The following is a 66,236-nucleotide window of genomic DNA, read 5'->3' as shown; positions in this document are numbered from 1 at the left end:
AAATCAACACACTAAGTGGAGTAATCATGTAATCATTGACGAGCAAAATGAACTTAAACTTCTCATAAAATGATAGAAAGAATTAAAGCTTAACATGCAAGACACCAAACGATATAAAACACGATAAATATAAAATACTTGACTCAAAACCTTAAATAATAAAAAGATGAATGAAACACGAACTAAACCGAACTCAAAACATTAAATAAACATAACTTTACAAGGGATTCAAGATGTATAAATAGATGTATATCACTTGTCTACAAGTTCCCACACATGCAGATCTCTGAATTGATCCAACTCCTCTTGCATAGCCTCTACCCAGCTGTTTTCCTTCAATGCTTGAACAATATTCTTAGGTTCTATTTGGAATAGAAAGCAGGAGTACAAACAAATGTTTTCATATTCAGATGCACTTCTTGTTACTCTTTCATAAATGTTTCTTATGATATTTTCAAGAGGATGATTCTTTTCAACATAAGAGGATTGAACAACTACATCAGTGGATACATTAGAATCAAGATTTGTGTCATTGAGATCAGGTTCATCAATGATCAAATCAATTGTTGCATCATGAAACTCTGGTGCTTCTTCATTGTTCGGTTGAGAGGTAGATGCACCATTGTTTCCAAAATTCAAATTTTGAAACAAGTCCTCAAATCTTTCATTTCTTCTTTCTTCTTTAGTGTTATCAGGAACTACTTCATTCAGAACATTATTATCCTGGTTTTCTTGATTATCTGGATTTGCTTGTTCTTGATTCTAATCTTGAACTTGATCTGGAACTTGTTTATTTTCAACAATTGAAGGATGCTTAATGAAATTGTATTCTGGTCCTTTTTCATCAGCCTTTGACCACAACTTGTCCAAATCAAGTTTATCTGAAGATTCTTCTGTAACCACACTTGTCTTAAACATGACTTCATCAAAGTCCTCAGGATAAATCTTGAAGGACTTGATTAGCTTTTCAAGATCAAACAGTCATGCAGCACCATCAACTGTATTGAATTGATTTTTATTGAACACAATATCAAATTATTCAATCACACTCAAATGATCTTTGAAATATACTCTGTAGGATTTTGAGTGTGTTGAGTAACCTACAAAAAAGCAGTACAAGGATTTTGCTTGAAACTTGTTGAGATAATCCTTGGTGTTCAATAATGAACATTTGCACCCAAACGGCTTGAGAAACTTGATGTAGGGCTTTCTTTTAAAACAAAATCTTATATGGAGTTTTGTCTTGACTTTTGTTGAGAAGCACTCTATTTTGAACATAACAGGCTGTGTTAATTGCCTCTGCCCAAAAAGTAACAGGCAGAAAAGCATCAGCCAGCATGGTTCTAGCAACTTCTATAAGTGTTTTGTTTTTTCTTTCTACAACACCATTTTTTTTCAGGAGTTCTAGGAGTAGAGAATTGTTGAAGGATTCCTTTTGCAGTACAAAACTCTTCCATACTCCATTCTTGAACTCTGTACCATTGTCACTTCTCATTATCTTTACCCTTGCATCCAATTGATTCTCAATCATGGTCACACAACTCTTAATCAACTCAGCAGTCTCATCTTTTGTACTTAGAAAATAAACCCAAATGTATCTTGAGTAGTCATCAATGATCACAAGACAGTATCTTTTCTTGCCTATACTTGGGACACTTACAGGACCAAACAGATCCATGTGAAGCATCTCAAGCACTTGATCAGTTGTGTTGATGAGTTTTGTCTTGTGAGAAGACTTGTGCTGCTTGACCTTCTGACATGAGATACAATTATCTTCTAATTTGAACTCTCTTGTAGGTAGGCCAATCACATGCTTACCCTTCACAAGTCTGTTCATGTTCTTAAGATTTACATGACACGGTTTTCTATGCCACAATTTTGTTTTATTTTTCAGTGGCTTTAGAAACAAAACAGGTACCACCCCTTGAAACAGCATCCTTCATGATTAGTTCATACAAATTGCCATTCCTTGGGGCCATCATCATAATCATGTCAGGAGGGATTACAAAATCAAGTTTGAGAATGAAACAGTGAGAATAATCAAACCCAACTTTATAACCTTTATCACATATTTGTGATATGCTTAAAAGGTTATACTGTAATCCTTCCACATAGAAGACATTGTTAAATGTGACCTTTTCGTTTGTCAAGATTCCCTTTCCAACAATTTTACCACTGTTTTCATCACTACCAAAAGCTACTGGACCCTCAAACTTCTCTTTATAGTTGACCAGTGACCTTTTGTCACAAGTCATGTGCCTGGAACACCCACTATCCGTGTACCATACTTCATTCAGTGGAGTGGATGGTTCCTACACAAATCAAAGAAATTGATTAGTTGAGTGATGAAATGCAAGCTGTCTTATCTTGCAAATCATGAGTTTCATTAACAATAGCTGCATTGGATGTGAGAGGAATAGGCTTAGGATCTTCATAGATGAGTTCACAGTTATCATATTCTTCTGATTCGTAGCCACTGTTAGTTGGGCTATTCACATCATTGTTTGATGAACTTTTCCCATAAGGGATAATGTAACAACTCGGTTTTTCAAACTAATATTTTATATCCAAAACCCGACCCGTTTTCATAATCGGGAATTTATTTATAAAATATCACGTCCATCGTATGTTCATTATTTTATTATATCATTTTTCTTATTTATTTAATTATATTACAATTTCACTTTATGGCAATTTTAACCCAAACTAAAACTTTAACCTCTTTATGTTTCCACCTTCAATCATCAAGGACTAATAAGCAAAATCTACTGATATTATGAATTGTTAGCCAGAAACCCGTTTACCCGAACTTCAAACCCGTGATCCGTTAATAGCTTGCACCATAATCCTCGTTGTATATATGGAATTGATCGTCTTAAATCATTGATAATGCATAATCAACTCACACCGACAATCTAAATATGGATTATAATAAAAAAAACGATCTTAATTTTGTTAATTACACACCGTCTTTACCATTAGAGCAAAAGACGACCTAGATGTAATGAAAATTCAATTAAACTTGGTTACAGCTCCTTCTCCCTCTTGCCAACAAAACCCCTATACCTGATTGTATTATCATACTCCATAGAATCTGTTCTCGAGTCATCATTGGCCGCGGCTGGGAGTTTAGGGTCCGTCATAAATCCCGCACTAATTCTGGTAATTAATATATGTATTGAGGTCGTTTTGATCTGTTCTTCGTTAACCCTTTAACAAATTAAAAAAACATGTAGCAGATCGATTGATTTGAATTCCTAGGGTTTATAGCGATTTGGGGTTATTACCGGTTACTGGTTTTAAATTTTTGTTTTCGTTTGATTAACATATGACACCCCAGCTCTGCTGGTTGGGGTGTATGTGATAGAGCCGGCCAAGGGCGCAGGTTCGAGCCCCCTTGGACGCGACTTTTGTATTTTTATTTTTCTTAATGGTATTATGAATTAAATAATTTATAATTAATATTAATATCTAATGGACATTATTTTATCAAGACCGACACCTTTAAGTTTTCGGTTCTTGTAAATTAATCTCGTTTCAAGCTTTCGTATATGTGTGTGTGTGTATATATATATTATCTATCTAGTAAACGAATTAAATAGATTTTTATTAAAAGATTTAAACAACATATTTATTTATATATTACTACATATTATAACTAAATAATTACCCATTATTATTATGATTATTTATTTATACATTCGTATTTTATTTATTCGGATAATTATAAGTGTATTTTATATCAAATTTAGTTATCTAAACTATTAGTTTATAAATTTGATTATATGGTTATCGTATCAAATAAAAAAGGGTAATTTTAATATATTAAAGGTAATGACTTTAATAAACAAATGTTAAACAATAATGTTAATCTTTGCGATAATAGTTATTATAGAAATCCATCAATAAATTTAATCAATAAACATCCTAATCCCAAACGTAACTCAAATCAATCGACACTTTAATTCATTATACACATTGTCTCATCATTAATTAATTCATATTAATATTATTTAACTAGGAATCCTTGATGGTATATCCCGAAGGGTTCATCTTTCTCATCATCATCATCATCACTTATATTTCGTTCATCCAATCAGGTGAGTAATCACTCCCCTATTTTACTTGTTTTCAAATGTTTTGGGGACACTTGCGTACCATTTATCATATTATTTATCTTATTATTTCTCAAACGCAAACTGTGATCTTTGTGATGTGTATCAATTGAATGATTGCCTATTACTTGCTATTTGCTTACTTGCTTACTTGAATCGCATTCGGAGAGGTCCAACATAATCTCATAATAGTATGATCATACGATCGTCGTAGTGGCCGGAGCCCGATCGCATTGGCAATGGTTTCACTGACACCTCACTTTTGGTAACCAATACCCATTCACATGGAAACGGTTTAGCCCTTTCTTTATGGTTGATTGTTTATGTATGATCAACGGTTTATCCCTTTCTTTATAGAGAACAATGCTTGAGTTTCACTTCTTTGACCACTGTTTCCACCAGCATAAGGTAAATGTCCATTTGCCATGGAGGCAGAATCACTGTCATCTATGAGTTGGACATTAAACCTTGATTGGCTTCCTTTGTTACTTGAACTACCACTAACAAATGCTTTTGGTGTATCAACACCATGTTCAGTAGGTTCTCCTATGATAGGGATATGTTGTTGGTTTTTGGTGGACAAGTTTCCCATAGGTGCAATAAATGCGTTGGACATCTGGAAACATGGCTTTTCATCCTTTATCATTTCATTCTCAATCATTTCTATTTCAGCAGCTTGAAGAAATCAAATCACATCATCCAGCTTGAGTTGTTCAAAGTTCGGTTTCTGAAGAATGAACTTACTAGTTGTATACCATTATTTTGGAATTGATGATAACAGTTTAGTATTCAAGTCAGAATCTGTCATCACATAATCAGTAGTTCTAAGATCATTCACAATGGCTAGAAACCTATCAAGAATTGATTTCAATCTCTCCCCATCTTTATTTTTGAATCTCTTAAGTTGTTGCTTGAGTCTTTGCTTTTTGATGTTCTTCAGCTCTGTATTGCCTTCAAACATTTCAAGTATTGCATCATACATAGCTTTGGTTGTTGTATGATGTGCAACTTTTATGAGAATATCCAAAGACAGACCCAGCTTTATCATTGCAAGGGCTCTGTCATCTATTTTCCTCATTCTATCACCCACGACTTGGTTAGGATTTGCACCACTAGGAGTATATGGTCCATTTTTAATGGAATTCCACATATCAACGTCATTATAGCACACTGCAGCCTCAAACAACACTTTCCACTTGATGAAATTTTTCTGTCCATATAACCTTGGAATTTTGTTAGTGGATACCTCTTGCTCTTCAAAACCAGACATATTTTTGGTATTTTTTTAAACTGATTTTAATGAAAAACAGAAGAAATTCAAACAAAGTCAAAAATCAAATTTAAAAAACAATCAGATCTGAAAGAGAACTTTTCAAATTAGATGTATCTGGTTCGATTGGAGCAAGATCTAATAATAAAAATAAAAACTTTAAGTAAAAAAGTGAAAGAAGACACATAATATTGCAGATCTGGAAGAATGAAGAAAAACAGAGTTGCTGACGTCAGGATTCAATGGAACAGTATTCAGCTCACGTCATTCTTCATTTTCAAATAATCAACAATAAGCAACGATTCTTCACTTAAACAGCAACAAACAAGCTCTGATACCACTTTTTGGTCCCATATTGATCACTCAAACTCACAATAAATGTCACAACCCACACAAAAAATGTGTCAACAAGCAGGTTGGTGATGTTGTTATTTAAGGTAAGAATAGAGATTTGTTAACGGCAGAATCACTAACAAACACTATTGTTGCTTAAAGACTATAAAATGTAACAAACACAAACAATAACTCAAAAAATTTCCATTTATAGAAACATCGTCACCGTCTAGACCTGCCACGTGGCAGGCGTTGTGCCACGTGGTGACATTTGACGACACGTGGTGACACGCGGCGGACATTGTGCCACGTGTGGACACGTGGCATGCCACGTGTTTTGCGTGTCAGACAACCCATCGCGTTACGCGATGCGTTTCTCTTCTGATCCATCGCGTATCGCGATGGGTCAGGAAGTCAGAATTTTTTATTAAGGTTTAGAATTTGACAGTTTTGGTCCTTTGACTTTGGAAACTTGGTATTTTTAATCGGTTATTTTCACGATCTTACACTATAGGCCGTGGTCAACGAGAACTTATAATCGGGGACCAACAAACTGGAAAAATAGCTATTGCTATCGATATCATATTAAACCAAAATCAAATGAACTCAAGGAGCACCTCTGAGAGTGAGACATTGTATTGTGTCTATGTAGCGATTGGACAGAAACGCTCAACTGTGGCACAATTAGTTCAAATTCTTTCATAAGCGAATGCTATGAAATATTCCATTCTTGTAGCAGCCACCGCTTCGGATCCTGCTCCTCTGCAATTTCTGGCTCCATATTCTGGTTGTGCCATTGGGGAATATTTCCACGATAATGGGACGCACGCATTAATAATCTATGATGATTTGAGTAAGCAGGCGATGGCATATCGACAAATGTCATTATTGTTACGCCGACCACCTGGCCGTGAGGCTTTCCCAGTGGATGTTTTCTATTTACATTCTCGTCTCTTAGAAAGAGCCGAAAAACGATCAGACCAGACATGCGCAGGTAGCTTGACCGCCTTACCCGTCATTGAAACACAAGCTGGAGACGTATCAGCCTATATTCCTACGAATGTGATCTCCATTACCGATGGACAAATCTGTTTGGAAACAGAGCTCTTTTATCGCGGAATTAGACCTGCTATTAACGTCGACTTATCTGTCAGTCGTGTTAGGTCTGCCGCTCAGTTGAAAACTATGAAACAAGTTTGCGGTGGTTCAAAACTGGAATTGGCACAATATCGCGAAGTGGCCGCCCTTGCTCAATTTGGGTCAGACCTGGATGAGGAGAAAAGATGCAATTCTGCGATGGAGAAATCTCATATGCTCTCCAACTTGAAAGACCTTCTCTTCCCCCTCTTGGAAACAGGCTAGCGATGAGGAGAAAAGATGATGACAAACAAACTGAAAACTGCGAATGCTTCTAATTCATTGAATCTTATTGTAGAATCCAATTATATATATATATATATATAGGAGAGATATTTTGAGAACTTGATGAGTTGTAAGAACTTTAAGAACTCATTTTTGGACCACGCATTTAATTAAATGATATGAAATATGTGGCTAAGATTAAATGTAATTAAAAAATGAATCAAAAGAGTGAATAAATATTGTTGATGATTACACAGGTTTAAATGTTAGTTATACATGTGTAAAAAGTAGATTCGGTGTGTAAAAAAATATTGTAATCTTTTGTACATTACTTACACTTACGTATTACACATGTGTAAAAAAATTCAAAAAAAAATTGTTACGTTTAGTTCTTTCGAGTTCTTAAAACTCAAAGCGGTTCTCAAAAGAAATCAGTCAATCATATATATATATATAAAGCAGAGTGATGTCTTTATGACAATTCGTCAAGTCCGATCGAGAAACATGCGCCCAGAGTGCTTACGTAGCCGGTCACCGTTTGGCTAAGATCCTTGATGACTTATTCATAAACCACTCTAGCTTGATTTCAGTCTTGTGTTAAGTGTTCGCATAGCGACTTAGGTCCTAACAACTTGATGTCAGACTGTTCAACATGAAGGACATCTAACTCCTCTAACACAGAGAATATAAAGACTAGGATTAGATGCTTAACATAACGACTCGTATGCTTTCACGAAAGAAGAAGGGGCTCACAGAAATTTAACAAAGGATTGTGTTGGTGTTTCGCGTGCTATCTCAACTCCTAGTTCTAGTAGTACAAGCTCGAATATGATCTATCAGAATAGCAAAAATAGAGCTCTATGAAATTGAAAGCGGTATTCCCCCTTATATCCAAAATAAATAGAATCATGGAATTCTCTCCGAGAGTTTCTGAACTAACGACTCTATTAGAAATTAGAATTAGCAACTTTTACACGAATTTTCAAGTGGATGAGATTGGTCGAGTGGTCTCAGTTGGATATGGGATTGCACGTGTTTATGGTTTGAACGAGATTCAAGCTGGGAAAATGGTTGAATTTTCCAGCAGTGTGAAAGGAATAGCCTTGAATCTTGAGAATGAGAATGTTCGTATTGTTGTCTTTGGTAGTGATACTTCTATTAAATAAGTAGATCTTGTCAAGCGCACTGGCTCTATTATGGATGTCCCTGCGGGAAAGGCTATGCTAGGGCGTGTGGTCGACACTTTGGGAGTACCTATTGATGGAAGAGGGGATCTAAGCGATCACGAGTGAAGACGTGTCGAAGTGAAAGCCCCTGGGATTATTGAACGTAAATATGTGCACGAGCCTCTGCAAACTGGGTTAAAAGCGGTAGATAGCCTGGTTCTTATAGGCCATGGTCAACGAGAACATATAATCGGGTGACCGACAAACTGGAAAAACAGCTATTGCTATCAATACCATATTAAACCAAAAGCAAATGAACTCAAGAAGCACCTCTGAGAGTGAGACATGGTATTATGTCTATGTAGCGATTGGACAAAAACGCTCAACTGTGGCACAATTAGTTCAAATTCTTTCAGAAGCGAATGCTATGGAATATTCCATTCTTGTAGTAGCCACCGCTTCGGATCCTTCTCCTCTGAAATTTTTGGCTCCATATTTTGGCTGTGACATGGGGGAATATTTCCGCGATAATGGAATGTACGCATTAATAATCTATGATAATCTGAGTAAGCGAGCGGTGGCATATCGACAAATGTCATTACTGTTACGCCGACCACCAGGTCGTGATGCTTTCTCGTCTCTTAGAAAGAGTCGCTAAACGATCGGACCAGACAGGCGCAGGTAGCTTGACCGCCTTACCCATCATTGAAACACAAGTTGGAGACGTATCAGCCTATATTTCTACTAATGTGATCTCCATTACTGATGGACAAATTTGTTCGGAAACAGAGCTCTTTTATCGCGGATTTAGACCTTCTATTAAAGACGGCTTATCTGTTAGTTGTGTTGGGTTTGCCGCTCAGTTGAAAACTATGAAACACGTCTGCGGTAGTTCAAAATTGGAATTGGCACAATATCGCGAATTGGCCGCCCTTGCTCAATTTGGGTCAAACCTGGATGTTGCGACTCAGGCATTACTCAATAGAGGTGCGAGACTTACAGAAGTACCGAAACAACCACAATATGCACCACTTCCAATTTTAAAAACAAATTTATGCAGCTGTTAGTGGATTCTGTGATCGAATGCCACTAGACAGAATTTCTCATTTTGAGAGAGCCATTTTAAAGAGTATAAAAACCTGGATTACTACAATCCCTTTTAGAAAAATGGGTCTTAACTAACGAAAGAAAAATATAACCAGATACATTCTTAAAGGAAAGCGTTTTTGCCTTACACAAAATAAAATAAAAAGAGAAGAAAAATAGAAAGATGAAGGAGCAAAGTTGACACAACCCTTTTCTTTCTGTTGGTCAACAACCAACCATATACACCGCCAAAGAAGTCTGGCATAAAACAAGACTTCTCAAGTCCTGCTTACTATTACTAGAAATAAAGTAGTAAGTAAAAGAAGTCAACAACTAAAGTCCTTATGAACCCACCGAATCCGAATATCATTTTTTAGGGGCAACCAACCCCTAGTGAAAAATTGTTTATGATCTCCTGAAGCACCGATCTAAACGTAGGGGTCTCCTTATATTCGGGAACAACTATTGAAAGTACAGAATCTGATGCCTAAAGAGCTCCACCTTTTGATGAAATCTTGGAAAGCATCACAAATATTTCACTTACTAGAATCAAAAGAAAGGCAATTACCTATCGAATGGTCCATGCTGGACCTTGTTCGGGCAGTAAATGGATAATATTTCAGTACCCTAGTAAGGTTTATGACTTACAAGGCAAAGGAACTATTAGTTAGTTATGGGAGGAGATTGTAATATCCTCGATTTAATCAACTATGTTTTCTAATGTAGGTTCTGGAGTTCTAACATTTGAATTTCTCTTACATTCTACATTCCCGAAACGGATCCTGTCAAATATTTCACATTTTCTATGATCATCTCTATTTCAGGTATTCGGGGAATCCTCCATAATAGATGAAATATTTCTATTATGGCAATGCCAATTGAATCAATGTTATTAGTTGTGAATTCAAACTTTTTGGTATTTTCCGTTTCTTCGGATGATATGATGGGTCAATCATTTGCTTCATTGATTCCAACAGTGGCAGCTGCGGAATCTGCTATTGGGTTAGCCATTTTCGTTACTACTTTCCGAGTCGTGCTTGTAGTCTTGTTTGAGTTTCATTCAATTCAAAATTTAACGAGTAGCTTATGAAATACCAAAGTAAGTAAATGATGGATTGCATTTATTTCATGAAATTTTCGCTTGTCCTTTGGTATCTTTTAACAATTTAATCTTAGTAAGGAAATATTATATAAATATGATATGATATAATATTAAATGATTGATAAAGGATCCAATACAATAATCCTTTATCATACATTACGTACGCGAGGCCATGGAACGATCGATTACAATTAGCGATCTAGGGTTCTCTGGTCAGAATAACGAGCAACAACGGCGAGCCAGTCTTCATCCATCGTTGCTCCCATTGATTCCGTCCACCTTCACCATAACTGCTCAGCAATCCGTCACCATCCAACGATTCTGTCCACCGTCCACCATCCAATGATTCTGTCCATCGTACACCATCTTCCTCTGTCACGACTTGTTCACAGGTCAGTTGATTAAATTGACCAATTAAAATTGAAATTGCTGAACTAATTGATCAATTAAAATTGTAATTACTGAACTAATTGATCAATTAAACTTTAAAATTGATCAAACTAATCACGAAAAATTTTTCAAGAAAGGAAAATCTTTAAGTGTTAAATGGTTTATAGGAGAGAGAAAAAAATGTTAATGGTAACTAGGAGATCCGTCGTTTGAAATGGCAGATGTCAAGCAAAACGTAAACCCTGTCAGATTTTGTCTGGTGAGTTGGACGACTACCTGGTGTTCTGTCATTTCAAATGACGGATCTAGAATATTATATTTGTGTTCTGCCATTTGAAATGGCGGATTTTAATTCATGTGAGCCACCAGTTTGACTGGCAGGTCACAACTCCCAACGTATGTATTTTTTTAGACATTCCTAATTTGAATTGGAAGATGTCATCTTAACATCTTCCATTTCAAATAGCATATGTGAATAGTGTACTTGACTAGGTGATTTGACACCACTACGTGTTCTTTTTATTATATATTATTTTCTTAACTAACAAATAAAAAGTTTAATATTAAGAAATATTTTTTTATATCATAAAATACATTTACTTTTTATTATTTATTATTTTTTGAAATAACATTATTTAAAAAAAATAAAAAAAGTAATATTAAAAGATTTTTTTATTAAAAACACTAATATATGTAATTTAAAAAATACATTTTTTCAGTCATCCACCATTTGAAATGGAAGATGTCTTCTTGACTTCCGTCATTTCAAATGGCAGATGTAAATAGTGTATTTGACTGGCTGATTTGACAACACCATCACCTTTTATTTTTATTATATATTATTTTTTTAAAAAAACATTATTTAAAAAAATTAAAAAGTTTATTAAGAAACATTTTTTTATTAGAATCACTTAATATATGTAACTTAAAAATACATTTTTTTTATTATTTTTCAAAATAACATTATTTAAAAAATAAAAAAATTAATATTCAAAATATTTTTTTTATTGAAAATACTAATATTAAAAAAATGACAATACCACTACCTTTTCTTTTTATTATATATTAGTATTTTAAATATTAAATATTTTATTTTTTAAAATACCGTTATTTCGAAAATTAGTGAATAATAAAAAGTAAATGTATTTCCTAATATAAAATACAATTTTTTTAATATTAAACTTTTTATTTATTATTTCAATCAATCAATCAATCAATCATACCCAGTGAAGTCTCACCAATAGCAAAGCTATAAGTAGGATCTGGGGAGGGTGGGATGTAGGCACACCGTACCTCTATCCAAAGGGATAAAGAGGTGGCTTCCAGAGAGACCCTCAGCTCTAAAGTACATATGTATAAAGCAATACAAAGGAAATCAAAGTTCAACAGTAATATAAAATACTAATAATAATAATAATAATAATAATAATATATTAATAATAATAATAGTAATTATAATAATAGTAATAATACCATCTATATGTAAAGAAAATACCATTATGGTGTGTGACCAAAATAAGGAAAATAGAAGCCCTAAGGTATTCACCTAAAAATCCTTAACTTTAATTCTACTTCTCCAAGAATTCTTATCTTCAACCATGTCCTCGGATAGGTTTAGGTCTATCAAATCATGCCTAATCCTCTCGTCCCAAGTCAATTTTGGCCGTCCTCTACCCCTCATCCCCTCTATAGTAATGCTTTGTATGGATCTAACATGAATAAAAAGAAAGGTAGTCGTGTTATCAAATCAGCCAGTCAAGTACACTTTTCACATCTTCCATTTGAAATGGAAGATGTTAAAATAACATCTTTCATTTTAAATTGCGGATGTCTAAAAAAATACATTGTGACATATAGTGGTATCCTACGTTGGGGGTTGTGACCTGTCAGTCATACTGGCAGCTCACATGAATTGACACCGCCATTTTAAATGGCGGATTACGAATATAATGTTCCAGATCCGTCATTTGAAATGGCGGAACACCTGGTAGTCGTCCAACTCACCAGACAAAATCTGATAGGTCTACATTTTGTTTGATATCCGTCATTTCAAATGGCGGATCTCCTAGTTATTATTAACATCTTTTCTCTCTCCTATAAATCATTTAACACTTAAATATTTTCCTATTTTGAAAAAAAATTCATTAATCATCAATTTGAAGTTTCAATTGATCAATTTTGAGTTTTGAGTGATAGGTTTTAACTGAATGTTTAAAGTTTTAAGCCTAAACGTTTAAAGGTTTAAGGCTGAACGTTTAAGGATAAGAATTTGACTTGAACGTTTAAAGTTTTTTGCCTGAAGTTTTAAGTTATTTTTCCTGAACGTTTAAAGGTTTAACCTCGAACGTTTAAGGGTGAGAATTTAACATGAACTTCTAAACCTTTTGTTAGTACTTCTAAAGTTTTTGTATTGAACTTCTAAACTTGAACGTTTAAAGGTGTTCCTTTTTTGTCAGAACATTTAAATGTACAGTGTCTTCAGTTTTGTTTAACATTCAAAAAAGTTGCAACTGTAAAATTGAAGTCTCAAATTTGTATGATTAGGTGAAAATTTGAAGAACAAATAACAATCGTTTGTTTAATTGTAAAAAAATTGACCGATTGTCTTTGAAGTTTATAGCAGGTAACGAACATTTTTAGGTTTAGATAACTCAATTTAGTTTGATGTCAATCTGTAGATTAGTTTGATATGGATCGACCGTTGAATTATATTGATATGGGTAGACGCCCGATGAATCAATTGATGAATTAGATCGTATAATTAGATTTAGGTTATTTACGATTTTGTCACCGCGCAAAAATTAAATCGACGTTTATAAAACTCATGTACCTAATGTACGATAACTGATTATTATACAATAACTCACCTCTTAAATAATTATTTGTAGTGTGTAATAAATAAAAGTTAATTATATGTGTTTTCTCCATATTATTTATCACCATTTATGTCTCACCTCTCTTATTAAATACATCTCTCATTTCTTTATTAATGATTTACTTATAGAAAACTACTAATTATTATAAGAATTATATGTTATCTCCGCATTAAATAATAACACTAAATCATTATGCTTCTTATACTCAAAATATAAAAAAATTAGAGAAAATAAGATACAAAATTTGTCTATTTAAGTGAAAAGAGCATGATCAATCCTCAAAGCAAAAATCATTTCAAAACTCCAAAGTTAATCATTTTTTTGTTTGAGCATAAACAATATGTCTAAGCCTACATACTCTTGCTTGGTGCTACTCATCATTATTATTGGAGGTTTTTTAATTAGTTCTCTTGCTACTTTCACAATAAAATTTCCATGCAGATTAAAAAGATGTTTTTATTAATTAATAATTATACAAGTGTTTGTTTTTATTTGTTTTCAGTTGGAGTCTCAATGGTGGATTGCAATACATGCGTGGATCATATAAGCACTGAAGGTTGTGATATCCTTACTTGTAGAAATCAATGTTTTGAAAGGCACGCTGAAGGCAGAGCAAACTGTGGATATTTTCGTGACCACGGTGTTTATGGTTGTGATTGCTATTATGATTGTTGATGATATCTCAAAGAATCCAAATTTCTTGCATGTGATAAGTTTTGAGAGTTTAGCAATCATGCTTATGAACCTATGATCCTTTTTGATAATAATATCATTTATTTTTTAAAATTATTACGATATGTTGCATGCCACAATGGTGGATTATTACATAATTAGCATTCTGGTCCAATGTCATTGGGAAATGGTTAAGACTTGGAATTTTTGAGGTCTTGGGTTTGAAACCTGACTCAATATGGGTTTTCTCACAGTAATGAGTTTCCTCCTGGATGGTGTTCCTGGTAAGGTTGTGCAACGGTTCAGAACCGAACTAAAGCAAACATAACCGAAACCAAACCGGAACCGGACCAATTAAAGGTTCTCGTGTAAACAATTCATAATTGGTTTCACTTAGTTATTGACATGTGTAACATTTGTTAATTTTCAAACCCGACCCGTTTAAAATGTTCGATGTAATTCGGACCTTCATTTATTATTAAAGATGGTTATTTTATTGAATATTTATGATCATTATGTTGCTTATGATTATCATGATGTGTTATTAATATTGTTATCTTAAGAATTAAATTTAAGTCAAGATCAATTCGGTTCATTTATGTTTTGATTACATTTTATTTATTATTCTTTCACTAAATATGATTAATTTCATATTTTTAATGACATTCAGTTATATTTATTTATTTTGATCAATTTCATTACTTTTGCCCATGGGTTTTGCCTTTTGACTTGGTTTTGAAGATCTTTAATTCACCTAGACTATATTCAAATGTATAAAATCTTTACCTTTCATCATTTCTCGACTAGCCATCAGTTTAATTCGTTTTGACCTTGTTTTTAATAATTTTTGGCCGATATATACTAGCCTCTACTTCTACAAATCTTGCACCACAACTCATTTCTCACTCAAAGTCTCTCTCTCTCTCAATTGTGTTCTTGCTTCCCAATTAGTGTTAAAGACCAAGTTTGACCAAAGTCAAATCCTTCAAGTTCTTCTTTTTCTTTATAATTCCATCCTCGAGTAATTTATTATTTTCCCTACAACACATCGTGTGATCATCACCATATTGTCACCTTATGTCGATAGTCATAAAAACGGTTTGAACCAATGTATCATTTGCTTTAGAAAAATATAGTATGTATTTTACCATAAGTAAGTAAGATTCTCTTGGATTCAAATTTGATTTATGATATCTAATGCTTTTATTCTAGTTCTTATTTTAGCTGAAAATCTATACAGAAAAAAGTGTAATCCGTGTAAGCAACAACGTGGAGACAAAAGTTGCTTAATGAATTAAGAATAAAATTTAATATTAAAAAATAAATTAAACTTATATTGTAGGATAACTTTAAGATGGGATAAGTTTTATTTATTGTATTTACTTTTAGCCTTAACCCTTAAGCATTATTTTTCAATGAATGTTAGCTTTGATAAAGAATCAATTTAAGAAAATAACATTTCGGTTATTATATATCTTTGGAAAATAGCAGCATAATATGTATAGGGATTAAACAATAATATGTAACTATCTAAGGTCCCACTCCAAATACATATTAGTGGTGCATAAAAACCGAAACGAGGATTACAGACCTAGAATATTTTATACCATGCTACAATTTTAAATGCGGGGCCATGTAGATTATTATCTTCGAGCAAAATAATATTGGTTAGACCAAACCTAATGCTTAGTGAAAACTTGTGAAAGAAATTTTGATGTGTCATAACATCCACCATCTCTCTCCGTTTTTTTATGCCTTCATTAATTTCCACACACGAATATCTTTTTTTTTCCGTTGGCAAAGTGTAAAACTCATTCCTCATCCAAGTCATCACCCACCCCTCCAAATACATGCTAAGGGCATACATAATGATTAATGCTCTTTAAAGGATATTTTCCATCACATCATCACTTTTTTTAGCTAAAAATATATGTAATTATTAATGCCACTTCAATCATTAGCACTTCAAGCTACAAACGACTTTATTGTAAAGATGTCAAAATACACCTATGACGTCTAATAATGCTCGGGGGAATATAGGGCTTTATTCGTCCCTATAATGCCCTATTATGAATGATCTAAATGCATTGCATTGGTGATTTGGTGATGGTTTAATCACTCCTATATAGATGGTACGTACAGGTGTTCGTGTCCAAGCTAGTAGATAAAAGAAAACAAATTTTCCAAACGAAAGGCGTTTTCACGTACTGTGTGTGGATGGAGAGGGAGTTCATGTAGAGGACACCAATTTTAAAGAGACGAGGGGGTACGTCTATGGGTAGTGGATTGGAGATGATATGAGATCACACCAATTTCCCTTGATGAACTAAGAGTCTTAAGACTTCTTGAGTTAGATTCATTAAATGTCAAATAATGCTATTATAGAGGGAGAAAAAAAAAGAGTTAAGTGCCATTTTAATAACTGTGGTTTGTCTAACTACGTAACTTTAGTACCTATTTTTTATTTTATGCAAATGGCTACCTCAGTTTCAAAAAAACTAGCAATTTTAGTACTTTTTTTAACATCGTTTATTTTGTTGTTAAGTCAGGGTTAAATTGGTAATTTCCTTTATTTTATCTTTTCCTTTAATCAAATCCCCCCATTATATCTTCATCTCTCACCTATCTTCATCTCTAACCCTAAATCCCTAAATCAAACCCCCTACAATATCAAACAAACGAATCACACCTAAATCACTTTATTCTCTCCACCAAATTTCTTTCTTTTCATACATAAATGGAGGCACTTCCACCACCGATGGAGCTACTAATTAACGACGGAGTAAATCCGGCGAACATCCGGTAGAAGCCGCCGGCCCATGGAAAATCGAAAATCAATCGGAAAATCAATCGAAAAGCAATCGGAAAATCAATCAGTGAGTTTTCAAGAACGGAAACCGGTAAAACGGAAAGCAGCTGAAAAATCAATCGGTGTCTTGATTCCACTACTTTTGCATCCGATTCATATGGCGGCGACTAGACTCTGTGGCATCATTGAAAAGTAGGGTTTGGTTTGCAAGAGAAGGCGACGATTGTGGATTCAGGAGAAGATAGCCGGAAAATCGAATGACAGTTGTGGCTCAAGGGAGAGAGAGAGACGGTGCAGGTGGTGGTGGAGCCTGGCGGTGATGCAGCAATGGTGATTGGCAATGGTGCTGGAGATGGTGGTTGGCGGTGGTGGGGGTGAGATTTGATATATAAAACCCATATGAGATCGCTTTTCAATGTTAAGGGGGAGATGTGGTAGAAGACAGGGAGAGAAAAGAGAAAAGGAAAAATTACCCAAATTCCCTTTACTTAACGGAGAAAAATTAACGAGGTTAAAAAAAATACAAAAATTGAAAATTTTTTGAAACTGAGGTAGCCATTTGCACAAAATAAAAATAGGTACTAAAGTTGCGTAGTTGGTCAAACCACATGTATAAAAATAACATTTAACTCAAAAAAAAAAAAGAATAAGTAAAGTTATTGTATCCGGAACTTGTATATTGAACAAAATTTTGTTTATAAAGATTTTGCTAAATATATGGAGATTATATTTAACAAAAAAATTTTATACACAAGTAATTACAAATCATTTACCAACAAAGTCCGTTTGTAATCGCAGGTTCATCCGAGTAGTAAGGAGTTTTGTAATAAAGCTTTCCTCCTTAGGGGTTTCAGGTTTGAATCCAACAAGTGTAAGCCATTATATGAGAAAGAACACAACTATTCTGGATCAAACTTGGCTAAGGAGAGGTTGATAAGTGTTATAACCATTTGGGAGAGACACCATTGTCACTAAACTAATTGATATATGAGTTAATTGTATTAAATTAAGCGTTTGAAGAAAAATTTTGCTCGTAGTAATGAGAGATTAATTAGGTTAAAAAGAACAAATTGTTTCTCTACGACTCTACCTCTGATATTTATTCTTTAAAATAAAATAAAAGTAGTTACGGCTTTGATTATACTAAGCAATGGTGGTAATTTACGTTGCTAATAAAGAGGATAATGCTGCTATAAACAAAACAAAAAAAGTTTTAAACCCATAACACCTTAAACGAATATTTATTTGCATTTACACATGGCTCGAAAGCAGTATCATTTTTAAATGGATTCCTAAAAATAAGTGGTTGTGTCGACTAACGGAAAAATGTCAAAATGCCTATGGGAATTGTTGTAGCAATAACTTAAACATGCATGATCAGGGGCGGATCTATCTAACAAATGGGTGGTTCTCCAGAATCATTCGAGTTTCGAAATAATAGTGTATTGATATATAGAAGATAACAGAGTAAACCACCTTATAAATTACGAGGGAACCATGTTAATTTCAAAATTTGTGCTGGTCTGGTTGGTAAGTTGCTGGTTTTGAAAATTGTAGATCACAAGTTTGATTCCGTGTACAAACGATTTTTACGAACTTTTTTTTTTCTCTTTCTAATTCAGCAATTTATCAATTTAGTTAAGGTTTTATAAACAATGAACAAACACAACATAGTTACAACCCCTCTTTCACTCAATGCATCTCTCCCCTCTTCAAACTCCACAATGCACAACTATTTGTCTCTCTACCAAGTTTCGGTTAAAGATGTAACTCAACGATTTTTAAAGATGAAAACTCGTAGGAAATAACTATAAATATTTTTGCAATTTACAAAGACTATTTTATTTATATTATGCGTTTTTTTAATTTCTAATGACAATGTCTGTTTTATTATTTTTTCGTATTTTTATTATGTAATGAAATATGCTTGAACCATCGAACTGACCCGGAATATTTATATCTGACTTTAGGGATGGCAATGGGTCGGGTCTGGGACGGGTCTAGGTATTCCCAGACCCGAACCCGATTATAAAAACCCGTCCCAGACCCGTCGGGTTTTTATCGGGTAATTACCCATCGGGTATCGGTTAAACCCGCGGATTTCGGGCATACCCGTCGGGCACACCTAAATTAAACCCATCGGGTTTCTATCGGGTTTTGACAATATATATATACATATATATATAATAGAATAATATTAAACATTTCAAATGTTACGATGACCAGTTATCGGAACTAACAAAAGCAAACATATATATATATATATATATATATATATATATACATATATCAACTTTTAATATTATTATATACTAAACATACATATAACAAATATATAAAAAATTATGCCGGGTATATCGGGTATATAATCGGGTAAATGGGTCAATGTATCGGGTAATCGGGTCGGGTAAACGGGTATTTTATAAATCCCAAACCCGTCCCAGACCTGCGAAAAATTTTAAAACTAATCCCAAATCCGTCCCAAACCCTAATGGGACGGGTAATACCCGTCCCAATTATGTCGGGTTTCGGGTATTCCCATCGCGTCCGGGTTTAACTGTCATCCCTATCCGACTTCATGAAATTGAAGCATCTAAAAGAAGTGCATCACCTAAAAAAATCTTGGATACGCCAGTGTGTATGATGAACAAGTGTTTGAACTCAACCTATATTATTAGGTGGTTATGTTACAAAGCATCAAAATTAATTAAGACATAATCAAGAGAGAATACACGTACATGCATTTAGTGGCGGATCCATGATCTTTTTTCCTTTGGGTTCATCTTTTTTCAGGATTCAAATTTCACACAACCAAACGTTAAATTTTTCGGGCCGGTCGGGCCAATTAGCCGTCTTCATCTTCCGTCTTCCATCAACCAAACTTTTCCCTTTCCATCATTAACACATTTTGAAGACTTATACCAAGGTAGTAATTGTTATGAATTATTATTATTATGGTTATCAACACCTAAAATAGATTTGGCTTCTTCTCCAAGTTTTCTCATCCCTATATAATATTCTTGTATCTCATTGTATTATACACACATAATTAATAAAATCTCCACCTTTCTTCCTACATCTCTTTCTCACATGTTGGCTATTAGGCTTGTTTTACAACACGTTATCAGCACGAATTGCTTTTGGAATTGAATCACACATCATAAGGTAAGTCGACATTGTTTAGTTTACATATTGTTGTTCTTTAATCTATATGCATGATCCATATTTTAAGTAATACAATTTTGGATTGTGTTAAAGATATTTTTATTCCACTCTTGTATACCTCAAAGTGATTCATATAATTTTGGTTGTGACGGACACCTGTTTTATTATACCTAAATCTTTAAAAAGTAATTCACATGGTTTTAGGTTTATATATCTATTTAAATTTCTTATTCTACAAATCAAATTTGTGGTAGTAAAACTTATGATTTTATTCCGTCGTAAGTAGATTGAAGTTTTTGACAATATATTTTGATCTACATAGCTACTGTGATCTTTTCTTGATTTATTTATTAGTTTATTTTAGAAAATAAATTAGATTTTTTATTTATGTTTATGATTTGATCAAACAAAGGAAAAGGAACCCGCTTATTTGGCTATCAAATTTTTAACCGCAAATATCAAGTTGTGATATTGGATTATGTTTAATAATATAATACACATTTTTATTTTATTATTTCGGTAAACGAATGACAGTCGTTTTATTATTTGTAAAAAACGTTTAAAGAAACTATTTTCTACGAGTTTTACAAATAATAATAGTAATTTGTTAATTATAGAAGTAATTATGTATTTATTGACTGTATATGCATGTTGGTATATTGATTTATTGATAAATAATACAGGGATAAATTTTATAGAATAAGATTTTTAGGGTTTGATTTTATATTTTCTTTTATCAATTAATTCTTAGCAATATATTTATTAAAAGAGAAATCAAATCATAGAATACAATTTGAGTATTAATCAATATTATAGTGTAAAATCTAGAGTCGATTTGAACACAATATCTATATGAATATTTATGTCGTTATACACATACTTTAAAGGTGTATAAGTATGTTGTTTATGATAACTTTCTGTAGCAATTAAAACAAAACATCCTTGAGTGAAAGCTGTAGCAACTTTAATTGTGGTTTAGATATTTGTTTATATTTCAAGTTAAAATGTCAAATATATATATATAAGATATATATAGTTGACTAGCTGTGACTGATGATACTTTATGTTATATATTGTTGTTTATAAGTGATAAAAATGTTATTTCATAAAGGTTTATTATAACCCCCTTTATATTGTGACATGCATGTTATAACGTTATGTCTTTATGTACAACTTGTAGTGTGCATGTTTTATATATATATATATATATATATACATACAGATATGGATACTATTTGATAGAACAACTAAATCAAAGTTGTGTTTTATTATCACTATCACGAAGGAGTATAAATATGTTCAAATATGATATTTGAGAATATCATACTTCCTAAATCTCATTGGACCGATAAATTACATGAGAATATCATACTTCCCAAAAGGTCGTAAGCATTAAGACCGATAAATTACATGACTAGGTCATGTAATTATTTCTCATTCTTTATTATACAAAGAGGATATTATTTATATAGAAAATACTAAAATAGTTTCCATTTCCCACACCTCAAATATGCTCTTGAAGTAGCAATATTAATAAAGAGTGAAAGATTCAATGATTTTATATATGTGCATCCAAGAAAGTAATGAAAAGCCATGAAACCCGTATGGTTTTACTCCATTTTCTGAAGTGAATGTGATTATATAATGATCACGGACGTAACTGAGAACATCATATCGATGATCATTATAAGAATGAGTTTGTACATAAGAATTATAATGATGGCTATATTAATAATGAGTTCGACCATGAGAATAATATTGAGATTGACCACCATCAGTGGCAAAGGGTTTTGATCATATATGAGAACAAATATGAATATATAAAAGTTATATAACATGGTTGTTTGAAACGAAAACAAATTGTTCTCTCGTGTATTTTATCTTGTATGAAATACATATACGATCTTAAACATTAAGTTTATTGATCATGATTATCTAATGGCATGACCGGTTAGACCACACCGAGTCAATTATGTGAAATTTATTGAGGAACCAAAAGATTCTTCATAATAATTATACATGTAATATTTCTCTTAAGGAAAATCATTTATTTACCAACTTAAGGAGGGTGTGAATCCCTAGATGTTATGATATTGAGAAAAGGATACACATATCCTAACATGATACCATTTAATGTTTTGAAAATCGATGCATCGTCTAATGGTTATCAAGACTACAACTCGATGTTTGCATGATCTATGGCTTAGCTAATAAGATAGCAAGCATATTATTCCAACTTGGTATATTTACATTTGGTTATAATAATGAATTTGATTCCCAAGTTAATAATGATCATTGGAATAAGTGTTGAACTTTATAACAAATTATGTTTTTACATAAATTGTTTTGTTAAAGACGATTACTCAACATCTGTAATGGGTTGCAAATGCAATTATCACGAGAGCAAAGGTTCATGTTTGTATTTGAATACATATGATTTTACATGTCTTTAAACTAATTCACATCAAGCCAACAAGTTAAAATACTTCCTCCCCATTGCAATTGGTTTTTTGTCAGTAACCAAATATTTCTCATCTAATATTCCATATGTGTTGTATATTGAAATTAATCCACCACAAGACACAATGATGAGGTCACAAAGGAAGTTGGGAATTTATGTCGGTATCAAATAGTATATATGATGTAATACTTAGAGCCATTAATGTGATATTTGATTATGGCTCATTGGTCTTCACTTTAGTGAATCGGTGTTCCCAACATCAGGGGGAGAAATAAGGCACATGGAAAATGAATTTAGTTGGAATGAATTATCATTGATCCTCAAACTAAGTTATATAAACTGAAAATTCAAAGGATAATTCATGTATACAACTTAACGAATCAATTACCAGACAATTCACTGACCAAAATAGAGTGTCTATCTAAGACACATATACCAACTGCTAATGCTCCAATTAAAGTTGTCTAAGAATGACAAACGCATATTGATAATGAGTCTAATACACGCGTGTAACATGGTAGACCAATCGATTCCAAAGGTAAAATTTCCTCGAAAATTGGAGCAAGTAATAAAGATGGTCAAGTCGAGGTAGAATAAAAAGGTCTCTTGAAAGAGATTAGACATGATGGTTCTTGAAGAACCTTAGGTACCTGAAAACAAAGAGCTCTCAATAAATTATATTGTATCATGTCTACACAGATATATGGAATCGAAATAAAGTCGACGTCGCAATGCTTTTATATAAATGATGATGAGGATCAAGATTATAAATCTGCCTATGAAAAATGATTGGTCAAAGTGGAAAGACGCAAACAAGGCAGAGTTGAATTCTCTAAATAACAGAAAGTTTGTTGGACCAGCATCCGTACAACTAGAGTTGTAAATTGTGTTAGATACAAATAGGTCTTGTATATGAGTTATAAAAATTCATCAAGTGATATAAGACAAAACTGATGGCACAAGGATTTTGCAAAGACCCATGATTAAATATGAGGAGACACATTCTCCAATGGTGGAAGCAATGATTTTCCGATAACTATACAGTCTGGTAATATAAAGAGAGAATTCATATGCGTCCAATAAATATTGTTATTCTGTTGATACTGAGAGTTTACAAGAAAATCTATGAATGATTTGAATTATCAAATCATGTAAAGTAAGTTCTCGAGAACATATTGATTGTTGTGTATAGAGTTTTTATTTGAATACTTTACGATTATTGAATATGTTGAACATAAATGGAACTCCTGAAGAGTTTCCTAAGGCAATTGAATGCTTCAAAAATTAATCGATTATGTGCATCAATAAGCATACACATAGAAGAGAATGTACATGATGAGTACAATATCTCAATAAACAAAGAAATTGTACAATATGTATTTTTGATACGTAATGTAAAATGATATGTTAATGAGCAAGTTTATGCAGCAAAAATCCTGGAAAAGTGAATGCGTATGCATAATTTGTCAAGTTGAAAAGAAGTCCATGATGGATTGCTAAATGCATGGATTTATGCTTATTAACTATGGATTTATTTATTCGGATTGAACTTAATACAAATCAAGAGATATTTTGATAAGAGAGAGATAAGTTGGATATAACCATACTTTTATCAAAATTTCACTCTTAAAAGGTCATTATAATCACAGTTTACAATGATGTACATATCACCAAGAGAAACTTATGAGCTTTTAATGAGAAAATTCTTTTTGAAAGACCTTGACATAGTGTGATTATTGTTCGACTTATAGTTCGAGTAGATGTGTAATTATATGCTTATAAATCCATCAAAGTGCATCTAGAATGTTGAGACATTTTATCATGAACAAGTTTAATCATATCTAGCATGTTAGAGGATGTCTAACAATGACTCTATATCATTGTCTATCTGAATATGAATATTATTGGTTCGGAAATACCATAATTAAATGTATATATGCATTATGTCGTATTGTTAGCTATATTATTATTATTATTATTATTATTATTATTATTATTATTATTATTATTATTATTATTATTATTATTATTATGTATTTATATATATTTATCGGCATGTGTCCTTCTAGTAGATATTAGAATGGGTTAAAACATATATTTCAGGTATGAAAGATATGTGTTTATATTTTACTAACCCATCAAAACAAGTTTGGTTAGTCTTGTTGATGTAGAGAAACACAACAGGATCATAGTGTTTATCAGATGATGCAATAGAAGTTTTCACGTGAAGATAATACAAAATTATTCAACTTGAGGATTCAAATGTCAAGGGACGAAGACGTAAATGACTTACTACAAAAGTTTTGGGCAACTTTCATAGAAGATCGATATTTACTATTTTAACGGATATATAAATCAAGGGGAGACAATACGTGCTGCACTCTTTTTCCCTTAGCTATGGTTTTGTCCCACTGGGTTTTCCTAGCAAGGTTTTTAATGAGGCAGCATCTCCAAACGTATTAAGTTGATAACCAATGGGGAGTGTTATGAATGATTATTATTATGGTTATCAACACCTAAAATAGATTTTGGCTTATTCTCCAAGTTTCCCCATCCCTATATAATATTCTTGTATCTCATTGTATTATACACACATAATTAATAAAATCTTCATCTTTCTTCCTACATCTCTTTCTCATATGTTTAGCTATTAGGCTTGTTTTACAACAGTAATAACGTAATTTTTAATGTGTTATTTCTTTTCTTTATTAAAAAATTCAATGTTGACCATATAGTGTAGCTTAATGTGACCACAACGTAGCTTTAACAATCTTGAACATGTCTTGCTCTGTAACACGCCACTTATAGTGTAGCTTAACGTGACCAAGCGATGCATAATTTAGCTGTGTAAAGTTAAATAAATTCACCGGTCGATTAACTTATTGCATCACTTAGTTTGACAATGCACAAAGTATTTATTTTATTAGTTTGACAATGCTCGTATATCAAGGGAGAGAGATCAGAAATGTGAATGCCTCAATTGAAGTCCTTTACATGCTATTTATAGGCTGATTTCCGGACTCCTGCTGGACCGTTGGGGTTCCAGCAACGTCCGCTACCGCCTAACGTTGATTCATCGATATACATGCCGTACATTTCTGACGATACGTGTTAAATTTTTCCTAGGAGGGCCGCGGGGAAAATGTTGATGGTCCGCTAGCAACTGATGAGTCATCTACACGTGTCAACACAGCGTTTTGTGCTTATCCCACCCCGGAAGACCGTCGGGAGTTAGGGGTGCTGTGTAATATAAAACATCCCATAAATAGGGATAAGTTAACGAAATAGCAATGACTATATTTTGAGCCAACGCAAAAGACAAGTGAAGATATTTGGTTTTCTGTAACTGTAACATGTACCATCTCTTTTTACAGCAGTCAATGGTTTTAATGTGATTAAAATGAGTAGGTCCGGGACTCCGGGTCAAACCAATCATGAATCAACCATTCATTTTTTACTTTATTTTGTTATTATATATTACTTTTGGCAAAAAATTATAAATAAATAATGCACTGAACATAATTAAGATAATAAACCGCCACACTCGAGCGTCAAACTACTGATGGACGGTCGAAATTCCGTCTAAGGTATGGACACACATGGTTTATGAAGAGACACACATGGTTTAAAAACAAAAAAACTATTTTTATATGATAAACCCGAAGAATCTTAAATTAATAATATGAGTTTTAAAATAAGTTAGGAGTTGTTTGATAGACTCTTATTGATTCCATTACGTGACTGTCTCTCAATCGTTCAGAGATACGGTGTATTTGGTTAACTAAAACGACATCTTTTGATGGTTTCATAAAGACCTTTTATGAATAAGTTTTATAAATATGTTGAATAATTCAAAGGCTACCTCTTAATTGGTTAATTCTCTTAATAATTCATCATAAAATCATCAAACAACCCCATAAAATTGTCTAAACAGCCCAAAGAGTAATCAATTTATGTAAACACATTAACCAATCACATTGCTAAATTTAAGGAATATCGTTGATAGTGGAATATTCCCGATCAAGGGATAGATTGTGACTATCCAAAACTCAAAGACCCTTTATGTAAATTCATTTGATATTTAATTCGGACAATTATGATTAATGAAGGAAGCCCTTAATGAACATACAAAGATAGTGATGAACTGATGGCCATCCAAGCTGAAAAAGTGTATACAATAAAAAACAAAAGAGGATGATGAAAGTTGAAGGGTTAATTAAGAAATATTTGATCCAAATTACTAGCTAGTTCGCTTTCTTCGACTGATTTGCATTCATTTAAAGGTTAACATGTTTCTTAACAAGAACTCAATTAGTTTATTTTATACTGTATAATATTGTATTTATATAATATACATTAAGATGTAAATTATTGTACAATAATTGCTTTATTGCACAAAAGGTACGAGAGAACACCAACCTCTTATTTCATTGAAGAAATTACGTAGTGACATGACTATAAATATGGAACCTAAACCACCCACAAAACCAAAATTTTATAATTATGCATGAAGTAAAATAATTAAGCATGAACATTATCACACGTGTTATACACACATCACATCTGGGTTTTTAAAAATAATTGTTTCTTTAAGTATCACAATAGGGAATTCGAATCAAAGAGAATAAAATGTTCGACTTTATTGATTTGTTTTTGTTTTTTGTTTTTTATTTGAAAAAAAATGTCGTATAAAAAAGTTAACAACGCTTTAAAGGAAAGTAAAGGAACTTGAAAAGATAAATCAACGATTTTGTTTCTTAATTACAATTATGTCACCAACAGAAAGCAAATTGTCCAGATATTCTTGTACACTTTGTATATTGATTAAGGATTATTGTGTTGTATCGTATAGTTATGGTCTTATGGATTAAAAAGACAAAAAGTAACAATACTTGTTATACTTTAGAGAACCGCCCGTGAACTAGGATACGAAAGTTCAAAGATGTCATGAATACGCATAGGTGAAAGGAAGAAAGCATCCCATTTCCATGTCAATGACTTAAAATCTGCTTTTGTTTTTAACCTTATTGTATTAGTCTACAATATAAATATACATGTAAAATATGAATTCATCATCATAGCAATATCTAAATGACGAAAAAGAAGAATCTCAATATTCAAGCTTTTGGAATTGGAACATACCATCATGTCAAACAACCATCTTTTTCTTCAAAATCTCTCAATAGGTTTGTACATTTAAGTGTTGTTTATAAGGGTGTACTTAAATGTTTAAAACTAATTTAAACATGGATACCATTCCGATGCCTTGCTACTAAACGATTTAAACATGAAACCTAAAATATTCTAAAACTAATCTAATGTGAGGAAATACCAAAAGGAGATTTAAGAAGTAATCCCTCTTGCATAGTACTTAAGTATTTAACTACTGATCAATTAGTAACAGCCTTAGGGGTCATAATCAACAACACCAAAAACATGTGATAATACTAAAGAATTTGCTTTAACTACCATGAATATGTAGCATACAATATTGCAGTCACAAAATTGGATTCTTTAACACATACAAGGTACTCTAGCATTATCATAAATATTTGCTGGCGCAAAACTGAACTAGTTTAACAGCAAAAGTTGTGCTTGATTGTTAAAAGGACACTTATTAATAGTGGAAGCTAGTATACATTTTCAACTTTTCAGCCAGCCTTAAATCACGTTGCATGTTGGACGAGATTGCGAGAATCAGTTCGCCTTAATTAATTTTATCAAATTTGAGGAACATATATACACTTCCATTATGTAGAACTAGACAATGAGTTTGATGAGAACATAAAAAAACACCACCAGACAAATTCAGACTATTGTAATTTGTTGGAGAATTCGATTATGGATATGGAGAACATGAACCAACGAAAAGAGTAACTAAAATAACTAGTTTTAAATTGAAATCAAGGGTCTAGGTAGGATGTCTCGTTTCATAGGATATGATAGTATTTTTCTAAAATATGTAGGAAAAAATGACGGATGTCAGAGTATTTTTTTAATATCTATTTTTATTGATGTATTTTTTCAACTTTTCATGCTTTTTTAAATATTCACAAATATTTTATACAACTTTATTTTATAACTTTATGGTGCCGATTATCTCCTCCGATCTGTGCCGATTTCGTAAGGTTTTTGGTTGACACAAAACACCTAACCACCTACTCCCTAACACAGCTGCCGTCGCTACTCCCTAACCACCTCCCTGCTGCCGTCACTACTCCCTAACCACCGCAAGCACCACCACCGCAACCCTCTTGAGCTGCCGGTGCTGTCATTTGCTACTGCTGTTTGTTTTTCCGACGCGCCGCCGCCATTTTCGACGAGCTGCAGCCACCGGAATTCATCTGTTTGCTGCTACCACTGGTGTGTGCTGCCACTCCTGTCCGCCGATCTCACAGCTTGCCGGATCTGCTGTCGCGCCGCCTCCTGCCGCTGCGTCACCACCCACGGCCGCCGTAAAAGTCGCCGGAATTGTTGGTTCACCTTGTTGGGTTGTCTAGCTCGATTCGTTATATCTTGGTGTTCTCCCGGTTGAGCTGTATCTGCCTTCATCATCTTCACGGTATACTCGTTCCTTTCTCACTATTATTATTATTATTATTAGTATTATTATTATTATTATTATTATTATTATTATTATCATTAGAACATACGTGATCCGGATCTTTGGAGTTTATTTTCATTTTAAGATCTCTTGACTATTATTGTTATTGCTACACACTATTATTATTATTATTATTATTATTATTATTATTATTATTATTATTAGTTTTTGTTACTATTATTATTATTATTGATTTGGTGTTCTATTGCTTGTGTTTGTGTGATTAGTTGCAACCATAGAGCGTAGGAACCATGACTATTACTTGAGACCATGTCCTGAAACGAGGGGTGTAGGAAAGAGTAAAGATAGGGAGCGTATATTGCGTTTGGCTTCTTGGAATGTAGGAACATTAAATGGTAAGTTGCTAGAATTGGTAGATGTGCTTAAAAGACATAGGGTTCAGATAGCATGCCTCTAGGAGACTAAGTGGAAAGGACATAGAGGGGCTGAGTGTAATGGGTATAAGTTGTGGTACTCGGGGTCTGATGGAGCTAGGAATGGAGTGGGGTTTCTAGTGGCTAAGGAAATACACACTAGTGTGGTGGAGGTGATAAGACATAATGACAGGATTATGGTGTTGAAATTAGTACTAGGAGAGGAAGTAGTGGCAGTAGTCTCCGCCTACGCGCCTCATGTAGGCCTAGGGGATCAGGAAAAGAGAGAATTTTGGGATTGCCTAGACGCAGTGGTAGGGGGCATACCTAGGGGGGAGAGGATTTGCATAGGAGGTGATTTTAATGGACACATTGGTAAGGCTAACGATGGTTTTCAAGCCGTTCATGGGGGTTTCGGTTTTGGTGATAGGAATGAGACCGGAACAGATCTTCTAGAGTTTGCGGTGGCACATGACCTAGGTATTATAAATTCTTTTTTTAGGAAACAAGATTTTCATTTAATCACTTTTAGCAGTGGCGGACGCGACACGCAAATTGACTACCTTTTGATGAGGCAAGGAGACCGACGTTGGTGGAAGGACTGCAAAGTCATACCTGGGGAGGCAGTTGTGACTCAACATCGACTACTAGTGACAGATATAGCCTTCAGAAATAAGGTGACTGTTCGAGAGAAGAAAGGTACACCGAGAATTCGATGGGGAAATTTGAAGGATGAAAATCTCCTACTGTTTAAGGATAAACTCATGCTGCATACGCGGGCTCGACTAAATGGGGACTCAACTCATATATGGGAAGCTATGGAGACAAAGATCATCCAAGTAGCAAAGGAGACTCTCGGGGTCACAACAGGAAAGACAAGTGGGCATAAGGAGTCTTGGTGGTGGAATGACGCAGTGCAAGACAAGATAAGGGACAAACAAGGATGTTTTAGGGAGCTAATGAGGTGCACGAATGAGGAGGAGCGAGTGGAATTGAGGGACAACTACAAAACGGCCAAGATAGAGGCGAAGAAGGCAGTGGCGGAAGCAAAGAAGGCGGCCTTTAAACGGATGTATGAAAGTATAGAAACAAAAGAGGGGGAACATGCTATGTTTAAGATTGCCAAAGCCAGGGAGCGTAGAAGGCAAGATCTAGGACCGGTGAAGTTCATAAAGGATACAGATGGGCATGTACTGGTCAAGGAGCAGGACATCAAGCTAAGATGGCAAACCTACTTCCACAATCTTTTTAACAATGGGACAGCTTTCCAAGAAGAACATGACAACACAAACTTTCAACGACAACAATCGAATAACTGCTACTGCCGTCGGATCACACGAGAAGAGGTGAAGGATGCACTTAGGAGGATGGGAAGGTCTAAGGCGGTTGGCCCAGACAACATACCCATCGAGGTGTGGAAGTGTCTGGGGGAGGAAGGAGTCATGTGGTTAACTACTCTGTTCAATAGTATTCTCAAATCAGGTAAGATGCTAGACCAGTGGAGGAGCAGTGTTGTAGTCCCTATCTATAAGAACAAAGGAGACGCCCAATGTTGTGGTAACTACCGAGGAATCAAACTACTAAGTCATACTATGAAGCTATGGGAAAGAGTGATTGAGGGTAGACTTAGACGAGAAACTCAGGTTACGGTCAACCAATTTGGCTTCATGCCGGGGCGTTCCACCACAGAGGCAATACACCTTATAAGAAGATTAATGGAAAAGTATAGGGAGAAGAAGCGTGATCTACATATGGTGTTTATTGACCTAGAAAAGGCCTACGACAGTGTGCCACGACAGGTGCTCTGGGAGTGCTTGGAGGGTAGAAGAGTGCCCAGGAAATACATAGAGATAATTATGGATATGTATACCAGGAGTGAAACAAGTGTCCGTGCGCCAGTAGGGGATACTGATTTCTTTCCTGTAGAGGTAGGTCTTCACCAGGGGTCATCGTTGAGCCCGTTTCTTTTTGCAGTAGTCTTGGATGAGTTGTCAAAGTCGATTCAGGGGACTCTCCCGTGGTGCATGATGTTCGCAGACGATATTGTGTTACTTGCTGAGAAAAAACAAGATCTAAACATGAGGCTTGAGGAGTGGCGAACAACCTTAGAGACAAAAGGTTTAAAGATTAGCCGATCTAAGACGGAGTACCTCCACTGTGATTTTGGTGGGATAAACGACAATGAAGACACACAGATCACAATTGAAGGGCAGGTGGTCCCGCAGGTAACGAAGTTCAAGTATTTAGGATCTTTTGTACAGAGCGATGGGGAATTAGACAGTGATGTGACCCACCGAGTTCAGGTAGGATGGTGTAGATGGAAAGCAGCCACAGGTATATTGTGCGACAAGAGTTTCCCGACTAAACTAAAGGGAAAATTCTATAGGGTGGCAGTTAGACCTGCAATGCTATATGGAACAGATTGTTGGGCCATCAAGAAGGCACAAGTGCGGAAGATGGAGGTAGCAGAAATGAGAATGCTACGTTGGATGTGTGGGCACACAAGGCTAGACCGAATAAGAAACGTTGTGTTTCGCGAGAGATTAGGGGTGGCGAACATAGCAGACAAGATAAGAGAGTGGAGATTGAGATGGTTTGGACATGTAAAGAGAAGACAGACGACGAATCCTGTTAGATCCGTAGAAAACATTACTATAGAGGGGAGGAGGGGTAGAGGACGACCGAAATTGACTTGGGATGAGAGGATTAGGCATGATTTGATAGACCTAAACCTCTCCGAGGACATGGTTGAGGATAGGAATTCGTGGAGAAGTAGAATTAAAGTTAAGGATTTTTAGAGAGAATTGAATACCTTACGGCTTAGACTTAACTTATTTAGGCCACATACCATAATGGTATTTCCCTTACATATATTATTATTATTATTATTATTATAATTATTATTAGCTTTTATATAGCTGTTAAACTGTGATCTTATTATTAATATTATTATAATTAGTAGTAGTTTTTATATAACTGTTAAACTTTGATTTCCTTTATTTTGCTTTATTTTCCTTTATTTTGCTTCATACACATGTACTTAGAGCCGAGGGTCTCTCTGGAAGCCACCTCTTTATTCCTTTGGATAGAGGTACGGTGTGCCTACATCCCACCCTCCCCAGACCCTACTTATAGCTTTGCTGTCGGTGAGATTTTACTGGGCATGATTGATTGATTGATTAATATTTTTTAACTTTATGTTGAATAAGATGAAAAGAAATATGTTTATTATCCTATTATAAAAGGATAAAAATAAAGTGAGTTTTAGGATATATATATTTTTTTATTTGTTGATATATTAATATTTCATTAGACAGAAAAAGTGATCATAAGCTATAAAAAGTTTAAATGCGTGCTCACTTTTAACGCATTTTTAACAATATAATAGTTTTGGCAAATACATATATACTAATTATAACACGTGAATAAAGATAAATTTAATGACAACTTTTATTAAGTTATACATTTTTTTTAACTATCATGGATTCATAGGACTCGAACTTGAACTTTGAAAATACAAAACTTTATCCAATTCTTTGATACCGCTAGACAAGAAAAAGAAGAACAGAAATTACATAAATAATTACATAAATGAAGGTGGATGAGCTTTTTAAAAAAACATGTAAGGGGGTATTCATGAAATTTGAGAATGTTGAATCACATAAATGAAGGGAAGGGCAACGTTCAAATGTCAACGTCGACTAACATTCGAAATAACGTGAAAGTTGAACAATCAACAATGAAGGCCAGGCTCAATCAATGGTAGAACGGAAGACTTTAGTACCGTGATTTTTACGTCGTTCTTGATGACTTAATGATGGATAAGGATTAATCACGTTAAAATCGATCCGTCTTCTTTAATATTAGATGAACAACTATCGTGAGTGAATCTAGCATTATATATGGTCCATGTGTTGCCATTAATGGAAATTAACATTAGGAAACTGACCATTAATTTGAATAATTTGTTTTTCTACTAAAATAGAAGACAAATCATATAACTATCATAGATATGGTGCCGTTCAAAAAAAAAACTATCATAGATATGGCATTGCTATTAATAATATTCTAAATGATACCCTAGAAGACCAAAAAGACTTACTTGTCACCATCAATTCTTCATGAGACCAAAATGACTTAAAAGGTTAACCACATGATTATTCTTCTTTAAAAAACAATCAAAATACAGGCATCACTAAAATATTTTTAGGCCAAGATCAGGGACCATTGGACGGTGTGAGCTACATTACCCTGAGACTACTTATGTAGATTTTCAGGATGCTTATTTTGACTTGTTTAGTTGATACTAGGATTTGGAAGCCAAAATCAAACGATTATATATATATAAAACATGCATACCAACTTGCAATTTACGCCGAAAACAATCTAGAATAGAAGCCAAGTTGACACTAACTGTATGTGCTTCTTTCCACATACAAATTTATGGCATTATATATTGTATGGCAAACGTACATCACTAGCTAAACAACTTTGAATTGAATGTCGAGCACGATACGATGTGAGACTATTTCAACCACAACTTCTAATATATACACATGAAGTAGATACATGTTTATTCACTCACATTGTATGATCATCAATTCATCATGCATTTGCCCTTCGTATTCCTCCTATCTTTAATAACCCTCTATTATCCACATGTTTTTGCTTCTTCTTCTTCTTCTTCACCAAGTGTGTTAACTCAGGGTTCATCGCTCTTTGTTGAAAAGAATTATCATATGGTTTCACCAAATCGTGTTTTCACAGCCGGATTTCACAAGATTGGCCAAAATGCTTATTGCTTTGCAATATGGTTTTCCGAGCCCATATTGGATGGAAATTACACGTTGGTTTGGATCGCAAACCGAGACGAACCTATCAATGGAAAATGTACCAGGTTTTCTTTGTCCAAAGAAGGAAACCTTGTTCTAACAGACGTTGGCCAAAGAATTTGGACTTCCAACACTCAATCTAATATGCCTTTGCAACTCCAACTCCTTGACTCGGGTAACCTTGTTCTTATCCAGTTAGATAAGAACTCATATCTTTGGCAAAGCTTTAGTTTTCCAACCGACACTATCCTTCCTAATCAACTTTTCACCAAAGATACCGCCCTCATATCTTCAAGAAGTTCAACAATTTTTCTTCTGGATACTACAAGTTCTACTTTGACAACGACAATGTACTTCGCATTCTTTACAGTAACAATGAAGTTACCAGCGTTTACTGGCCTAGATCATATTCAGTGCCATGGGACGTAGGAAGGTCTACTTATAACAATAGTAGATTGGCTTTTCTTGATTCCAAAGGGTCTTTCCAATCCTCGGATAATCTTTATTTTAATACAACGGACTATGGTGATGCCATTCAAAGAAGACTCACACTTGATGTTGATGGCAATATTAGAATTTACGCACTTAAAAATAGAAGGTGGAGTGTTTCATGGCAAGCATTTTCAGCACCATGTAAAATTCATGGGATTTGTGGTCCAAATAGCCTTTGTACATACAACTCTGATTTAAGAAGGAGGTGCACTTGCATGCATGGATACAAGAGCAAGAACCACTCCGACTTGTCTTTTGGGTGTGAACCTATACATGATCTTTTCGGACATCATGAGAATTATGACTTCATAACTCTCCCTCATGTGGAATTTTATGGATTTGATTCTAAATATATTTCTAATTCCACTTTGGATGAGTGCAAGACGGCATGCTTGACTAACTCCAATTGTAAAGCCTTCCAATTCACCTTTGAAGAAAGCACAGGCTTGTTTCAATGTTATGTGAAGACACTGTTGTTCAATGGCTACTACAAGGGTACTCGTTACATTACTTATCTTAAGCTACCTAAAAAAGAAGCATTAACATATAATCAAAGGGTTGCTAACGAGTCCGTCTTAGATTGCCTGAGTTCTGTAATTCAGCTAAAGCGAACATATGAAAACAAGAATGCAAGTGGGACGCTAAAGTTCATGCTATGGTTCAGTGTTATCCTCGGGGTAATCGAAGTTACTTACTTTGTATTATTCTATTATATCACCAAACAACCCTCCGGTACAACAACCCAAACCTACCTAGCAATTGCAACTGGATTCAAAAGGTTTACATATGCAGAGATAGCTAAGGCATCTAATAATTTCAGAGAAGAGATTAGAAGAGGTGGCGGCAGCGTTGTGTACAAAGGCATACTTCCAGACAATCGAGTCGTAGCAATTAAGCGACTTCACGAGGCTATTCAAGGAGAAGCTGAGTTTCTAGCAGAGATGAGCACAATTGGAAGAATAAACCATAAGAACTTGATAGACACATATGGTTATTGTGTTGAGGGAAAACATAGGATCTTGGTCTATGAGTATATGGTGAAAGGCTCATTAGCAAGGAACTTAGGTAGTAACTAACTTGATTGGAAGAATATTTATGAAATCACATCAGGCGTAGCGAAAGGGCTAGCTTATCTACACGAAGAATGCTTGGAATGGGTTTTGCATTGTGATGTTAAACCACAAAACATATTGTTGGATGCAGATTATAATCCAAAGGTGGCTGATTTTGGTTTGTCCAAGCTATTCGACCAAGGCGTAACTGAAAATTCTATCTTTTCGGGGATAAGAGGGACTAGAGGTTATATGGCTCCAGAATGGGTGTTTAATCTTCCAATTACTTCTAAGGTGGATGTTTATAGTTACGGGATGGTGGTGCTAGAGATGATAACAGGACGGAGTCCCACATATGATCAACCAGCTGATGATAACGAAAGGTTGGAACAAAAGAGGCTTGTAAGTTGGGTAAGAGAGAAGGTCCATGAGGCTAGCGAGTGTTTTGAAGAGACACAAATTATGGTGATACTGAATCCTTCAGTAAGGGGTAAATATGAGAAGGATCAAGTAAGTAATCTTCTTAAAGTGGCTATGCAATGTGTTAGAGAAGATAAAGACACTAGACCAACCATGAGCGATGTTGTGAAGACGCTTCTGCATCTTGACATAGATGATGATTAGTGGCAACCACATTTCGCTCATATGGTTAAAGAATGGAGTCTAGAATGAGTTGGAAACTAGTTTGAAAAATATGTTATTTCGTGTTTTAAATAGGTCACCAGGTTGAAATTCCATTTAATTTGTGTTATATAATAAATCTCTTCTCCGAATTTATTAGATGTCTTAATTATCTCAGCGTGTGTAAATCTTTGAATCCAGTAGCTATTAATAGAATAACACAAAGGACAAGGACGTAGCTTCGGTTACACCAAGGATGATGCCGAACCACACCATGAACTTCAGGGACCCTTTTGAACTCTTTTTCTCATATGTTCGCTTTAGCTAAATTATGGTACTTGATCCAAACAAGTCGGACTCGTTAGCACATAATGAATGTATGATAACACATCAGTTTTAGGTAGCTATAAGTGTTGAAACAAGTACCCTTGTAGAAGCCATTGAACAACAAAGTCTTAATATAACATTAAAAGAGAATTGGAAAGCTTGTGTAACATCCCAAAATTTCTAAAAATAATATTTAATATATTATTTACGTCGGAAGAATTAATTTGAGTTTGTAGAAAAATAATAATATAATAATAATAATAAAGATATAAGAATGGTAGGCTAAATAGATGGAAATAATTATGGACTTAAGATGAAGATGAGTCTAAGGTCTATGGGCTTAAGGAGTATTTATACTCCTTAAACCCTAATCCTTTCAATCTCCATCATTTTACACCTTAGCCTACACCATCAAAAACACACAATTAAGCCAAACACTCTCTACAGTATTCTATTCAATGATCCAAGACCAACCGAAGGTAATAAATCATTTATCCCAGCTGACCCAATAACTTAGAACCTGACACCGCAACACCGGGATGTCGAATGAGTCGTTTGAATCTAGATCTAGCTTTATTCGGGTGTTTAATCAACCAAAAACGAGCTTAAGTGCCACTTTATCTTGGATATGGATACATGAAGCTATCTGGGTTATAAACAATCAAAATCCGGCTAACCATGGCGGTTTACGGCGGCTGATGGCGTCGGAATCGAAGAAAAACCCTAAAAACGCGATAAAGGAGGCTGAACTGGACATATACGGGCCTATAAGTATATACGCAGTATACGCATATATAAGGTATATCTATACACGCCGTGTATGTATGTATGCAACATATATGTATATGTAACGTATATGTATACGCTATGTATGTATGTATGTATGCAACGTATATGTATGTATAACATATATGTGTTTATGCCGTATATGTATGTATAACATATATGTATGAATGACCGTATATTCTTATACGCTAGAACGACTTATACGTTGAGAAGTAACTCACTCATGGAAATAACTTATACGCCCTAAAACTTATACGGGCCTGAGTGATTTTCCAAATAAACGAAAGATATACAGCGTATACGTACGTAAACGACAAATATGGACTTATATAATATATGAGCTAAGAATATGTAAATAATTAATAATGAAAGGTAATGTTTAAAATGAGAGGGACCTAGAAAGAAGGGCCAAGTATGTAAACGAGCAATAGAATAGTAGTTAACGGATGTGCCTTATTGCAGTCAATCGTGCACAGCTTAAGAAGGGGATCACGATTAACTCCGAATGTAACCGTATCCAGGTGAGTTTCTAGCCTATTTTCTTGTATGTTTTCGGGGATGTGTGCATACTCAATATGAAATGTTAATGCACTTACCTTAAGTGGTAAGTGTATGGCAGAATGATTTATGTGATAGTTATTATATTGAGGTTACGAATGAATGCTTGTTGGTGCGTGAACGATCTTCGGATATTGCACGTATCGCAAGGGAAGGTAATCGTTAGAAGGTTAATGTAAAGAATGCCTAGTGTGTCTGTATGTTATGATGTATGAATGATATATGAATGTGCTATGAATAATCTATGAATGATTTAGGAAATGTTAAGAGTGTATGAAATTACGTAAATATGAAAGTATTGAAAGGAATGTATGATGGTATGGTTACATGGAAAGAAGGGCACTAGACACTTATAATATCCGAGGATGGAGGGCACCGGACCCTAATATCCGAGGATGGAGAACACCAGACCCTAATAATATCCGAGGATGGAGGGCACCAGACCCTAATAATATCCGAGGATGAAGGGCACCGGACCCTAATAATATCTGAGGTATGTAGGGAGAAATGCTCTTTATAATGTAAGAATAGTTATGAATGTAATGTGTATGTTAAAGAAAGAAAATATGAAAGAATGCGTGTATGTATGTATGAAAGAAAGATAAGCAGGTTAGGTAAGTAATATGTATCTTCGGATACGTATAAGTAAGTATGTGAATGTAATGTATGTTGCCTGATTAACTAGAACTCACTCAGCGTAGCTTAATTTTAGTATGCACGCAGGTAAATAGGTTAAAAGAGCTAGCATGAGGATGACACGTGACATGGATTGAATGGCTAGAATCTAAAGATGGAAGAAATGATGTTTTATCTTATGTTTTTTATGTTGAGACAATTTTGTGATGTTTTAAGACAAGTATTCTATGGTTTGTAAGAAATGGTTGACTTTTATTATTCCGCAAAAAGTTTTTAATTAACTCTGATATTTAGAACTGTGTTTATGAGTAAATTCAACACTAAAGTAGGGTACCGGTACCGGGGCCTTACAAGTTGGTATCAGAGCATAAGTTCGAGAGAAATATGCATCCTATATGCTTAGACTCGAACAGAGAATGGGACTTAAGTAAGAAAAGAAAGACTATGCCAATTCAAGAAAGCCATGTGTCACTCAAGCTAGCTAAGCAAATGTAAAGTACATGATCAATTTCATGTGTAAGATAAGAATGTGTAAGGAAGTTAGCTTAATTACTAGGGATATGAGTATATGTTTACATGGACTGTTTTATTGTTTAACTGTTTAAAAGTAGAATCAGCACAAATGGACTCACAAAGGGAAGTGTGTAGGACATAGAAAGTAACGTGATCAGCTAATCACAGTTGGCCAATGTTATTACCAATTAGCCTTGCTATCATTTTATTAAATAGTTCATTGAGTGATAACGTTTGTGTTTCCCTATAGAATACGAATGGTTGGAGCAAGAAAAGTTGTTGGCCAAGGAGGTCGTACTAAACATCGTGGTAGGCCATGTATTGTCCAAGAACCTTCTGAAGAACCAGTTACTAACACAAGGGAGGAAGGAAGTGCAATTGTGCGAGATGAAAGCAACAATGAAGGGTATCAATTGGATTCTGATGTTCAAGCCGCCATTGCTCAAGCTGTAGCTGCTGTAGTAAAGAATATGCATCCTGATATGTCTGCTGAAATCCATGCAAGGACTGCTGAGAAGACATGAGAGAGTGGTAAGAAGGATGATGAGAATGAGAAAGATGACTTGAGTGAAATTCGATCGGTGAAGGTTGGTTGTAGCACCCAAAAAAAAGTGAAATACGCCCGAGTGTGTCGTACAGATTGCTCAAAACACATGTGACACTATTAAGTGACAATATTATCATTAATTAATTTAAACATCAAGTACACAAATTTGTAACAAGATATACAAGAAAAATACAAGAACAATTAACAACTTGTCCTTTTATTAATATAACCTAAGTTCTAGTGTCTTCTCTGTTTCATCCTCTAATAATTGTACCTGTAACATATTTATAAAATAAAGTCAACTAAATGAATAGTTGGTGAGTTCACACAAGTTTTGATATAAGTACATAAAAATCATACAATTCCATGAACAAGTTTAACTGAGCAAGTAAGGTTCTTTCCAGCTAGGATTGTGCACCAGTGTACTCAGATAAGCCCAAGTAAGCTCATTTCCAGTTGAGATTGTGCACCGACGTACTCGAATAATGAGGCACTTTTCCACTCATAACAACAAATGTCTTGAGCGCAAGAGGGGGGGGGGGCGTATGATCATACTACCTTGAAGTAATCCATGCACGTCTTTGAGCAAGTAAGTAACTAAACACACAAGTCCATGTAATGAATTGTAGTTTATAAATAATGAATAAACGAAATTGTAATTTGGATAGGATATATATGCTATCCACAAAATTAGTAAATGAGTAAAAAGGGGGTGTGAGAAACTCACCTTAAAGTTGAAGACAAACTTGAAATAAAACCGAAAGTTCGTAAATGAAACCGAAGAAATTAAACGTCACGAACTAGAATTAAAAGTACAAAATTAATATTAACTAACGACTTATGAAAAGTAGATAACTCGGGTTGTCGGGATTTTGAAGGGTTGAATGTACATTTTATTATGGAGTTGGAAATTATAATATTATTTTATACGTTAATGAATTTTAACGAATTAATATTTTAATAATAAATTACGACGTTAATATCAAGTTTGAATATTATAACGTTTAGAGGATTTTGATGTTAACGATATATTTTATTATGAACAACGAATATGTTAACAAAGTTTAAAGTTTACGAATGAATGTATATATATATATATATGAATAAAATATGTTTTACAAGTTTAAACAAGACTTGACGAGTTTGAAATTTATTACAATTATGAATTATGGATCTTTATCGGAGTTTTAGCTTGAAAATAATTATGTTAGTATGATATAAAGTTTAACGAAATAATATTTATTAATATAACTTTACTTATGAGATTAATATTAAATTTGAATATATTAATGTTTACAGGACTTTACCGGTATATTTTAATTTAGTATAAATGTTGTCATTTATAATTTATAAAGTTTACAACGAGATTGTATATATTTATATATTTATATAACAAGTTTTAATGAACGTTTCGAGTTAGTAAAAGCTTGGTTTTTGATGAAAATGTTATAAAATAAACTAAAATAATTTTTTTTAATTTAAAATGATTTTATTTGATTTAAAATAATTTTTATAAATTTTATTTGATTTTTCAATGATAAAGAAAAAGGTTTAAAAACTATAAAACAAAAATGCAGTGACCCAGGTTCGAACTCGGGTCCCTTGGATCACACATTAATGACTTAGCCACTAGACCAGTTTAAGTTTAATGTTATATGATGGAAACATATCAATCAATCATACTCAGTGAAGTCCCATTAACAGCAAAGCTATAAGTAGGGTCTGAGAAGGGTGGGATATAGGCACATCGTACCTCTATCCAAATGGATAAAGAGGTGGCTTTCAGAGAGACCCTCAGCTCTAAAGTACATATATATGAAGCAATAAAAAGGAAATCAAAGTTCAACAGTAATATAAAAATTAATAGTAGTAGTAGTAGTAGTAATAATAATAATAATAATGTAAGGTCCAAGACGGATCTTTCAGTTATGATATCAACAGATCTAGGCGTTGGTGCGGAATTCCAACACTAGATGATTCAAGAACACGAAACACAAACACGTAGAAAACCAAGAATTGCTTCAAAACACACGTATTATTATATGTCGGGTGGTTAAGCACTATCAATACAAAACTCATCTAGAATAACCTTTAGACGGCCAAAACTCCACTCGATGAACAACCCATTAACCCTATACATTATGCTTTATATATAGGATGCTCAACCTACTAGCCCAACATAGCCCAAAGCCCACCGAGATCTAGAGGGAACTCGGTTTACATACGCAGCCCAAAACAAAACAAACAAACTAAGTATAAACCAAATTACTAGGCCCAACAATCTCCCCATTGGTTTGTAGCTTGGTCTTCAGTCATGCTCCATATAATCAATGTCAGCATCTTTCAAAGCACCTACCCAAAACTTGCACCTGATAATAGAGGCTACCATACTTGTAAATTCTTTTGCAGCCGTTTGGATGATCGGATCAGCTATAATCTGAAATGTACCGAGGGTCTTGATGTCTTTCTCTCCAAGCTTTAGTAAATCTCTTGGATCAACACATCTGTATTGCCCTTTACCCTTCTGCAAACGTACAACAATGGTGGCAGTCTCACTGTCATACATCCAGAATCTCATATTGTCCAGGGTACCATCTGGAATAGCCATAGGCACAGAAATATGAGTAGCCTTCTTTGTAGCAGGCCACATAACGCTGACCATTGTCTTTCCTGTCTTTGGATCCTTGACCCCCTTAGCTTTCTTCAAAAAATATTCTGCAGTTGACATGTTCGGAAAGCCTCTATCAACTTGGCCTTTCAGAAAGGTTCAGAAATACCTACCATGTTTATCATTTGTCGGGTTGTGGAATGGAGAGTTTATCAAGTCACTGAGATCCACCTTAGTCCAGGATCTGAAATCTTTCATCTTCTTATAGTACTCAGTGGTCCCGGACTTCCATTTGACCCACCACATATTCTTCTCCGCATCAAAACCCCATGACACAATTCCAGATCGATCCCCATATTTATCTGAGAAACTCTTTGGAAAGGTGACAACGAACCTGTCTGGGTGACAGATGACTCAACATTCTGATTGGAGTTTTTCATCACCAACAACTTATTCTGAACTCTATCTGACTTCTCTTTGGTAATTGAAGGTGCAGACATATACTGTTTCAGTGTTTCAGATTCATCTATGTTTTCAACGGAACAAACAGTAGAGCTACCACCTTGATCAACGTTAGGCATCTTTGAAATTACATCAGTACTGCTCTTGAATTCATCTCCAAACTTTTGAACGAGTTTTTGTTGGAGATCTAGATAAATAGCAGTGAGTTCACCCATGTTGGACTGAAGCTCTTTAATCTTGGAATCTTTATCGGAGTTACCAGCGTCTAGCTCTTGGATGCGTACATATTTAACAACAGAGCCATGTTTGAGTTCAAATACTCGACGTTGAAGAGCTTGTACATCAACAGGAGCATCTTCAAGCACAATTCCCTTGCCTTTGTTCTATTGAAAATTTTCTTGCATAGCAAGAATCTAAGAAACCTTACCATAAACACCAGAACTTGACTGACCTTGATTGACTGGGCCAGAAGAGCCAGAAGGAGCATCAGTATGTTGAAAATCATCCTCAAACTACTCACGAGCAATATCGTCAAAAATGTGATCTTGAGTTTGAGGCTCAATAGTGAATGGGCTTGGATCAACATGAGTCTTAGGAGCAATCAGTATCTTCATTTACAACAACTGATTGAGGAGGCGTCAATGCAATTGACTGTAGTAAATCTTTAAAAATCTCAAAATCCGCTAGTTGCTCAGCAGTCGGAGCACTAACGGTGTCTCGGTGTTCTGTCTCTTCATCTTCATCATCAGAGATCTCAAATGTAGCAACCCGCCTTTGAGCTGGCACTTCATGTTCTTCAGCCACTTGAGCAATATCAGGAGCAGCTTCTGTTTCAGCAAACCGGCCAAATTTAACCAGAGCATGAAGACCCTGATAGACGATCATGCAAACATCAAGTTGCGATCTTGATAACCATTTAAACAATGCATCGATTTTGAAAACACTAAATGGTATCATGTTAGGATATGCGTATCCTTTTCTCAATTCCATAAAATTTAGGGATTCACACCCTCTTTCAGTTGGTAAATAAATAATTTCCATTGAAGCAAACTTATCATGTTCAGTTATTACGAAGAATCATTTGGTTTTTCAATATATTTCACATCATTGACTCGGTGTGGTCTAACCGGTCATGCCATTATATAATCATGATCCATAAACTACAGGTTTATGATCGTATATGTATTATGCTTCTTTAATACAATGCTATAAATATGAGATGGCATTGTACTATCGTTTCAAGCGATCATGTTATTTCACTTTAGGAAATGATATAAAACCAAACCATTTTCATGGTTTATTCATAATTTTCTCAAATACAGATACATAGTCACCTCAAACCTTTCATATGCTTTAATGATATGCTACACCAAGAGCATATCTTAGGTTTGACAAACAAAAGTTGATTTATCTTATTTACTTACAATATTCTTTCTCGTCATAATTATATTCTTTCATAGGAGTAATATAAAACAAAACTTTGGTTTAACTGTTCTATTCAATACTATGTATATAAATAAATAATAGCATATAAATCAAGTCAAATTATACAATACATAACATGTTAACATGTATATTGAGCTATAATAAAGCTTTACTAAACAAGTTAATTCATTTTTATCAACTATAAATATATGAGTTATGTATTATTATCTTGCCATGGTATAACGAATCAAAATATATCAAACATAAGGAAGGATGCACACACATATAAGACATACCATATATGAAATAAAGAGCCATTACTAAAATAAATAATATGTGATAGTATCGTGCTCAGTTATCAACATCTTGATGGTTTAGTTGATATTGATCAATTATGCAATTAAGTAAGAAATCATATAACAAATAAGTGTTCAGTTCATAAATCAACAATTTAAATGCAATTTAAGAGACTTAATAAAGTTCATATCAACTTGATTATGTTATATTGGTTTGATCATTAATATCACATATGTAATTGAATAGCAAACACAACAAATAGATTAAAATTAATTTTCTTGCAGTAGCATATAATAATATTCATAAATCGATCACTTGATTTAATCCATGTAACATGTTACAAATTTGAAAAACTATATTAATTTCGTGTGTTTGGGCCACTAATCTTATATATAATCTTATAGATCAAATCTCTAAATCTATTTAATAAAAACAAAATCATTCAGCCAATATTTCATAATAACTTGTTTCTTTTTATATCACCCAATGTCGCAATATTTATTAATGGTGAGTTCATGGAAAATTTCAGAATAAATTTTTCACTTGTTTGTTATAAAATTCTTTAGTTTAAAAAAAATATTCATTTAAAACTTAAAAGGACAAAATTATAGAATTCTTATTTGCCCCTTATCAAAAAAAGTTTTTTATGAAAATCGTCCATTAATTTGCTAACTCACAGTAAGTTTAGGAACAAAAGATCGACTTTATCGATTTACACATAAAAACTGAAAAATTATATAGACATTGACTTTCTTTTAGCAATCAATTTATGTATTTATTTATTCATATTACTTATTCAGTCATCAAAATAAAACAATAAACATGTACAATAACCATAGCCATGAGTGAGTTGATTTCTTTAAAAAAATTTACTCAAAGAAAAAAAACTAAAATGCATATTAAAAAAAATATATGTTTGTTTATCTTCCCCAAATATAACAAACCAACAACAAGCATATAGACATGTTCATTGGATTTAAAGAGTAGGTGAAGAAACACTAACTGGACCCCGGGCAGATTACGGATAACCTGGGGGTTAGATAGATGTTTCCCACGAGGGGTTAGACCCGGCAAAGATGGTTCTTCTGATAACCTGCAAAACGGACACCGTGAGCTCGTCACTGAGAAGGGGGGGGGGTTCCTCCTTGTGACCACCCTCCGGCGTGAGAATCAGACTAGATTGCTCTTGAATATATAAATGTATATTAAGAGATTACTAGAGCAGATATCAGGTATAATATGTAATACGAGATAGTATATGATGATAAGATGATAAGATCATACCATTTGGGGTATTTATAGCCGAATGTAGGTTTCCAAGAATGTATAGCCGGCTGAATAGTATTCCTGTTCTACCAACTGTGGCCTACGCACGTGCCATGCTGGTAGTTGGTGGGTAGGCAGCGGCTGACAGTGACCAGGCCTGCTGTGTACTATTCCTTTTCCACCAACTGCCGGCTATGCACGTGGTATGACGGGAGTTGGTGAGTAGGCAGCGGCTAATAGTGACATACAGTACAAGAGCATGCTGCTCGCCATACTGTTGTCAATAAGCTGTCGTATCTTTGGTCAGATCTTTTGCCCATACCTCGTCAGGTACAGTACAGAAGATCTTCCCGTACGGACTGGCTTATTTGGGCGGGAGTATTCCCCCTCCCGCCTTTGTGCGGGATTGCTCCCGGCTTTGCTCATTCCTTCAGGTGACAACTGAATTATTGAGAGCTAAGTGCCTTGTGCGTGTAGCCTTGCTGCGCGGGTGGCCTTCCCTGATGGCTTGTATCCGCAGCTGCGGGAACAGGCGGAGTACTTCACCATTGGGAGGCATTTCCTGCGGGAACAGCTTGCGTACTGCGCGTAAGGACGTCACGTCTCTGAGCATGGTGGGTCCTGCGGATCCAGTTGGTTTCTGCGCAGACGTCTTTCTTCAAGGTGAGTCTTGCGGGTCCAACTGGGCTCTGCTGGGACCTACCTCTTCAAGTCCCCCCAGTCCAATGTTCTTCTCATGAATGTTTAGTAAAGTGAGGTAAACTTTTGGATTTAAGCAAAGGGTTTTGAAAAGGGTTTAGTTTTAAGGTTTTCCATGAGGATTCTTCTCTCGGAAGTCCTTGTCACTTGCAGAAATTCCCGACTTTCCTGCTTGATCTTTGGGTATGATGCGGGTAGGTCTGTAACCTCCTCGCAAGTCAGGAGTGTTGAGTCCCACTTGTGTGGATTCTCCATGAGGTTTTGGTAGTTTTGAACATAATGATCAATTATGTTTAAACCATCAATTCCATCTTGGAGCTTCAAACAATGTAGTTCCCGACATTCCCGCTATGCGGGGATGTTATTCCCGTTTCCGCAAGCATTGCCCAGAAGATCCTTCTTGGTTTCAATTCCCTGCGAAACGCTAGGTATGTGAAGGGTTTTGCCTTAACACTGTACCCGCGCTCGTCTTACGGTTACTTTACTTCCAAGGTATTCCTGGCGTCAATTCCCTGCGGGTGCTAAGTATGTGAAGGGTTTTGCCTTGACACTGTACCCGCACCTGTCTTACAGTTACTTGGTTGCCAAGGTATTCTTGGCTTCAATTCCCTGCAGGTGCTAAGTATGTGAAGGGTTTTGCCTTGACACTGTACCCGCACCTGTCTTACAGTTACTTGGTTGCAAAGGTAAGGGGTATTTTCCCGCTTACTTTTGAATCTTTTTGAAATTTTTTGAAATTCGAAGAGTTGGTGAAAGGATAAGAACAGTCCAAACCTCTGAAACGTCGTGCGACGGTTTCTTCTGACTGTGTCAGGACGTGCAGGAAGTTATGGTGACGTGACAGTACATGGTCATTCCAGACGCTTTTTCAGGTGCGTGGGCGCGATTTTTCGGGCGCGTGGCCGCGAAATTAATGGTACGCGTCCTTTCAACAGCTGTTGCCAGCTTGCTTTTTGCCACGTGTCATAGTTTCATTGCACCTTCGATTTCTCTCTCTTCCGCATTAAATTCATCGCATTAATTGCGATTAGTATATAAAGGGGGAGAGGGTTCTTTGTAATCCACACTTTCACTTTTCACTTCATCTTCAAAACGATTTCCGGCGAATACTCACCTTTTCAGTCGAGCATTCTCTTGAAATCGTTTTCTTCTTTCATCTGCAAGATGTCTTCTGCTTACGATCTTGAGGGTACAGCCCAGGAGGCTGGGGTGCACGCCGATGACAAGAGTACTGCTGGCGAGTGCCAGTGTGCTCTGCCTGTCGATCTATATCAGTACATCGTCAGGAAGTTCATGCTCGAGTCTCTCGAGCCTGAGTTTCCTGAACCCCATCAGACGGTGTACGATGCCCCCAGAGGCAAGATCGGGGTATATGTTGCATTCTTTGTCTATGGGAATCTTAGGTTCCCGTTGACAAAGTTTGTGTACCGTGTCCTAGAGAGGCACGGTGTACACCTGACCGAGGTGCACCCGATGGCGATCGCGAAGATTCGCCACTTCGAGTGGGTGTGCCGGATTCTGGGCATTGAGCCCTTTGTTGACCGCCTGATGACCTTCTACACTTGGAGGTGCATTCAGGGGTGGTATACCCTGATAACCCGGATCAAGGGTTTGAAGATTTGCGCAACCGAGCGCAGTCTTCGCTCGTGGAAGCGGGAGTTCTTTTTCATCTCCGCTCGCGCCATCCCCCTTGCCATGAAATTCAAGAATGGGCAAGCACTTCCCAGCCTTCACGCCTCCAACTACCAGGAGGCGGAATGGTTCTTGAAGATATCCCGAGTCCAATCTCCGGTTTACCGCTTTGCGGAGTCCGGGATGGTGATGCTCGGGATGAGCCGGGTATGGAAGGATGCGGATGCGCAAAAGATCCCGATCGTCCTCGAATACGGTTTGAACTCTGTTCCTTACGGTATGCTCTGTTTCTTTTTGTTGATTTAGAATCTCTTCTAACTTCTTTCCTGTTTATTTCAGAGGGGAACGACTTGCAGTCGCTCCTGTATCCGCGGGAGGCTGACAGTCCCGCTCGGATGGGTACTCGTGCTCTAGATGAGAACGAGTTGCCCATCCTAGAACAAACGGCGGATCGGTTCGTGGAGGTCTACCCGCTAGGCCACGAGATCCTGAGCGCCAGGCGGCCAGGTAAGGCGTTATTCAACCCTCGACCCCTCAATGCTGAAACCTCTGCTGGCATTCCTCTAATCTTATGTTCTGATGAGGAATCCGCAGATGGTCCTCCGTTGGTGCGGAAGAAGAAGGCTGCCGGCGGGAAGGGGAAGGAGAAGGTGGCCTCCACTGCCGATCCAGTGCCTCGGTCTGACTCAGAGGCCGAGAGCGAGGAGGTGGCGGGGAACCCCGGTGGTAATAAGACCACTGCTCCGGAGGCTGCGACGATTGTCACCTCCGGAGAGCCCAGGATGACAACGGTGACCGGCGTGAAGAGGCCGGCTCCATCGGGTTCATCCCCGCCTGTCCGCACTTTTAGGCTCAAGAAAACCCGTAAGTACAAACTATATTTTTAACTGCATAGCTTTCCATCATTAATACTTATCTTCTTTGCGCAGGCGTGGATGTTGACGCATTCCAGGGTGGAGCAGGGAAGAGTACCCCCCCGCCCATGACGGTAGGCTTGGTCAGCCTACCTGAGGCGACGACCCAGGCGGCTGCGCCTGCTTCCGCTGGTTCAGTTGCTCATTCCATTGAGCCAACTGTTCCAGCTGTGATGACATCACCGCCGGCTGTCAGTGCCATTTTTACCGCATCTTTCACTGAGCCGGCGGTTACTTCTGCTGCGGACTCCGCAGCGGCGGCCGCGGCGGCCTTCACCATGCCTCCTCCGTCATCAGCAACGACGGCCGATCCTTTAGGTATGCATGGGGCTTCTTGCCAACCTCTGCCTCCTTCCCATCTGCCTGACCTCTTGGATGGATTTCCCTTGGGTTCAGGTGATGGGTTTGGCGGCTATCGGCCTGTTGTTGACCCTACAGGTGCGTAGGGTCTTTTGACCTTTTTAAATTTTTATCATCTTTTTCTAACTGTTTTTTGTTTTTTGCAGTGTCGGATTCCAATGAAGTGTATGTTCCGCGATGGAACATCCGCCGAGGAACAACCCTTCGCACACCTGTGGAGTGCGTGGAGTGGGCTCGTCACGCAGCTCCCAGTGGTGCGTTGGGGGAAGCCATGGCTAGCTACCAGGAGGGTAGGCTAACCAATGAGCTTCGGGTTCTCCTGGCCCGGATGCAGCCGCGCGTCGAGCTGCTTTGTCGTGAAAACGACAAGTTAAAAGCAGCTCGCATTCAAGAAGTAGCTCAGGCGCGGGCTGTCCGGGAGGAGAATAGGAGGCTCTCCGCCGCGGCCGCGGAGAAGGAGAAGGCGTTCAAGGCCCTTGAAGTTGAGGTTCAGGCCCGTCTCGAGGCCCGTTCCAAGGCTGCCCAAGCTGTTAATGAACAGCTTCGGCTGGCTAAGAAAACTGCTAGGAACGCAACTGAAAGGGCCACCAAGGCTGAAGCTGTTGCTGAGCCTCTACGCGTGGAGAATGAGGAGCTTAAAGCCAAATTATAGGCTCTCCAGCAGGCTCATGATGCCTTGGCGATGGAAGACGCCAAAAAGCTCCAAGAGATCTTGGACCAGAGGGGGGTGCTTGACCACACTGAGCGGAAGCTAAAGGGCGTCGAAGAGGCTGCGGCTAAAGAAGTGTTGCTTGCCAACCTCAACAAAAGTGAAGCCGAACGCGCCCGTAACGAAGCTCAAGCTGCCCTCCAGGAGGCTCTGGTTGCCAAGGAATGGCTTCTTCGAGAAGCGTTTTCTCAGGTATGTTTAGCTTCATGTCTTCACGCTTTTCTTTGTAAATAGAAAAGGTTTTGATACTTGTACTCTTGTAGGTTATGCATCGGGTCTTCGCGGATACGTCTTATGACGATGCTATGAGCGCAGCCCTCAACGCTTCTCATGAGGATGGGGAAAAGGCCGGCTTCCTGCTTGGTCTAGGGTTCGTTGAGAAAGGCATCCCGCCTTCCAACTTCCCTTTATTTGATGTGGATACTGAAGCTGTTTACGACCAAGCAGTGAATCAGTATGCCGCCTTCCCGCATCCGGTGGTGGAGAAGGTGAACGAAGTTGCTGCTGCTGATGATGGGTTAGCTATCCTTAAAGCTTTCCTTGAACCGCCACGCTCTACTGATGGTGCTGGTCCAAGTGGAAGTGGCCCTGAAGCTTGATCCTGAAGATCCCTTCCCACTGCTAGGATAGATTTAGCTTGTATAGATTTATATTCTTGTAGGCGGGTAGTTACCCGGCCATTCTTGTAATGAATATTATGAAATATAAATCTTTGTGCGGGTAAGACCGCTATTTTCACTGGATTCCTTGCTTTATAAACGTTATATGTCTTGCATACTTTAGTTTAAATTAGCAATCTTCCAAGTGTTTAGAATAAGTTAACCTTTGAACGTGGTAGATAATAGGTTGAAGTTTTGCTTCCTCTTTCGTGATTGTGCGGGTAGGACCGTCACTTGCACTTAGGATGGCTAAACTTTACCTACATCTGACCTGCGTGGAGGTTTTCCTCATCTTTTTAGAAATTTCTAAGTGTTTAGGATAAGTTAACCTTTGAATCGTGGTAGATAATAGGTTGAAGTTTTGCTTCCTCTTTCGTGATTGTGCGGGTAGGACCGTCACTTGCACTTAGTAGGATGGCTAAACTTTACCTACATCTGACCTGCGTGGAGGTTTTCCTCATCCTGTTAGAAATTTTTTATAAGTATTTTGAATAAGTTAACCGTTCGACGCGCGGTTGTCAATAGGTTCGGTTTCCTCTCATGATTTGTGCGGTTAGGACCGGCACTTTCATTTAGTTGGATGACCAAAGTTTACCTATGACTGACCTGCGTGAAGGTTTGCCGTTTTTTGGGTTTATGCGGGTTTTGCCGCCTTCCCCACGCGACGACTTTCACACTTATGTATGCGGTGAAAACCGGCATCAGTGTTGAATAAATTAACCGTTCAACGCGCGGTTGTTAATAGGTTAGTGTTCAGTTTCCTCTATCATGATTCATGCGGATAGACCGGCACTTTCATTTAGTGGGATGACTGAACTTTACCTTTAACTGACCTGCGTGAAGGTTTGCCATTTTTTGGGTTTATGCGGGTTTTGCCGCCTTCCCCACGCAACGACTTTCACACTTATGTATGCGGTGAAAACCGGCATCAGTGTTGGAAGTTCATAAAAGTATAAATGTAAAATCATCAGCGTCGATGTTCTAAGGAGAATCATTTCCATTAGAAGTGGCTCTGGGCCTTTTCTTTACAAATTTGGAATTGATCTACATGCAAACTGTGTAATTGAGCTCCCTTCCATGTTGTTGGGATGGGAGTGCCATCGAGCCGATATGCACCTGGTTCGGGATCTCGTTGTTTGCGCAGTATGTAGTCTCCAACATTGAAGCTGCAATTTTATTCGTGTTTTCCCCAACTGGGGTTCTACACGCATCAGCCTGCTCAGCGTTCATTGCGCCACGAGGTGCGCGAGCGTCCCATCTCTGACAAATGCTTCGACCATGTCCTTTACGTCTATGCATTCTTCAGTGTTGTGGCCTTTTGTCCTGTGAAAGTCACAGTATTTGCTCCGATCGGCATTGTGACGATGTCGGATTATTGGAGCCTTTGGCCATGGGAGCTCCTCAGTGGCGAATATCTCGGTGACGCTTTTGGTGAGTGGCGTCCATCTGGAGTTCTTGTTTGACTGTACGTTATCCCTTCCGCCTAACCGATGTTGCAAGCCGGATGAGGTGTCAAAGTTTACCCTTGACTGCCAAATGCCTAGCTTCCGCTTTTTGTTTAGTCGGGCGGTAAGGACGTTGTCTTCTCTTGTTTTCTGGGTGTAGAGGTTTGTGCTCTGGGGGAGATCTCTACCCAGTTGCTTCTCCGTTTCCGCAAAGCGTTTTGCTGCTGTCATGATGGCATCCCATGTGGATGGCATGCCATCTTTACCCGTTAAGGTGCGGATGAGCTCTGGGTCGTTCGCGCCCTGGATGAAAGCAGCGCGAACAAGATCTTCGCTGATATTACCCAGACTTAGCTTCTTTGAGTTGAAGCGAGTGATGAAGTCTAGCAAAGATTCATCTTCCTCTCGAATGCATTTGAGGATTGTCCATTGCTCTTCGGTATACTTTCTTTGTTGGCTGAAGTGTTGGCTAAACTTCTGTTGGAAGTCTGCCCAGTCGTAGATGTGGTTGACCGGTAGACGATCGAACCACGCTCTAGCTGCCCCAACGAGCGTCATTTGGAACATGTAACACCACGTGGGTTCCGTCCAACTACTGACGGTTGCCCCCGCTATGAACCTGTTCAAATGATCGTCTGGATCAGATATACCATCGTAAGTGCCGATGTTGGACATCTGTTTGGCACTTTTCGGGACGATTGCTTCCGCAATATCCCATGCAAATTTGGACGTTCCCGCCTTTGCAGCAGTTGGTGTAAATGTTTTCGAGAAGTCACGTGGATTTCCACCTGTGTTTTTTGGTTTGAAGGTTTCTTCAAAATGCCTTCTCGGTTGGGAGTCCGTTTCCTTACGCTTCCCTTTCGCCCTATGACGAGGGTTTGCGTCACTATCGGATTCCTCCGAATCATTGTCCCAGTACTCTCCGAATTCGTCAGCCTGTTGGACGGAACGCAAGCGTTCGTCCAACTCAGCTTGGAATTCCTTCTGACGTGCCTCCGCCCACGCTTTAACTTGTTCAAGTGTTTGGCGGGGGAGTCTCGTCTGTTGTCTTTCCGCCTGGGTGTTATTGAATCCCAGGGGATGGTTGTTTACTGCACTTGCCCCAGCTTGGGTAACTGGGGTAGTGTTCGTAAAATTTACTGCACTTGTCTCGGCATGGGTAACCGGGGTAGTGTTCGTAAAAACTGTGTAGTCGCCGGTATTCCTCCCAGTAGGTGGGGTTGTGGTTACCGGAGTTTCTTTAACCATCTTTCCAGAAGTTTGAAAAAACTGAAAAGAAATGAAGTTCTAGCTTTTATGCACGGATGACGCCAATGAAGAAACACTAACTGGACCCCGGGCAGATTACGGATAACCTGGGGGTTATATAGATGTTTCCCACGAGGGGTTAGACCCGGCAAAGATGGTTCTTCTGATAACCTGCAAAACGGACACCGTGAGCTCGTCACTGAGAAGGGGGGGGGTTCCTCCTTGTGACCACCCTCCGGCGTGAGAATCAGACTAGATTGCTCTTGAATATATAAATGTATATTAAGAGATTGCTAGAGCAGATATCAGGTATAATATGTAATACGAGATAGTATATGATGATAAGATGATAAGATCATACCATTTGGGGTATTTATAGCCGAAGGTAGGTTTCCAAGAAGGTATAGCCGGCTTAATAGTATTCCTGTTCTACCAACTGTGGCCTACGCACGTGCCATGCTGGTAGTTGGTGGGTAGGCAGCGGCTGACAGTGACCAGGCCTGCTGTGTACTATTCCTTTTCCACCAACTGCCGGCTATGCACGTGGTATGACAGGAGTTGGTGAGTAGGCAGCGGCTAATAGTGACATACAGTACAAGAGCATGCTGCTCGCCATACTGTTGTCAATAAGCTGTCGTATCTTTGGTCAGATCTTTTGCCCATACCTCGTCAGGTACAGTACAGAAGATCTTCCCGTACGGACTGGCTTATTTGGGCGGGAGTATTCCCCCTCCCGCCTTTGTGCGGGATTGCTCCCGGCTTTGCTCATTCCTTCAGGTGACAACTGAATTATTGAGAGCTAAGTGCCTTGTGCGTGTAGCCTTGCTGCGCGGGTGGCCTTCCCTGATGGCTTGTATCCGCAGCTGCGGGAACAGGCGGAGTACTTCACCATTGGGAGGCATTTCCTGCGGGAACAGCTTGCGTACTGCGCGTAAGGACGTCACGTCTCTGAGCATGGTGGGTCCTGCGGATCTAGTTGGTTTCTGCGCAGACGTCTCTCTTCAAGGTGAGTCTTGCGGGTCCAACTGGGCTCTGCTGGGACCTACCTCTTCAATAGGAGTGGCTGGTAACTCACAGACCCCGGCAATTCCGACAGGGAAATTTGTGACAATCACAAATATTATGCACAAAACATAAAGTTCGGTCATAATCATACTTAATTAAAACAGTGATTAAAATCTTACTAAATAATATATGTTATTAATACTAGTTTATCTCTTCTTTTATTTCCTACAAATATTTAACTTTTATTAAATTTACTGTTACAACACAAAGTAATAAACATGGAAGCTCACGTTTCCATCACAAATTTATATATTCAACTCAATAAATCCTTCATAACCTTTTTCCAAATTCAGATAATGGACATCGAAGAAAATGCAAATTCCATTGCTGCAGTTGAAAAACTCATTGCATCTTTCTTTTAAGAGCAGTAATAATTAATAATTTTCATGATGATGTTAGATAAATTGTGAGAAGAAAATGTACCATTTATAAAAATTGAAGTGGCATCCAGATCTAACGACAATACAAGCCATCTTCAAGCAGCAACTCGTGTTGATAACGTATTGTGAAACTAGCCTAATAGCAAAGAAATAAGAGATGAACATGTAGGGAGAAAGAGAGATATTTCATTAATAAGATGTATATATCAATAGGGTACAATGAAGTATATATATAGGAGATGATAACTTGGAGAACAAACCTAATCTATATTAGGTATTGATAACCATAATAATATATATTTATAATAACAACCAATTTGTGTACAAATCACACAACTTCAGTTGTAAATGTAATATTATAAATTGAATTCATGATTTACTTTTTATATTTCTTGTTATGAAAATTTGTTCTTAAAGATTCATTAACAAATATGTATAAAATATTTGACAACATAATATTTTTATACTACCTGATTTGTATTCAAATTAGTTTTAAACGAATATAAATAATAAACTATGGATCAACATTTTTGATTTTCAAAGCTAATTGAAAAATAAGGACACTTTTTTTATAAAAGAAAAGAATTAGAATCTAGCGTTAGTTAGCAGGTTGGGTATCTTGCAGAAATGATTCTAACAAGTCAAAACATATGAATATTTCAACACATCAGAAATGAAGTGTTACTAATTCGTAGGCGGAAACAAAAGAGAGGATTAGCAATATTTGTTCCTTAAAACGGTTTTATTAATATTGAGGATAGTAACTTACTAGTCAACAACATACACCAAATTACATCAACATTATTTAAAATAAAAAGGAACACCACATCTCCCAATATATCCAACCCAACCCGGCCTAACTATTACCCCGCTATTTTTCACTCATAAGAACGAGAGTGAAGAAATGAATGAAGATGATTGAGTGAGCCAGTGGCCCATTTTAGTGATTCAAATGGCCGTTTCTTAAGCACAATAAAAATGTTAATGTTAATTCTAATTACGGGCCAAAAGTAAAGTGGGTTATGGGCTAAAAAGTTGAGCCGGATGTCATATGGAGATTTTAGTATTGCTCAAGAATATGTGTTTATACTCAAGCAAACGATAAACACATAAATTCAAGGCCTTACCTATTCAATCTAATTTTCAACAAAGCAACCTAAGAAAAGCTCTTTTAGCTTGATTTCTTATGACAAGTGTGCCTCCTCATTTCTTTCTCAGTCTGGTCATTAATTCATTTGGACTTTGCATTCTCGTCTCCTGAACTTTTGTGCTTCGGTCATGGTCTTCGGTACTCATGTTCATTCATCACCATTGACTGTAGCCGAACCATCGCAAGTGCTTTGAGAAAGTTCATCTCTTGCTTTCATACGGTGTGGTCTACAAGGACCATCATCAATTCCACTCTTTCCTAAGTTTTAAGAGCTACCTTATCCAAAGGTACATAACCCTAGACATTTTCCATACTTTGCATAATTTTACTTAACATACCATGGCAATACATAGTCACATCACATTAAGTCACATGTCACTAGACCAATACACATATTTTGAACTTAGAAGTGCATACCAATGAAGTTTTAGTGATTTGAAATCAACATGGATTGTTAGGCAACACCTAATAATTAGGGCTGTCACTTTTACCCGAAACCCAACCTGAGAAACACACGAACCCAAACCCAAATTAACCCGACCCGAAAAACCCGAACCCGAGAAAAGGTCAACCCGAACCGAAGTAATTCGGCTTGGGTATTGGGTCTGATTTCTAGGTTTCGGGTCAACCCGAATAAACTATTTGTTTAAAATCATAATATTATTATTAGATATGTACATTGTATACAGAACACTCTAAACATTTCCAATTGTTCTTGTTTCACCTATTATGGTTGATCGATTGTTTATTGTTTATATATCTTTTCTATTTATGACTAATAACAATGTAATAGAAGAAAATATGTTGGTTTTCCGGGTAATATTTATTTATTATTTGGTTATTTACGTAAAGAGTAAAGAAAAATATGTTGCTTTAGTTTTCGTATTGTAGTTTTTCTTCACTTTTTTCATTTTCCTTTTGTTTTCTTAGATACCCGAAACCCGATTAACCCAACCCGAACCCGAAAAACCGTGAGAGATTTGGGTTGGGTTTCGGGTCAAAAATAAAAAATTTGAAACCCGAGAAACAAACCGAAGAACACCGCTACTAGTAATCAATAATTCAGCTTCAATTTGGCTAGATATTTGTGATTTCTTCTTTCTTACTTGATCGACTCACACGCACACTCTTGTAGAAGTTTTATAAGTTTGGACCTTTGGTAGTGTGATTAACATGGCTTACAACATAAAGTCCATTTTGTTTGAATTTGAGAATAACCAATTTGGCCCTCCAAGTTTAATTTATTCACTTTTGAGATTATAATTATAATTCTCTTGTTTAACTCATAATATTGTGACTTATTAACTTTTGAAAAAATATTGCAAGGAGGTAAAACAAAGAAATCCAAGCACCCTTGAAATATCCACACACCATTATACTTAAGGGTTTGGTGCCTAATGATATCAAGGTGTTTGTTAAGATGAAGTCTCTACCAGTTGATTATGGTTCAAGTCTCACATTAAACAAAAAATATGCATTAATTTAACGTTCAAAATAGAAGACACGTCATTATAATATGATCGATGGAACCCAAATGTTGTATTTGATATAACAAAAATTAGGATGATAAGTTAACTGCAATAAAACTTATAATATAAAATCAAAAATCAAATAATTTTTCTGCTTTAAAAATTACCAACTTTTTAATATCTTGACATAGTTATTCTCAAACGAATATCTTACATTACTAATAAAAGAAAATCCTTGCGACACATGTCAGTCCCATATTAATTCTTGATCATATTTTCCCTTCAAAATTCTTAATCTTTAATCTCCTTGATTCTAGATATATTCATGGGTTAAAACAATTTGTTATTTGGGTTATCAAATAAAGTCACGTCATATAATTACCTTTTACTATTGAAAATCTATATTAATAGTATAAATATAGAATATAAACTGATTTACTTTTCTTCCGAGAAAAAATATTTCATTTTAAACAAATTTTCTGAATAATAACTAAAATTCAAATTTCAAAAGTGTCAACATTGATGATGTTGCCATAGACTTTTATTAGTAAATATAAGATGTGTGTTGATCAAGCATCTTAAACATTTGTTTAATTAATATACATGTGCTATGTGCTCTGTTTGTTTGTTTTGTTTTGTTTTGTTTTGTTTTGTTTTTTAAAATTTACATTCATTAGAATTAAGATTTGACTAAACATTAAAATTAATATATATTAATACAGATTTGATAATCTGAACTGTTTTTACAACCCAAAAAATTTATTAGTAAAAATTATGTGTGTAAATTTTGGGGATTGTTTTGGCGTTTTTTATTTTTTATATTGAGTTATTTATAGTAAAGATTTTGATTAACAATAATCATATTCATATATATACTTTTCTTCATATCAAAATTAAAATATTGATATGTCAAAGATTACATTTAAAAATATAAGTTCTTGGATTCAAGTTCGACATACGACAAAAGAAGGTTTTCAGGTTGGGCAATGGGGTATTTTTACTATGGTGGGCAAAATTCTTACAAACTTTACAATTTATATAGTTTTCATTTACACATGTATCTATTAATATGTTTACCTGAAAGAACTTTTTTCCATTAAAGTATTCTCCTTGTTTTTTGTAATTTTTTATATAATCTTCTTTAGCATTAATTATATTATAAAATCCACTAAAATTTGTCGTTCTCGTGAAAGGATGGCTGAATACATTTTTACTTGAAAATAATAATCTGAGTTTGGTGAGACTCATGCCCGTGAATTCGGGTAAATGCATGAGAAACCTTCATTCACAAATAAAACAATCTGATGGCTTGAAAGAATGTAGGAAGGTTTCGTTTTTATATATATTCTATACTTTACTTAGGGGAAATATCGTTGGATTACAATAATGGTTTATTTTGTAAGCCAAGACTTAATGGTCTTGATTCTATTTCCTCTATTTTAGGTAAAGTAGATATTGTATTTGACATACATCATTAAATTAAAAAGTTATATATAAAATGAGACAGTTATTCTTATACATATAGTTACTTTGACTTTTTCCGATAAAAAAATACTTTCAAATTCCAAATGAGACAGGTTGACTCTTTCTGATACATATAATTACTTTGACTCTTTCTGATAAAAAATTCCTCTCAAATTTCAAATGAGAAAATTTCCAATTGTCGTATGATTTGCATGATGATGAATATGAGCACGTGACAATCTCTTTCTATGGTTGGTTTGGTCATTTGATATCCAGTTTTTTCCAGTGAACAACTGTATGTTTCATTACATTGAGTAATGAGCAAATGCGGCTTAAAATTGATATTATTATATATATATATCAAAAAGTAACTTTTAACACCTCTAACATAAACACTGTTCATGAAATTAGATAAAGATGGAAAACTTTCGATAAAACTTCAAATGTTGTGTACAAAGAGATTTTTTTAAATTTATAAAACTTCAAATGTTGTGTACAAAGAGATTTTTTTAAATTTATAAATTGTAAAGTCAAAACTTCTTTGTAGATGTAGTATAGATAGAAGTATATATGTAAGTACATTTTTACGCATAGTTATGTACTTATTGTTTACGTTTAATTGTGTTTTTTATTTGCATCATATTATCAAATTGTAATTTAAAGATTGACCCGTCCTGTGTAATACACAGGGTCTAAATCTAGTAATTAGAATATATAAAAATCTAATATCAAAAAGGTTGAATACCTGAAATAAAATCATACTCCAGCTCGATATCTATATCATAGGAACATACTTTAAGTTTTATCATAAAAAAATAAATAAATAAAATTAAGACATGTTGTAGAACATAATATAATAAATTAATCTATCTATAATATATATAAACGAATATATAAAAATCCTACGTGTCGCGATTTGGTCGCTCCCCCTTTTTTTGGAGTCACCAGATTTGTTTGATTTTTAAATGGGGGTTTCTCATGCATTTGACCCAAATTTATGGGTATGGGTCTTACCAAACCCAGATATTCCTTAAACGGGTTATAACATCTCATTAAATTAAAAATTATTCTCACCAAATTATTGATGTAAAAATCCTATAAAATAGGATATAATAAAAATTAATATATTATTTATTTTAAAAAAGATATATATATTATTTAAATTAAAAAACCAATTTGATAGTAAAAAAGTAAACAGGTCTTGGGTCTCATCAAACATACGTATATTATTAACTTTCATAAATATTATTTATAATTAAAAAACCAATTTTATAGTAAAAAATATAAACGGGTCTTGGGTCTTATCAAAACCATATAGCTTTTAAACCAGGTTATAAAATCTCATTTATTTGTGAAACAATTTATTATCAAAGCATAAGTATATTATTAACTTTCATACAATAAAAAAATATAAATTCAAAAAATAAATAAATATTATAACAAACAATATAAAACAACCCCCGTAATACGGGGGTTAAAAACTAGTAATATTATATACTAGTCAAATGTATGAAACGAAGACTCCTTGAAAAGGTACCATGTTTGATGGCAGTAGGGTCCATCTTTGACCTTCGGCTCTATCCACTCTTCGTAATAGGATTGAGCCGGCCGACCATACTATGAACAACGTTTGTGATGAGTAAATCGTATTGGGTACCGATATTAAAACGAGTACCGTGCTCGGTACCAATTGTTCAAGGCTTCAGGGTCAATAGGGTATCGATATTTACTGAATTTTTCCTACGATACCGGTACGTTATAGGGCATTTTTGTACTGATAACGACACCAAGTTTTTGAGAAATGCGAGATCGGTATCGATATAATACCGAGCTCATCCTTAAACAACACACAACCAGTTTAATTCGACGGATTATAGGCTTACCAGATTTGAGTAGATTGACAAGAGCATGACATTGGGTATATGTGTGGCAAAACTAGCTTGTAGCTGTTAACTGAAAGTTGGAAGCTGTAGCTTTTTAAATATTTTTAGGTGTTTGGCAGTAGGGCCGTAAACAAACCGATCGAACACGAACAAGGCCTTGTTCATGTTTGCTCGTTAAGAAAATATTGTGTTCATGAACGGTTCATGGACACTTACCGAACGAGATTTTATGTTCATGTTCGTTCATTAAGAAAATTAATGTGTTCACGAACGGTGGTTCACAAACACAAACGAACAAAAATAAAACGGTAGAGGCTAGAGAATAAGACCGATGTATTCATCAATGTGAATATTGAAAGCCCATAAATGAATCGAATGAACACGAACAATGGCATATTCGTGTTCGTTCATTTAACTTTATAATTAATCGAACAAATATTTATGTTCATGTACGTTTATTTAAAAATGGACATTTGTGTTCGTTTATGTTCGTTTGTTTAAAATCTAAACAAACATAACTAAACAAAGATAAACGAATATAAATAAACATATACGAACCAATGTGAATGAACACAAACAAACATAAACAAACTTAAATCTGAAAACACATAAATGAACAAAAATTAACAAATATAAAACCTTTAAGCATATGACATATCCAGATAAAATTTAATTATTTTCTATTAATACATAAACGAACGTTCATGAACATAAATGAACGAACGAAACATTTGTTCATGTTCGCTCATTTAGTTAAACGAACACAAATTTTGTGTTCATGGTCGTTCGTTTATTAAATAAACGAAAATAAACGAACTTCCTGCCGAACGGTTCACGAACAGTTCACCGAACGTTCGGTTCGTTTACAGGCCTATTTGGCAGAGAAGCATAAGCTTTTAATAAAACTAGTTGGTTGCCCGTGTGGTGCGATGGAATGGGCACACAACCTAACATCAACTGCATAATCAGTGTCGGTACATGATTAACCTGATGATAGTGCATACATAACACGAATTCATGGAAATGCAGTAAGCGTATAACTGATGTCGCAAATCAAGAAACAAAGCTAAAGTAAACAGTAATTTCAAATAGATAATTTTTTAAATTAACCTATTTTGATCTGAATCCCTTTTTGAACCGGCACTGTTCTAATCTAAAACATGGTCTGTCCTGACCCCTTTCGACTCAAAAGCGTACCGACACGAACCGAACTAATTTAACCCTTTTTGTATCGACTCGTTCAGACCTTAATTTGGTCTTACACATGACTCGAGCTCACCTGACTCGACTTGTTACCGATCTTAACCGATAATCACGTAGTATGTTAATTTTTTAAAGTTAAAGAAGTATAACAATATCATACTTAAATTAAAGAGAATAAAATGCTCTTTTTTTATGATGTAATTTGTTTAAAAAAATTATTAACATGCGAAAAAGTTACGGCTCCTAAAAAAGTCGTGGGGGTAGTTAGTTTTGCATAACTGTTAAATGTGTAACTATTATATAAATTAACAAAAGTTGATAGAAGTTCAAGTACCAAACTTGTAAATTCAAATATAAAATCGTGTAGCTAGTTTTATCTCAAACGCTCAAATATGAAATTTTTTCTACCAACCTAAAAGCTGAAGCTACATTAACCAAACAAAGTTTTTTTTATTAAATATGAGTTTTTTCTTAAAAGTTTGTAACTGGAAACATTTAGAAGCTTTTTGCCAAACATATCTTTTATTTTCGTTATTATATCTTTTATTATTTTTGTTTTATCTTACTTCCATATTTATCCTCCTTTAAATTAAAAAATTATTTTCCAAGATTTGAACTTGGACCCACATATTCAAAAGTGCTTTCTACATGTATATAAACGTGAAAACATTTACGGGAACGTTTAAAATACAAAGGAAAAGGAAAAGAGAATGAAAATGAAAATGAAAAGTGTGAGGAGTATTTGTGATCATATAAAAAATCCTTAGTTAAATATTCAAAATAAAAAAAAAATCATAACTCAAAATATAAATATAAAACGATAAAAATTCTAAAAACTCAAATGTTTCATCCGTCATTTTCATTTTAAGACATAATGACGAAAATGAACAAAATATGCAGTTATAACTAAAAAAACACACTAGATCGTAAAATATAACACAATGTTGAATAACATAACGCAATATCAAGAAAATAAACATAATGTTAAGAAAAAAGACACAATCAAGAACAAAAATAAACACAAAACACAATGTTAAACAAAAAGACACAATGATCTTTTTCACTCAACATTGTGTCTTTAAAAAACAAGGAAGATGGTGAAAACATTTCTATATTTTTATTTTGTTCGGTTTTTTATTAAATTTTAAGTTATGTTTTTTTAAAAGAATTTTATGTGACTATAAATCATTCTCAAATTTCTCATTTTTATCCTCTTTTATAAAATAACTTGACCCAATAATTACATACCCTTATATCAAGAAATCAATTAATGATATACATAGATATCACATTATCTTTCAATGCAAGAAATAACCGAAGTATAGTCTTTTATTATGACTTTTCTCAAGTTCTCTTATTTTTATTAAACGTCTATAAATTCTTTATACAAGAATATTTTTTTAAAAAAAATACACAATAAAAACAAGCATTAAATTTTCTTTAAATTGAGTACCTTATTGCTACAACATTTTATAACTAACAAATGGATTTGTTTTAAACCAATAAGCATTATGTGTGTAACGTGCGTGATTATGAAAATAAGTGATGTAATTATAAAATGTGTTATATAATTAGTTTTATGAGGTGTGTACATATGTATGTGCGTAACTATGTATTAATGTAATTCTCATATAAATTACGTAATTATTTAACTTTATGTGTAATTATAGCAAGGAGAATTACCCTTACGGCCTGGCCTTACCCCCAAAAAACATGTGTTGTCTCTCGATGAATTTTAATATGACAATAACTTTTAGATGGATAATATATTACTTCTTTTTCCTTAAAGAAATTCACATCTTAATTATTTTTCCTTTTAAGCAAATAATATATTACTTTAATTCTTCTATACATAATCATTATAACAATAAAAATATTCCAAACCTTCATTTAGTAAAATCAAATCTTATTTAATATCCAAATATCCTCAAAATTAAATACAACTTAATCCAAACCTTATTATCAGTCCATCAGCCTGACCATTAAAACAACATCACAATCAATTTAACAATCAACCAGTTTTTTAAACTCCCACCATCAACAAATGCCATAAAAAAATATAACCACAGAGTTTCACCTTCTTTACAGTCGTAATGAAAGTACTATCAATAAAAACAATGCTTTTTAAAAATTTGATTATAAATTGGGTTTAAACAAAATAAAATAAAAAATTGTAAAACACACATTCCATGCCCATATTATTCACATGAAACATACAGACCTATAATCATAACCTCTAAAGCATGATTATTATTCACAAACAATTAAAAGAAAAAAAAAAAGAGTCTTTTTATGAATTAAAGCCATAATAAACTCACAGCCTCTCTCATGACCTCAAAAACAACACACCAAAACACACAGTGTAGGCTGTATTCACATGTAATTGTTTCTTCCTAAATTTCATTCAAAAAGGTGGAATCTTTATTTTGTCACACAATATTCTTGCCACACCTCAAAATGCATACACCCACATCCAATTCGCCTCTATAAATTCTGGGTTTTCTGTTAAATCAAGAATCATTGCTCTGGTGTCAACAGTTGAGGTAAAGCTGTTAATTGTTTTGGTCTTTTGAGTTTCTTGAATTGGGTTAGAGTTTGATTTGTATGAATGCTGCTAATTTGGCCATTTGGGTGCTCTAGGGTTTGCTATTAGGGTTTGGAATTAGGGTTTGATTGTTAAGAATTGTTAAATTGTTTTTATGGTTGGATGGAATGTGAAAGATGGTTATTTGGTTATGTTAACATTTGGAAAAATGTTGCTTTAACGAGTGTAGAACTAACGCGGTAATGTTGGAAAGTAAAAGTGTTTTGATACATGTTTCAGGAAATGTCGGTGCACGTTCTTGATGGGAATGAAGCTTCAGAAGCCGGTCATATCATCACAACCACGGTTGGAGGCAAGAATGGCGAACCGAAGCAGGTATATATCGTTGATCTAAATGTTAGTATATGATTTAGGTTCGTTAGGGTGAATCTTGTTTGATTGGTAAATTATGATTTTATAAAATTTATTCGGATTTCTTTATGTTATTGGTATTGTAATTGTTCACGTGGAGGTGTGTTTGGACTTTGGAGCGTATCAATCCAAAGCGTGCGTATAGCCGCAAATAGAAATAGTTCTTTTGGTAGTATTTTTGGAAGCATTCACGCGGTGTGCGTAAATATCATAAGCATATTTAGAAAAGTGATTAATCTAACTTCGTGCAGACTCTTAGTTACATGGCGGAGCGTGTTGTAGGAACCGGATCATTTGGAACTGTTTTTCAAGTATAGTGTTTCTCTCCTTGAAACCTTTTTTAGTTTATATGTCTATGCTTTATTATTTATTTATTCTTTTCTTTTACTATTTTTAGGCAAAATGCTTAGAAACTGGAGAAACTGTTGCTATTAAAAAGGTTTTGCAAGACAAAAGATACAAGAGCCGTGAATTGCAATTAATGCGCTTAATGGACCATCCAAACATTGTTTCCTTAAAACATTGTTTCTTTTCAACTACAAGCAAGGACGATGTGTTTCTAAACTTAGTAATGGATTATGTCCCAGAGACTGTGTATGGAGTTTTGGAAAATTATAAGAATATGCTACACTCTAGTATGCCCCTCATTTATGTGAAATTGTACACCTATCAAGTGAGTTTTTTTCCTTCTTTATAAGGGCTTGTTTTGTTTCTTTTTTGGTTTTGCGGGGACTAACTAGTGAAAGTTGTAGATCTTTAGGGGGCTTGCGTACATGCATACTGTTGCCGGAGC

General features: G+C 35.4%; 1 protein-coding gene and 1 pseudogene across 1 annotated transcript; both read left to right on the top strand.

Annotated features, from left to right (window-relative positions):
* Positions 1-33,845: 33,845 nt before the first annotated feature.
* Positions 33,846-36,785, top strand: LOC143618317 (putative receptor protein kinase ZmPK1; annotated as a pseudogene).
* A 28,514-nt stretch (positions 36,786-65,299) lies between these two features.
* Positions 65,300-66,228, top strand: LOC143618318 (shaggy-related protein kinase zeta-like; the record flags this gene model as incomplete). The annotated part of the gene is made up of 4 exons (XM_077090580.1): positions 65,300-65,407; positions 65,695-65,754; positions 65,841-66,116; positions 66,196-66,228. Coding segments are annotated over exons 1-4 (474 nt in total), but the record flags the coding sequence as incomplete, so codon positions are not given.
* Positions 66,229-66,236: the final 8 nt, after the last annotated feature.

The sequence above is a fragment of the Bidens hawaiensis genome, unplaced genomic scaffold (assembly GCF_021521415.1).
Source record: "Bidens hawaiensis isolate Kalapana, Puna unplaced genomic scaffold, B.hawaiensis_p1.1 tig00069095_1, whole genome shotgun sequence".
NCBI classification, from domain to species: domain Eukaryota; kingdom Viridiplantae; phylum Streptophyta; class Magnoliopsida; order Asterales; family Asteraceae; genus Bidens; species Bidens hawaiensis.
The sequence above is the reverse complement of the archived record's forward strand: the minus strand, read 5'-3'. Positions and strand labels throughout refer to the sequence as shown.